The sequence below is a fragment of the Telopea speciosissima genome, chromosome 1 (genome assembly GCF_018873765.1).
Source record: "Telopea speciosissima isolate NSW1024214 ecotype Mountain lineage chromosome 1, Tspe_v1, whole genome shotgun sequence".
NCBI classification, from domain to species: Eukaryota; Viridiplantae; Streptophyta; class Magnoliopsida; order Proteales; family Proteaceae; genus Telopea; species Telopea speciosissima.
Window position 1 is genome coordinate 81,553,568 of NC_057916.1, and position 72,089 is coordinate 81,625,656.

A 72,089-nucleotide genomic window follows, 5' to 3' on the forward strand; every position below is an offset into this window, starting at 1 on the left:
AATGTGGCCATGTACATTTATTCTCTATGATTGCATCTACATAGTGGCCATGCATTCCCCTTTTTCCTAACTCCTTAGACCATTCACAACCAAATTTTCTAGTAAATTTCCTTGTAATTTGGTTAATCGTTGTAGGAATCGAGGTCTAGGTTCTAATTCCTTATCTCCTTTCATTGTATATCCGCTTAGACCTTAATATCCAAGCATGGACTTAATATGTTTCGTATTCTTGGTCTTCCTTGGTTGCGGGTTAGGGAAGTAAATGGCTCCTAGAACAAGGCGTGCACGGGCCGAACAAGCCTGCCGTTGCTTGGATGCACTATGGTTCCAAGACCTAGAGAAACAGGAGATGTACCAAGACCACTTTCGCTTTAAGAGTATCTTGGAGGGGAGAGATGTGGATCTGGAAGACCTCAAGGCCTACAAAGTAGGGCCGAGATTTGAAGCACTGGGTGGTCCAACCTCCTCAACCTTCCAGAGCCATTCTATCCCAAGCTCATTCGTCACTTCTACGCCAACCTCGCACACCGAGAACCTAGGCATGCGAGATTAGGATCATCTCTTATGTCAAGGAGTCACCATATCCTTCACGGGGCACGGTTGGCGGGCATCCTCAATGTAGCTATCCGGGGAGAGAAGACCTCTGCGCTCCATGGAAGAATCCCTACTCCTTTCTCGGGAGAGAGGCATACGGGAATTATACGGGAGCTTACACGTGGGGCATTCGAGAAGAAAGTGCCCGAGACTTCTTTTGCTAATTCTCCCAGGATATTGAGCCGGATTGTGCAAAGCACAACATCGTGCCTATAGCAGGTCACCGCACCATGCCTTCCATCTTCGTAGGCTATGTGGCCTATCACCTCTACAAAGGCATTCCCATCTCGCCCGCCCTACATTATCATGCGGACAATGGATCATGCGGGGCGAAATCCCAGGAAGAACTTAGATTTACCCTATGGGAGGTTGCTCACCACTATTTTCCACATTTTGGAGTTGACTTGCGTGAGGAGGATCAAGACTTAACCAAAGATCCACCTCTAGATCGTAATGCAAAGGGCGAGGATGCGAATTGCGATGGATGCATATAGTGATGGGGAGCCATTGGTCCCGAGAGGGCCACGGCCCGAGCCTCGTGCCAGGAGCCTCCTCCTCCGTCGGCCGTGCATGCGGCCTCTTCATCCGACATCGCTCCTAGTGGGTCGACATCGATAGGATTCTTGCAGCTTTGGGCGGATGAGCACCGATGGCTCAGGGGTTTGAAGGAGTGAACACTAGGCTCGATGCATCGAGGACGCATGGAGAGCTTCAGCAAAGAGATGGAGGACTTGCACTCCTACCTCCATGATGAGGGCACGAGGATGAGCCAAAGTTGATGATGAGATGGAGCAATAGACCTCCCGTCCATTCCCACCATGCTCTCTATGGACTCTTAGTTGTTTGCCTTTCCATGTAGTAATTTTTTTTTTTTCCTTTTTCTTGGTTGTAAGAAATTGAAGTTTACAGTTCACTGAATTTTTTGTAATCACTCCTTTGGCTTATGGAAATGTATTAACATGAAATTAAGGAATATATCTATAATTATATACACATGTCTTTCCTTCCACTTGTTGTGCCTATTATTTGCTATTGTCTTCGCTTTCTCCCTAAACTAGTCTTCTCCCTAGCATTCACACACATTCCAATTATGCATTGTTGGAAGCTTTTAACTTAGCAACCTATTGTGGAGAGTAAATCACAATCCGCTAGATCATCGGCGGTGCGAGCATCTCGCTCCGATACCACTTGTCACGCCCTATTCCGCACAAGGAATATAATATCATATAAAGGGTGACTAGGACGACGCGTGTCATCCTACTAAACCGCCGGATCACGACACGGTGTCCAACGCACGTCATAACCAATATTAACACAATATAATATTAGAATGCGAAAAAGGGAATATTACATTCCAAGGATCGTAGTATCGGAAGCGTATAAATCGAATAGTTACAAGATGTTCAAAGCTAGATGATAAATACAGAATTAGTTACATTTCCAATGACCATCTAATAACTATCAAAATGGTATTACAAATAAGTATTTCACCATAGGCCTTAGCCTCAAAAAGTAATCAAAAAGGGATCGAGTCCCGAATATCATCACGCCCGTAGGCACAATCATCGCAAGGACACCCATCGCCATGTTCCTCAAACACGGCCTCCGGTTCCTCCTCACCAATCTCATCGTATCCCGAGGGCTGAACTCCAAGTCCCACGAGATATCCGTCACCGCATCATAATCTAAAAAAATATGCGCACGAGGGGTTAGCTCCACCGAGTGAGGGGATGGGGATGCACAAACACGCAATTCACATAGTCCAATGATGCATGCACATGTTAAGTCCATTTTTCCACCTAACAAACAACTAAGTCAATGGCATATGCTATCGTGACAACTCGGGAGACTGTGGGTCACTTAACTTATCGCCACAATGAAACCTCAATTGTCACGTGGGACCTACGCCGATCGAAGCCTCCAAGACCACTCCGGTGGCGGACGATAACCAATACTACCATGATCGGCCTCTCCCACCTCCACGTAATCCGGTGTCGATTACCCAACACCTAAACCCCGTTGGTAAGGGTCGTAGCATAAGGGTGTGAAATCCTAGCCACAAATATACTACATGCAAGTCCTATCGCCCCGAGAGGTAATCCGGCGCATCAACTTTTCATCCGGTTTAGTGCCCGGTTATCACACGGCACACGCGCATACTGATTCAACATGACATTCAACATAATTTCTTCATAAATGTATATAGTGTTCTGGTTAACACCTGTACCACCGCACCGAGACCCATCAAGGTACAACATTACCAATCAACATTATAACAAATAGATATAAAATTATGCAATATGCGCAAACATGCTTATTAATTATAATGAGTACATGATATATAATGCAATAATAATAACAAGCCCAAACAACCAAACCCACTCACAACGTATACGCCAAGCACCAAGGTTATCGGTTGTCGCCTCGATCAAGCAATAAGCCACAAAGTGAATATATTAACCTATACAAAGAGTGAAATAAGGTTAAACGAGCGAAGGGAAAGGATCCCCAAAGGTCTCCCATAAACACTTAAGTATAAGGTTTGAAACAAAGTGGTTGCGGAGTGGTTTCATGCCAAAATTCCGCAACCACATGTAAATCCTAGGAAACCAGGGGTTCGGACAGCTTTTAGTCAAGGTCGGATGCGATGTGATTTAAAACAAACCGAGTGTAAATCCGACCTTCACAGTAATCCTTCTCGGGAAGGTAATTTCAGGGTGGTTTCTTGCGTGTCTGAACCCACATGTAAACCCTCACACCTTGGTCCAAAATCCGAAGGATTCCCTCCAAGGACCCCATTTCAAGTGGTTTTAAAGCACAAGGACTTCTAGGAAACTCCATCCTAAGCTCATTAGGGTCCAACCTTAAATCTCTCAAATGGCAATGAGAACCCTCACATTAGAGCTCATAATGGAGTGAAATAACTCCACCATAGCTTGGCTTTAAAGCTCCATCGACTCCCTAGGTTCCAAGAGAGATCTAGGTCAATCTCTCCCATTACCCAACCCCTTTTAAAATCCAAAATAGAAGAAGGAAGAAGGTTCAATAGCTTACCTACCCCAAGATGAGAGAGCTCCACGATTTATGGCCCAAGAGATGGGGTCTCCACCTTCCTCCAAGCCTCTCTCTCCTTCCTCTTTCTCTTCCTCCTCCTCTTTCTCTCCTCTTTCTCTCCTCCACGATTTAGGGTAGAAGAGAATGATGAAGGAGAAGTAATGTTCTCTCTCTCCCTCATGGACTCATTTATAATAAATGGGTATTTGGGTACCTCTAGTCAAATGGGTCATGAGGCTTAATGGGTCAACCCATTAGTTCTATGTGGATAAGTGGATGGAATAACCCATCATTGGGTCAATAGGTTAAATGGGCCTGCCCACAGCCTTAATTAGGGAAAAGCCCATTCTTAGATGGGTTCATATGAGATGGGTATAAGTCCCCAATGTACTTCCTAAAGGTACGGGGACCCGAACTTAAATTATTCCCTTCTCTCATGAAATAGCTCGAGCGGTTCAAGCCCGGACCCGCACTTGAGGTTACCAAGGAAGAATAATTAATAAGTCTTGAGGCTAGAACTTACTTTTCCCCTGTCATGGTTTATTACCCATGACCCGAGCACCGCCACGGCAATGCTAAGCTCATCACCGAACGAATTATCCAATCGAGGTGACGGTCCAGGATGCTCTCCCGAACTCCTCGCTCCGGGCTGGTACTTGGAGGGTAATCCGAAGTCGCCACAACGAACTTTCCCATCGGCGGTTGAGGAATCTTTCCTCCACAGCAAAACCGTCTTGTGGTCAACGATTTTGTAGCTAGGTTTGACCATCATGGAGAACAGGTCACCAGCATACATGGCAGCGGTATCTACACGTCACGAGAAGAAATGATATTTAATTATATCCTGGGGTACGGGTATAACACAGAGTGTTGGGCAATGTGCCCGAACACATAGGGCCGTTGGATGTGTGCTACACACTGTGTCACGCTACAGAAGAGCTCAACGCCTTGGCATTGGTATCATATTGGCCAATCCATATCGGTATTGCCGGAGACCAAAGTCAATAAAGGTGCTGATGATACTGATGTTGATCAAAAATAAATTTTCGAGAACCTTGGCCTACTTCTTTTAGAATAACAAGACCCATTTCTAGTCGTTTTTGTGTGGAAGCACTCGGATATCTAGAATCTAGACAGGAGTACAGGACAGGAGTGTGAACAAGCCCAGAGCTACCCTGAATGGTTTAAAATTTTGAGAATTGGATCAGTGAATCGATCGATTCAGATTGAAAATGGTCATGATTGATCCTAATTCGGATCAGAATCAACTGTGAACAAATCCGATTTTGGACCAGAATCGACTATGATGGAACTTAATTTCGACTTATCTGACACAGTAAATTCATGCCAAGGAACCCTAAAATTGTTGAATTTTCAAATCTAATGGCTGATTCCTAGCTTATTGGGAATAAACCAATCAATTCAATCCCTAATCCCATGTTTTGAGACAGGGCTGCCCAGTGCATATAAATATCTCTCTTCCTTAAAACAAAAGAGAGAGATAGACCAATGAGAGTGCTGACTTATGCTACACTCCCGAACAGAGTTCATTTTTTTCAAATTTATAGTTCTCTAAGATGGATTTTGTTTCATTTCATCTACATTTGGATGGGATCATGGGACTCTAAAGGCAGCGTCAGTACTTCATACGAGAGATTTATGACCCTCGAGAAACTTTCATTCTTCAATAAAGATTTTGTCACATATGGCTACTGTACCATCATCTGGTTGGTACTTGGTAGTGAAATTTACAATCTTTAAATGCATGTATGATTCTAAGGGAAGAGTTCTCTGAGGGAGCATGGACCCTGCATAGAAGCATCAACAGGATAAGCATTTCCATTTTTCATGGGGACATGACGAACATTTTGCCCCCCTGTGTCTAGCATAGGCGCTACACTCCCCCCCAAAAAACATTTCTTCATAATTCTATGTCAGAAGCATCAACATGATAAGCATTTCCATCTTTCATGGGGACATGGTCATCATTTTGCCCCCACTCTCTGTCTAGCATAGGCACTACACTCCCTCGAAGAAACATTTCTCCATAATTCTATGTACCCAATTCGACTCCTCTACTTCCGCCTGCCCCTACTGCCATGTGTGCCCCACACACAAGCAAGGTGGAATGTACCGCCTTACCCTTGCCCAAGCGCCTTGCCCGAGCGGGAGTGAGGTGATACTTTTCGCCGCGCTTGTGTGTGGGGGCGCACGGTAATACCGGGTAAGCGGAAGTAGAGGAATCGGATCCCTATGTATCACCATCCTTGTGCATTATTCTCCGTACACTACTATTTGTGTGTGTCCACTCTTTAGCACGGATGTCCCTCTCAATAACTTGTAAGACGGTATGGTTAAATTCTGCTCCTTAAATCCTTTATCATCTTTGTACGGAGGACACCTTGAGCTTTTCCATGACGAATCCAATTCCTAATAGCATTGTGCTATGGAAACACTTTGATAGGATCGTATTTTCTCATACCTTACGCGAGGGCAATTTCGTTGTAGATCGGCTCGCAGCTCATAGCGCAGCAATTCAGCATACCTTGTTTTGGAATTCTATCCCCCTTCCCTCTTTATTTGTGAAGCATTGTATTTAGACTCTTGTTCTTTTTTTGTCTTTCGTGGCTTTCATTCATAAATTGTAGGAAAAAAAAACGTTAATCGATGTTGTATGTGGACGTATATCTGTGCCTAGACACAACCGAAAGTGAGAAGACTACCACAGCCCCTAGAAAGATAGAAAGGTCCACGGATGTGGCGGTCTTTTTGTGCTGAACTGTGTCTGAATGCAGGTATACACACACACACCACCGGTTAGTGATGCTTTTCCCTAAATGGTATTATAAAAAGAAAAAAAAAAGGCTATATCTATCTATCGTTTTCTCTCTCTCCCAAAATCCTTTTTCTATGTGGCTTTCTTTACCCTCTCTGCACGCTCGTGGCAGGTGAAAAAGGAGGACACACTCACTCCTTTTTATAAGTGTTGCATGGTGAGAAAAAGAGGAGAGAGTCGGTCCCTCGTGGCCTGGGAACTGACCTTATTCTGTTTGAGGAGAAAAACCAAATATAAAGTATGGGCAAGAAATGGGGAACAGAGTTTAAATTTAAACTATGAAATGCTGAAGACAAGAGGAAAAACCAATCATAAGGTAAGAATTGAGTTCAACCAACACATTAGACATGCTCAGTCCAAAAGGCCCAAAATCCATCCAACCATTCAGATTGTCCACATCATTGCTTCACTTAAATTTTGCAGCCTTTTATCCTGTAAAGAGGCACTGAAATATTCTTGAATTTTACTAAAACAGAGTTGAAAGAGTAACTGTCATGGCAGTGGCATAATGATATACAGCAGAACCTTCCCCTATTGGCATTTGATCACTTAAGTGGAACAGAAACTTTTAGTTGCCAACTCAGCTGCCATGTATGGTAAACTTGTAATGATTCAAGAACAAGAATATTTTGTCAGAACCACCAACAAGACCTTGAGATTATACACATTCATTCCAAGAAACACAAGCATGCTATAAGGATTCAATATTCCATTTACTATATACTGAACTTTTAATACACTGTAGTAAGAATATACAATATAGAATGTTTCAGAGATCCCTGTCGATGGTGCAGCCTGGGTGCTTCAACCCAGTTCCCGTCGTTTCTTGAGATGTCGCTGAAGTCATACTCAAACAAGAACATTTTTTCAATATACACTACAAAATCTGTCAAATGTTGCCCAAAATGATTTGGAAGACTAGATCTGGAATGAGAACTGAGAAGCATCTTTGGTATATTACAACAATACCTATACCAAAATTTGTTTAGCATGTCAACAAATTCTCAAGATTCTGCCTCAAATCTCCAAGTGAGAGCAAGGGCAAAAGCTAGATAGTACTTCACCACAAGAAATGGAATGGATTTCATAAGCAGAGAGGATGAGATCTCAAAATAAGTTGGGTTTGGTGTTGAGGGGCATCCAAGGGATTGAATCAGGTCTCCTATTGCCAGTACTTGGAGTTTTGGAGGGGAGTTGAAAGCGATGTTATCCACACGGTGCTCATAGATCTTCCCATTTTTATCAAGCTTATACTCAGAAGTGCCATCAAAACGGCCATGGATCTCCCAGGGGACACGAGGAATGCCCTGGATAGTCCACCGGACCATTATAACACCCTCAAAAGGTTGCCCCATACTCAGGATGTCAACCCACAAAGCCTTAAACAATAGTTTACCATGGAACCGTAATGCCCAGAAAATTAATTTGTAATTCTCTTTGCCAACAAAAGTGTTGAGAGGATCTTTGAAGGCGATATCATCCCTGTGATCATGAGAGAGTACAATGTTAGAATTTTGAAACACAGAACAGAATAGCATATAAACGAGAAAGTATAGCACAGCATGGTGGAACCACTGTCCATGGTAGTTGTTCATCACACCTTGCTGCACAAGTTTGGTAGTGGAAAAATCCCAGACAAGTACTGTGGTGGTTCACAGTATATCACTTAATGTCACGCATTGCATGGAGTGGGTACCCACAATTGGATAGGTCTCACTAGCATGTTGTTTATACAGGAGTTGAAAGATCAATGAACTGCCACCATGCTCCTCTGATTCATCCTTTCAAGGAAAAACTGAACACACATATTCTATAGGCTTTTGTCTCGCTAGAAAGAAAAGTGATTTTGGAATAGGATTAAAAATTTCACTGGACTTGGCCTGTCCTCACCAATGTCCAAAATGGTATGGTGCATATCCACATTTACTTTGCTAATTTCTTAGAAAAAAAGCACCAAGAGAAGCCAATATTCCTGTCTCTCCAAGGCCAAAACTGGTGTCAAGTACACTGATTTGTATTCAGCCTGTTGTTTAAACTTTAACTGATGTAAAAATGCCCCAAGTAAGTTGGTGCTCTTAATTGTTTCTCAAACATAAATAAAAACCACCTGAACAACTACTCAACCAAGCTTTATTCCAACTATCTGTAATTATCCAATCCTATTCCACTTCAATAATTCATTTTAGATGGATTTGGCTATGTTTATGTTGGCTGCCAATCTGATATGAGACTCCTTTAACTGGATTTGGGACCAAAAATGCTAAAAACTAACACACTTACCATCTGACTCTCTGAGCCACACCCACTATATTAATTAAAAATTATAGCTAGATTCTCTCTCTAAACAAGGTTTGGATAAAAATGTACCAGAATCTTAATATGGCCCCATCAGCTTTATGTTAACCTGGGTCCCCTTGTCATCTAGGGGCCTATTATTTTACCAGTTTGCTTCATCCAAAAGCAATGGGAAAGAAACAATTGTTAGAAATCCTCAATGAAGCAAGAGTCAAACTACTTAAGCAAGAAACTATTCACAAGGGCCTTTACCTATACACTAGATTTATCATGTCATTCATATACTGAAACTGCTCGAGAAACAATACAAGTTGGATGAAGTATAACTTTCCATGATTGCTGAGTTAAAATAGCACCAGAGAAAGGATACTTTTCAAAAGATGATGGACTGAGAGCTAAGGGTCAATGATACAGGTGTTAGTATCGACGACAGTTACAAACATCTGACATTGCAGAATATTGAAAAATGAAGTGTCACCATCCCATAGGTTGGAAGATGTCCACCAATATAATTTCTAGAGGTTATAAGTGTGTTTTGTAGACCTTTTTGTTCCTTCCCTATTGATGATCCTATCTCCTCAGGTAGAGATGTTGAAACCGGAATGTCTGTTCAAAGAAAATTATAACTAAATGCAACAACAAAAGTTTGATCAAAGATGGTTATCAGTAGGATTTGTATAGTTGCAGATATTCAATTACTCCTCTCTCAGATTACAGGACTATCTTTGGTCTAATATTGGCAACTTCAAAATAAGCCATTCAATGACCAAATATAGTTTCCGCTACCCTTATTTATATAGCAGTCAAAGTTGAGACAGATTCCCATCACTTTTCTTTAGGACTTCTCCACGATAATGAAACTTACTCCTACTTAATCTTTATATCACTATACTTATTTCCAGTTACCAATCAAACAACTACAAATCCAACGTGATTTCAAACAATCATAAGAAATGCCGTTAAGGGAATGAATCTTTAAAATAATTTTATTTTTCGGAGAATTATTTTAGTTTGGAGTCTGAATTAATTTTAGTTATCTTTGAGTCAGTAGAAGTGCTCTTCTGATCAAATTTATGCATAACTAATGAGATTTCATGCTACTATGCTGCAGGTTTAGTTCTACACTCTCCTTATAGTAAGATGGTTGGGGCATAATGTTGGGAAATTCATTGGTATAATTGCAATAACTATTCTCTTATTCTTAATTTTCTATACATTTCAGTTAGATTTGGAAACATTATACCATCGACCACAGCCTTCCTCTTTCTCTATCAGAATTCTAGTTTCTCATCTCTGCCATAATCCAAACTTTCAAAACCCTAACTAATTGGAAGCTAGCATAGTGTCATGGATCTGGTCAGCACCCAAAAAGATGTACCTATTTGGGGGGGGGGGGGGGTTTCCCTTCCCCGTTTATATGCCCAAGACACCCCCAAGGGGTGGTCGATGTGGGAGTCTGCGAGGCTGTGATAACTCCCCCACGCAATCCCTAGGGCCTTGCCAGGGGGACCCACACATCTGTGTGGGCCTACACTGCAGTCCCTGCTCAATCCTAGCACCCTTGCTAAGGGGACCCATACCCCCGTGTGGGACCAACACTGAGTGCTCCCAAACCCACATCCCCAGCGCCCCTGGGTCAATTCTAATACCAAATGTCACAGGTCCAGTCCACACCCCAAAAGATGCACCTATTAGGGGGGTATTCCCTTCCTCACTTACATGCCCAAGGAACCTCCAAGTGATGGCCAATGTGGGATTGGCAGGGGATTCTGTGAGGCCATTACAACTGGCAACAAATAATCCATCCTATAAACCTGTTCAAATCCATCGATCACCATTAAAGCCTACTAAACTACCCATCTACTCCCATTTTCCAAACACCCTAGATTCCTACTGTTAGATAATCTTAGATATTCCCAAATTTCTGAAAACCTAAATACAATTCACTATTTGAGAAATCCAGAAAACCCTAACCATAGAAATTTACAATAAATGGAGACTCCCCCACTTCTCCGTCACCCATCTTTCTGGTTTTGAATTGCTTGCTCTCCTGAATAACATTGTCAACCCATGAAGCCCACTGAACCATGAAATTTCAATGGCTTGTACCACTCGAACTTTCTCTTTTCAGTAATGCATTATGAGGACCCATTCTTCAATCCTTACTAGTCTCATTTGCTATGCCTAATTTACTTATCGTTTGATTTTCAGCATGCATTTATTGACAAGTCCACTGCACGTAACATTTTCTGCCAATTACAAGCAGAAATTCACATAAGCAGATGTGATGAAAAGAGCCTAAACCTCCGAAAACCAAAAAGCATCCGTCAGCATGCCAACAATCCAGACATTACAACCAATGACTCGCATGGTTCTTAAACGCCATAGACTCGTATTCCTAGTTTCCAACCAATCAGATGATAGGCCAGAGCTTCCAAACAATGAAATTCTTCTAGGATCAACCACCAAAGAGTATCTAATTACTTACTAAAGCATAAGAATCGATTCTAGACAAAGACTTATCCAATCAATCATCAATCAAAGTTATCTGCGAAAGGTTGATAAACCGAAGAAAAAATTCAGACACGAAAATTCGATCAAAATCTTAGATACGTATCCAAACAAAATGCAGAAAAAGTGGAATAAAGTTGAACCTGTAAATATCGAAACAAAGCTCCCGGTAAAAGATCTCTCGCAAATCCTCTCTTAAAGTCCGAATAGCATATCCCAAATTGACGTAGTAATTCTGCTTCTCTTCAGCCTCTCTGTTCTGCTTCGTTACTGGAGCCGAGAATTGCCAAGATATACTTTCTTTGTTTTCGAAACCGGACACCTCCACAACCTCGCCATCCTTAGTGCCCGAACAGACCCCAACTCTAACTCCGGTAAACCTGATTCCGATCTTCCCTTTGTCCCTCAAGCTATTGGAGTTTCTACTACTGTTTCTAGGGTTTGTTTTAGAGTAAAGCTTGACCGAAATTCCATACCGGAAGCCAACGGAAAGAGAAGCAATACTCGACGAAGGAAAGAGAAGAGCCATCACCGTAACAGATCGATACTATATTGTTCTTGCGCTCCCAAAGACCGCGAACTTCAGAAGATCATTACGGAACGGAGACCCATTTTTGCCGCGAAACGCTGACGAGTTGCTAGATTTTTCGGGCTTAACGATGACTCATTATTAAGGACCTACCATCCAGTGCCAGGTCAGCACTTTTCGTCAAGAGAAAATCGATTTGGATAAGATTAGTTGGATTTTTGGCTTTAGAATTGCACAAAAAAGCAATTGAATAGGGACCGGGCCATCATAAAGGACGGGCTTAGCCTTAGATAGACACAGTGTGCGTTAGATTGCGATAGCAGGCGGTGTGTCCAGTCTTTTTCCTAAAAATATATGATTGGTGTCTTTTACAGGGGATTAAAATCCTCTGTAATTCCTATAACTTGTGCTGCGTTATCAGTTTGGGTTTGAGTGTATGACACGTGGAAGATGCTTCATTCAAAACTCGATTGACCTAATTCTGCACGTGTCGAGTTCTCAGGTCCAAATTGCAAGGTATTGTAAGATTAAGGCAATACAGAGGATTTTTTTGCCCTTTACAGCTTCATGGCCCTGGGCCTTAGTCTTATGAACCAGTAAAGCCCTATGGGCTGCAGCGTTTCTCCTTGACATATATCGGCCCATGTTGTAACCTTCAATTCAACACAAGTGTTTTACAGGATCAGTCGACCAGACTATCCACCACGGTCGGACCATTCAGACGTCTATCAACAGTTTTACTCTCTCTCTCTCTCTCTCTCTCTCTCTCTTGTTTTAATTCCCTTTCTTTTGTAGGGTTTTTGGAGGTAGAGGGGTCAGGGATGTTAAGAAAGTTGTAGGGGTGGTGAGGAAGATGCAAGGGTGAGGGAAGGGAGGGAGATGCAAGGAAAGGAATTGTTGAGGGAGAAGGCGGGGATGGGAGATGCTGAAGGCTGAAGGCTGAGGGCTGATGGCTGATATAGGCTGCTAGAGCAGAGGGGGAGGGGAGGGGAGGGTAGGGATCAAGGGTAATATAAGAATGGGAGAAAGAACGCTAACCAGTATTGTGCCTCAGCGTGTACTTGCAACCAAACACAGCCCAACACGAAAAGACTGACACACCCCTTGTCTTTTCCGCCTTTCCAGGGATGTGCCGATCTTTTCACAATGGGTTGTGTCTAGGTGCAGGTACACGCCGCGCCCTTTTATGGGTTAGCAACTTAGCATTCCTTTTTCCTATATAAGAATAGGGAGAATGTTCTCTGTGCCGCAGTGCAGCCTGCGCCCAGGCACATGGGCAGAGGGCTGGGTGGTCATTGCGCCCACCCCCATGTGCCTGGGCGTAGGCTGCGCTACGGCACAGAGAATAGCGCCTCATAAGAATATTGAAGTTCCAAGAGAGAAAAAAGAGGTTGAAGTTTACTCTCTTTTTTGTATTTTTTTTCTTTTTTAGATTTATGAAGGAATAAAAAAGAAGTTTGGGATAAGAATATTTGAGTAAATATAGGAGAAGTAAATTGAAATGATAAAATTTATCCAAAGGGACAAGATCTATATCCTCTACTGCCGGGCTGCCCCAACTTCCCTATTGTCGTAGACACAATAAGGTGTGAAATGACTGCCTTACCCCCACTCAGAAAGGAATAAGGCGGTCATTGCTCACCTTATTGTGTCTGTGGCAATAGGGAAATTGGGACAACTCAGCAGTAGAGGGATCCGACCCATAAACATATCACTATCGCAACAAACATAGGCTATCAAGATCGTAGTAGAGGTGGAATAGACAGTTGATTAGATCTAGTATGCATGGACGGTAGTTTGTATTAATAAAACCGTTGTGCCCCAAAGTTGGGGTACAACCCCTCTCCAATAGAGAAACCTTGGACTCAACCAATTCATTTTAATAGATTTTGAAAAAGAAAGGCTAAGGCAACCAAGGGGACAAAAAAAGTTTAGAGTTTAAGTTCATGCAATCAGACATGTTTTCAAACAAATTGAGGATCACATCCTCTGATTGTTGGCCTCTCGATTTATGATAACCACAATACTCTACAAATCAATGAGCTGATCTTCTCAGCCTTCTAAGATTTTTACAGCTAAAAGTGACTGAAGCAAAAGTAGTCTAACTCACGTTTTTTTTTTTTATATTGGATAAAACGAAAGAGTGCAAGAAACAATAGTAGGGCTGCACATCTATTAATTAGAAACCAGCAAAGACAAAGAACCCCTATTAGTATAGTAATAATTTCCAAAGCTGTTCACAGTTCACAACAAACCCAATCCTCACATAAGACGTCTACAGACCATACGGTAGTAAGCCAAAGTAAGTCCCCAGTAATATGTTATGTCTACCACAGCCTGAGCCTGGCCAACCCTTTAACATTGCCATCCTCAGTCTGCTAGGGTGTCTATTCAGTCCAGTCCAGGATGGATCAAAAATTAGTATACACCCAAATAAGTAAGGACACTCACCTAAAGGGTCCAAAAAGTAATTCTCTTCCTATACCTGTATCCTATCTGTAGATCAACCATAGATTGGTCAAATTGCATCCATAACATATGACATTCAATTCATTGAAAATCGAATCAGCTTTCAATGAACCAACATTACTTTATTTGGGCAAATTTTGACTTGAGACTTAATTCCAACTTCTAAGCTTATCACTATGCAGGTTTTCTTTGCACTCTAGGTGATTTTAGCACATGTCAGTATGTCACCATCCATGGATAATACACATATAGGAGCAACTTGTTTCTCTCTCAAGGCATTTCACCCTGAGGGGTTTCCCTCCAAACCCAGTTAATAGGGAATTTCCCATGGAGACTTGATTGAATCAAGTTAACCACAACTGAGAAACTAAACCGTTGCATCTATTAATCAGGTTAAAAGGACCCAGTAAATACAGTCACCAAAATGTGAATTCACTCAAAGTAAATATGGTACAAAGACCATGGATTTGCAGGAATCTAGGTAGAAACTTTACAAAACCCTCGAGGACTGATTAGATATTCAAATTAGATTCAGATCTGTATTATTAACATACTATTTACACAGTTTTAGGTAAATCGATTTTGAATAATAGAAGCTTCAAACTTCAACATTATACATCTTTATCATAAATCTTCTATAATGGATTTAGAAGTTTCTCAAACAATTAACTGGCACTTGTCCATATGCAATAACGTAGCTGGCAGGCTTCCATGCTTTGAACTGCAGTAGCACGAGTTTTGAGTCCAACCTTTATCATCCCAAACTTACTACACTTCTAATTCCATTCTACGGAGCATATGCAACACAGAAAAGGATGAATGTCACCGATCGAAAGTTACAATAGGTATGAGGGATGAAGCTTTCTAGATTTTATTATGAAATCTTGAAATTCAGGAAATAGCCTCTCCGCGAAAAGGGGGTAAGGCTGCATACATTATGACCCTCCCCAGACCTCACAGTGGCGGGAGCCTTGTGCACTGGGTACATCCCTTATGAAATCTTGAAATTAGAAAACAAAATCAAACAATATTTGTTTAGCTTAAGTAGGTAACTTTGCATTTTAATGCAAACAATTACAGCGAATGAAGTATTAACTGCTCAGGTAAGATTTGATTCAACCAATTGCATTGATCTAGTCAACTTACCAGGTTGGATTCAGTCAAGTGACATGAGACTAAGCCAGAATGGATAAACATCAAGGGTTTTGGCACTGAATTTACAAATCTCATATAACTTGTTATTTGCTCAATGTAATATACTTTGAATATGTTAACAAGGGTGAGCAGACTACAGGGTAAGCTACCAAGCAAAAACCCATCCTGTAATTGCTGGTTGGCAGTGAAAAATCAAAACACTAAAATCACCAATTCCATTATTATTTGGTCGAGTCTACACATTTCAACATGCATAGAAGGAAATATATTTAACATACATATGTACATTACATACATCACTAAAATCAACTAAAATAAAGTATTCTTAGCACAAGTAAACAAATCTCCTACCTTTACGCTTTTTTAGATAGTAGAGCATTACAAAAAGTATCAATGTCACACGATGGCAAAGGAAAAGTTTATGGACTCTTGTTGATAATTGGAACCTGGCAATGAGAAGTTCATCTCATTGAGGAATTCAGAACTTCAAAAGGAAACTGATTACAGTTTCCAACCACATCGACCTACATTTCTAAGGATTTGGGTTTCGCAAGTCAAAAATCAGTTTATTTTCCCTTTTTACTTTGAATTTTGTTCAGTTTTGCAACAGATGATTTGGTTCAGTAAGATTAAAATAAATTTTAAATGAATATTCTTTGTTTTCCTTTGACACTTCGCAACAATAACGACCAGTAAGAATAGGAGAAAACATTGTAAAGATAGATGCAAAAAAAGAGAGGGAAAAGTGCTGCAATATTAAGTTCTCTACAGTCAACATGTTTATTTATTTCTTAAGACAAGCAAAAGAATGGAAGCAAAAACAGACTATCGCATACGCAATAGAATCCAGGGAAACTATACCCAGTTTGATTTGCTTTGTGGCACTACCAGAGCATGCAGTGCAATATATTTCTGATCTAATGGCCCACATAAAACTGTTATCTATTAACTTACTTCCAACTGACGTATGTTTGCAACTAGATACATTACAACTTTATTATCTTCTGAGTTCAATGCCCAAGGAAGTCCAATTAACAAAGATTGATAGAGGAATCTAAATTCCTAGATAAGAAATCTATCACACGGTTTTAACTTTTAAGCGATTGAATTTGAAAAATTTTCAAGTGCAAAGCAGAAGAAGATTTTATTACATTCCAAAAAGATAACATATTAAACAGTAGACTTGAAAATCATAACTTCTCAGATTGAAGAAAAAAAAAAAGACAAGAACATTGGGTTGCAATATAAAAATGAAATCATTTTTAAATAATTCCATAAGAGCAATGCAAAAGCTGGTGATTTTGAACCCATTTTGAATCTAGCAGTAGCATTGCAAGGTGACCCAATTTAAAATGTAACATCAATTAAACTGAACAGAGAGTAATTCCCAACCTAGGCCAAACATACATAGATAATTCCACAATCCAAATAAGCATGCTAAACTAATGGAAGAGCACTTGTGATACTCAAACACAATAATAACATTCTTTATATCCAATCACAGATATAGACTTGAAAGGAAACTAAACAAGTCTGCAAACAAATGTATCGACATTGTAACCTCAATCTAGAAGCCGCAAGATCAAAATCTATGAATACCAGGATCAAAGAACAAATGATTGATGACTGCAAGCAATGACTAAGCTAGGGTCCTCCATCCATAGACACTGTTGGATGACCATCAGAAGACAACTATCAAGACAAAAAAAAAGTAGGCACATAACGTCACTTGTGTCAAATGACAGCAACAGTTGAGCCCAGTTAAGAATTGCAAAACCTCAACCATGAGTGTTAACTGCTTCCCAGACCAAATTCTTCGGAACAGGGCTTGTGAGGTCCCGAGCCTGAAGTGCAGCAGTCCTAAGAGTCCCAATGGTCATCTCATTAGCTTCCCAGAATGAAGCAATATTGTAAGGCAGATTGTGCTTCTTGCAAAGATCTTTCACAAAGGGTGAAATCTTCCTGAGATGACACCGAGGTAAGCGGGGGAACAAATGGTGCTCAACCTGAAACTGCAATCCTCCATGAAACCAATCCATCCATGATGAACATGAGATATTGAGCGTGCCCTTCGTCTGATTCTCAAACCAGTCATTCCCACAAGGAGGGCCCAAGTAGACGTCTGCTGAAAAATGGTTCAAGCAAAACTGAACATGTTGAATTCCAGTAACGGAGAAGCTTGCAATCACGAACATCACCCTCTCCCCCCAATTGGGAAGGCAGGAAACAAGTAGAGGAAACCAAATCCAGAAAACCAGGACCCCGGCAATCTCCTGACCTCTTTTAGGAACCCTCCGCTTAGAGATTAACAACGATATCGACTGGGCAAATAGATTAATCCGAGCAAAGCACATAACAGGGTAGAAAGTCAAATGCTGGTAACTCACCAGAAATCTAGCGACAGAATCAAAAGTCAGCTTCCTCTCATAGAAGCACGAAGTGAGCGAGTAAAAGAAGGTCGAAGATACACAAAAGAGGGGAATGTGCTGAAGATCGGGATCAAAATCCAGACTGTTGCAGGCAATGTGATGGGCATTATGGTTCCACTTCCACCAGGCAATGCTGATACCTGTAAGGCAATTTCCTGCAAGGATCTGCACAAACCGGTTGATACCAGGCCTCGCCATGACCTGGTAATGCCCAGAATCGTGCCCGATCCATCCGCTCTGAATCCAGAGAAACCCCATCAGCCCACCACAAATCAGGTGAACCCAGACATTCTTAGACAATAAGACACCACAAACACTGACGAAGAACAACACAGCCATAACACAAAGCGTAAATAAGGTGATATGCCCTTTTCTGTCGAACAAACCCAGTTTAGAGAACTCCGAAACAAGTCTTCTGTAATCCTTGGAGACCTCAGAAACCTGATAATCTTTCAAGTGACCAACAAAGAACCGATCTAGATATTGCCAAGCAGAGCCAGGATGATAAGCAACGAAGGCATCGGTAACATCCTGACCAGCGAGATTTAAAAGCGGATGTTCACCGCCCGGGTGATCTTTACCCCAATCCGAGACGTCGTAAACCTTCCCTTGTATCGAGATCCACAGATCTCCCCGTTTGTTATGTTTTCCGAGCTCATCTGGTGAGATGTACCTCCTGATGTCAGCCATGAATGCGAACCCAGAAGAAGATAAATAAGAGAACTTTCACACTAGGAAGAACTCCAACACCCCAAAAGAAATAGGAATGGCAGTCTTCGCTCTATCTCTTCCTTTCACCGTCGAGAAAGGAAAATATGCAAGCTATGACTGTCATGGAGCACTGCACTAGCAGAGGTATGAAGAACAAGTTTTTTTTCCTTTCCCTCCTCATTGTTTAGCTAATTTGTCGGAGATTATATAGGGGAGTGGTAGTGATTACAGCGAAGCAGAGGAAGTAGACGACAAAGAAGCGCCACAAAAGCCGTTTTAAAAGCCAGAGAAATCTGGACTGGCCAATTAGGAAGTGGGAAAGATAAGTCACTCACGTGGCGTTATTTTAGAATCTTGAGTTCAATAGATGCCGAATCTCTAACGTCAGATTAGAATCCAATTAATGTAGGACGGCACCAATCTATCCTAGGTGGCCATTTAGCTGTTTTCCAGTTTTCCCCAAAACCGAATCATTTAACACCCTTATTGGGGCGTATCCCCATCCCCACCCTCTATTTGGCTATCCCTCTATTAAAAAAGAATGCTGACTGCACAACCTGCGCTTAGACACATGAGCCTCTCATCCCTTGTGAAATCAATTTGTTGAATTGTGATTGTTTATGAAGATCATGGATCAAGAGATCAAAATTGGCAGTAGAATTAGTTGCCATCGATTCCAAACAAGAATCGACTTAAAATCCTGTTTAAATCGGATTTGAATCGATTAGAATCGAAATCAATAATCTTGGTCGTATCTAGTCCCTTTTTCTAAAACCCTAAAGAATGGGTTTCATTGTTTTATTTTTTATTTTTTTTGGTGGTGAGGTAGAGAAGTAGAGATGGGTTTCAAATTTTGAATCCATATTAGTAGGAGGTTTCATAAGTTAATTTCTAAAACCCTAAAGAAGATGGGTTTCAAATTTATTTTGGGAAGGTGGGGTAGAGATGGGTTTCAAATTTTGAATCCATATTAGTAGGAGGTTACATAAGTTAATTATGTGGACCATGGTGACTTCTTGGAGAGAGAATTTCTTTTTTTTTTTTGCCTTTTGGGTACACTGGATCCATTACTAGCCTGCAACAAAACGAAGGAACACATAAGAGTCGAATATTCATTCATTTATGAATTGCATATAATAAGAGGGCAAAAATATCAAAGTCTGTCTCCAAGATCCCACGTTCTCATAGATCGTGTTGGAATCCTAAAATACTTAACAATTCATGCGAGGAATCTTTTAGTTCTTCTTTCCTAACGTTGGCACTGACTGGCAAGTGATCGAGTTGTTGTGCTTATGACTTCATTACCTAACCCCTTACCTACGAGTCTACAATGTTAGTACCGAGTATGACCCCAGAGTCAACTAGCCTGTATGTGTCTAAGTGTGTGTGTGGGAGAGAGGGAGAGATTCCTTCATTTAAGGTGTCAATTGGTGCGGGTATTGTGACTCGCCATCAACGGGACTCCACACCCCATACACTACTATAAAAGAATACACCACCTTTATCGAACTCTATTGAATAATCATTATTCATCCTGTTTGCTCAGGATATCTAATTATTTGAGAGCCCTAGGCAGGACTACGGTTTTCCTGGTGCCTTTTCCACTATTTTGTCTATACCAATGCTTTGTCGAATATCGACTCAATATAGGTATCTCATACCGAATTTTTTTTGATACATACCAAAATTCAAAATCAGAAGAGAAATAATAAAGAAAATAGAGAGGATTTTGGTTTATGGACAAAGTCGACGTCTTGGATTGGGTGAGGAAACCTATTTCATCTCTTTAGAGATATTTTATGAATTCAAAAGTCTTCTCTTTCTTAATACTGACTCCTATCATATTGGATTACAATTAGTTATAGAATAATTTCATGCATCCTCTCCTCCACGACTCTATCCCACTTTCATTATTCTATAACTTCTATTAACTCTTTCCATTGCGCCACATCTACTTAACCACTTACATAGTTACATAGTTACATAGTTCACACTAGGTTATATTAAATACTTATAACTACTTACATTATTCAAATCAGAATACTCACATACATAATGGGCACATAACAAGTTGGGATTTGCAGCCGGATTTAGATTGGGTTCAGCCAATTCGATTTGATTTCATTGTGGATTGGTTCAAGTTGGTCGGATTCTATCTGAACCCTACATATTCAGATTAGATCACCAGCTAAAAAATGGCAAAAATCGAGATTGATCGATTTCAATTCGTACCGAATATTTTGCTCATTCGATTCTAAGGGGATTCTAAGAGTGCGTTTAGTAGCAGTCGAAGCAGTGTTACGAGCAGTTCTTTTGTTCAAAAAGAAGCGAAAAATATGAAAAAGTGTTTGGATTATCGGTTCGTTTTTATTCTTTAAAGACCGAACCGGGCATTTTGAAGTAAAGAGCGTTCTTCTGAGACCGTCTTGGAGGCGGTCGCAAAGAACAAAGAACAAATCGAGAAGGCTATCGAGCAAAACCCGTGACTTCACAATCGAAAGAAAGCATGGCTGCGAGAAGAGGAGGGAAGGAAGAGAAGGGAAACGCTCGAACCACTGCAGTACAATGGTTTCTCTCTCTCGCTCTCTCCTTCACGCTCTCTCTTCCTTTCTCTGTGTATCTTCCTCTCTCATCCTCTCTTTCTCTCTCTGTCTCGCTCGCTCTCTCCCTGTCTCACTCTCTATCTCGCTATCTCTGTCTCTCTTTGCTCGTTCTTTCCCTCACGCTCTCTCTATCTTCGTCAATAGGACTTTGTTGCAATTGATATGGAATTGGGTTCATTGGATTCAGACGCTTGAGAAAGAAACTTGCAAAGAGGAGGGGAAGAGAAGGGGAAACGAAGGAGACCACCCATAAGAGAACCTGCAGGTACCATGCCCTCTATCTCTCTCTCGCTCTCTCCCTCTCTCCCTCACGTCTCTCTGTCTCTCGTCTCGCTCTCTCTCCCTCTCTCACTCTCTATCTCGCTATCTCTCTGTCTCTCTCTGCCCGTCTCTCTCTGTCTCATTCTTTTTCTCTCTCTCTCTCTCTCTCTCTCTCTCTCTCGATCGTTGTTTTGTGATGATCGACCGGTCTGAATTTTTTCCTCCCATGTGTCTCGGGAATTGGATCTACATCCCTAAAATTTGAAGGATTCAGCCGAAAGGTATGATTATGGATTTGTTGAGAAAATTGATTTTTCGATGCGGATTTTTAAGAATGGATGTTAGGGATTTTGGGGATTTTATTCATACATCTTGTGATTTTACGGTTTGTTTTTAGGTATGGATGTATGGGTATAATGGATTTTGGGGATTTTATTATCTTTGAGTCATTCCGATTCTTTTGCTTTTGCGTCTTTCTTCTTTCTTTCTCTGTGATGATTTTATTATCTCTCTGTCTCGTTCTTTCCCTCACTTCATTTTTTTGTCTCGGGATTTGGAGCAACAACTTGAAGGATTCTGCGTGATCCTCTCTACCACGACCTTGCGCCATCGAAGTGTGAAGGTGACTCTCTCTCTCCCTCTCTCTGTAAGGTAGCGGATCTGTAGCTCTCTGCTCTCTCTTTGTAATGGTGTTTACTCGATTTAGTTGGGTTTTTTTCTCTCTCTATTTACTGAATAGAAATTGCTTTGTATTCTTGATTTTGAATAAATTTTGAATAAATTTTGTATCCGATTTTCTTCCTTATGATTTTATCCTTCTATGGTAATGCATGAGAATCAGTGTTCTTCTCTATTTGCTTTTTTATTTCTTCAAAAAAAAAGAACATTTAAATTTTTTGAGCAGATGATCTCTTGATTATGTTGTAAGTTGAGATTGTGGGTCTCTGTTGTTGATGGAATGCATGGAGTTTCGAGTTGGATATTACATTGTATAATCTATCTTTCCTTGTTTGTTTTGGTGAACTCTGTTGGATATGAAAAGTAAACTTACTATGCATGGGTTTATGTTGGTCTGCTTCATAAAATTCGTATAATAAAATGCTATAAGCTCATCTCATTACTATACTAGAATGAAATCCTTATTGCTTACATCCTGCTATTTATGTGCTTCTTTTTGGTTAAATTTTATGGTAGATGATACCTCACAGGTGTCTTCAAGTTCATAATGTTGGATCTGCGGTCCTACATAAAAAGCTGTGGAAGCCTTTATATCCAGGCTAACACGGCTGTTATTCTTATAAATGCCCTTACTTTATATCATCACTAATGTATGTATATGTGTGTCTGCATGGAGCATGTGTCTCTTATTGTTCTGACTCAGGAATTGCTTTTATTTTTCTATTTTTTATTTTATGAATTCCTCTATTTTTACCACTCAAGATTTACAAAATTTAATCTTCTACATTAAATGTTGAAGGACTTGGGAAAGGTGGGAAGTAAAGTGGGACCCTGTCACATTATAACCCTCCAAATGGTATCCACTATAAAGAAAACTGTCTGTGTGTGTGTGTGTGTGTGTGTGTGTCTAATGTCAGATTGGAGGGCCTTCTTTCTCAATGGTCTCTAAGAGAGAGGGTTTTAAGAAAAGAGAGAGTTTTATTGGCTTGGGAGAAAGTGGTTGCAAGTTTATTGGTTGTACTGAACTTGGGTTTTGGGATGAGACGATGAGTCCTTGAGAGGAGTGAGATGTTGTGATCTTATTGACCAAATCCTGGGGATAGGAGTGTCATGTCACTCTCCTGCTCTCATCCTCAAATTCTTGCCATGAGAGGAGACCACATATAATTCTCGAATTCAAATGTTTGAGAGCATATTCTAAAGAAAACCACTCCATGGGTTAAGATTAAAAGGAAAGAGTAACCTACCAAGCTGTTGTTGGAAAGCTTTGGAGGAATCCTAGTTATGTTAACTTAAAAAAAAATTTTGAAACCAGTAAACTAAAATAGCACAAGTCCAGCCATTATTATGGACTAACAAACCAGGAGGGTAAATTTTAAATTTCAACACATGACCAGAATAATGATTGAAGTCATATGTTCATATTGAAACTCAAACCAGACCCTATGCAGGTCAGATTATATAAGAAATTGTTGGGGTTCTATATAAGAAATTGTTGGGGTTCATGTGTTGGGCCTATGACCAAAACATGGCCTGGCCTCCCCTCCTCCCCCCCAACCATAAAAAACCCCGAGCTCACTAGAGGGAGACACCTTCCGATTGCTAATTTTATTACAAGAGAATGGTGAGTAGCAATTCCATTTTCGGGGCTATGATCAACCCATCTAAGTAGAGTTGTCTTGATTAGATTGATGTCAACGAGATAGTCTTTCATACGGCAAATGAATTCTACATGACTCCTTGCCTAATAGATGATTTCGAATTATAGGGTGTGATGGATCCATCTTGTTAGGCAAGGTGCCACCATCATTAGTGATTTCGAATTATAGGGTTGTGATGGATCCATTACATTTACAAGCTGACCAGATTGTATGTTTTTGCACGTATAGAGTGGTGGTCCTAGTGGAAGTACCACCTTACAACAAAAAAAAATAGCTGGGAAGTACTACTGGGAAGAACAAAGTAAATTAATTAACAATACTTTATCCTGTGTCCCCTAATCAATGAGTACTTGATGGGTCTTTAGCTCAAATTGGTAGAGCACTTGACCATGTTCCAAGGGGATGGTGGTTCGAATCCACGAGGCCCAATTTTTATTCAACTGTTCATAGCATTGTCGGTTATGACACTAATCCACATAAGAACCCAATTTTAATGGTATTTTCTAAATTTAGTATATTTTTATAATTACTTTGGTTATGTTAATGAGATATTTTAATTTTATGCCAAGGTTGGTAAGAGAGAAAAGAGTTTTACAAGTATTTATTGGTGTAATTTAGAAGGAAATGGCAATTTTGTAATTAACATCAAATAGGGAAGAACGGTTTTACCAAACGCCATTTTCGTTCGAGCGGCGTTCTTGAGACCGTTACCAAACAGTCATTTTTGGTCTCGAACGCCGTTCTAAACAAAGAACGCAAAGAACGTTCTTAGTCAAGAACACCCGTTCTTTGTTGAGACATTTACCAAACGTACCCTAAGAATAATGTAATGGGCACTTCCGATATTCATATAAGAAGACGTCAATATGGTATTCTAGTGGTGAGTTTCTTTTCACTTCGTTGAAAAACTTTTGCCCTTTTTTTGTCTTTTTTGGGTATTGAAAACTAAGAGAGCTCATGAACCCTCAAGACAAGACCAATCGATGCTCTCCCCTCAACACTATAGGGATCCCTTCGAATGTGCATTCAAAGCTAATTCAGACCCTACAAGCCAATGTAAGCGAGGAAAAGGAATTAAAAGAATATCTTAATCCATAAATTTTCTTTTGAAGAAGAGCGGTATTGGTGGCCGGGTGGACACCCATGATAGTCCACCTAGGACAAAAAAAGATGGTTGGATGCCTAGATTTGTCACGTGGTAGATATATGGAACCAAGAGAGATGTATAAATATACACAGAGTAGATGACTGATTGAATTTGAAACTGAAATCTGATATGTGCCTAGTTAGTATATTTCTTAGATATCCAACAATTAGAATTGTCATGTCACTCATCCGCGTGACAAAATAAGATCGAAACTTCATTTTTTTTTCCATGGGATAGATCTCCCAAACATCTTAGTGATTCTGTTTCCATCAATTGAATGTGATATATGCATGGAGTACCTAAAAAAAGAATTATTAGGAAGCAAAAACAAAAAAAAGTCACATGCATATTGGATATTATCTTGCTTTTCAATCACCTTATTTATGCTTTCAAAGGAGAAAACTTCGCAACGTCATATGAATTTTCTATTATTTGTCTTTCTTGTTACAAATATGTGGGTCCCATGTGAATGATATCAGACAACCATTGGTGTGGACCGTGTGGAGTTCTCATTCTTTCCACACCGGCATTTTAGAGAACCCTCCTTGCAATTATTCATATGTATGACTTTTTTTGGTAAATATTCATATGCATGACTTTATAGGAGCCTGAATCTGCTCTTCCAGCTGGTTAAACACCCATCTTTTAAGCATCCCCAAGAACGTGCCAAATGAGTGACATTTCAAAATAAAGTAATACCAATTGACCCACCAATCCCCCTTTAGGGCTCGACTGTAATAAGTTTTGTAATTACTACTCGGGATAAAAAAAAAGTCACTACTTGATCATGTAGCACTTACATAGACCAATGAGAGTGTGCATAGAGGCATCAATATGAATTTTTTTTTATTATTTCACAAGGAATGGGATAGTAAATTTGCACGTTCCTATGTCTGGGCTATTCTGACCAAGTTTGGTATGATCATCGAGGTTAATAATATCAGTATCAGGATTTGTATTAGTTGACTGATACATATTGGCTGTATAGGTTATATTGGACGGTTTTGACCTCAATTGTAATAGAGAAATTGTTTTTTAGACATATTTGCCCTTAATAAGAATTGTTCAATCAATACGGGGTTGACTTGTCATGAGTTTAGATGGGCAAAGAAGGCTTGGCATAGGAATCTTGACCCTTATTAAATCTCTAGTTTACATAAATGGAGAATGAAAACTCTATGAAGGATAAGCTCATAAGAAAACGCATGCTTTATGCAATTGTAACATTGGAACCACAATCAACAGAAAAATTCAGAATCATGCAGAATCAATTGTAATATTAATGTTGATTTAATATTTATTGGGAAAAAGAACACTAAGTGGTCGCGTGATTCCTGCACCTAGACACAAAACTGCATGAATATACCGCTCAACTGTCAATGAACTAAAAAATCTCATTCGGTCAAATGCTCATGCATGCACTCTTATTGACCCTGAGTTGGTGCAGGCACTACACCACTAGACAATGATCTCTTGCTCATATTTAATAAATGATGCTTCTTCTTGTCATCAAAATGATAGAAATGAGAAGTTGAAATATTCTTTTGATTACAACTTATTATATTCCCAAAAGTAATTTAAGGTTGGGGTAAATAAGGGTTTGAAACAAGAAGTTGAAATATTTTTTGATTGCCCCTTGTTCTACTCCCAAAATTTATTTAAGTTACGGGTAATAACTGTTTTCAAAATTTGAAATTATATCATCATTAAAAGCACACATTTTTAAAGTACATATGTGAAATGAAATGATTTATCCTCATTAAAAAAAAAAACTGAATGTGTATATAGCAGAAAAGTAATGTTACGACTTTATTTTCCACCAACTTTGATTACAACAGGATTTTCCCTTTAACAAATTAATTTGTAACTTTTCTTGAAGGGAGGGGGATCGTTGCATGTCCACGTGGTCTTGTACACCAGCACGGGGGCTAATGAGAATGCACGCAAGGGCATCCAACAAGGGTGGGATTTTTCATTCACAGGTTGTGATGTCTATTTCACCCTTCATGTGTTTGGGCACAAGCTGCATGTGACTACATGCAGCTTGACAACCTTCTTTTTTCTTTCTGGAATTAGTAAATTGGGAATACATTCTGAAATAAGAAAGTAGAGAATAATCGGGTTTCCAAATGTATTCTAAACCCAAAATCTATTCCTATAATGCATACCAAAAACAACCTAAATTTAAATTTATTGAAAAGATATGGAAAATATACCAAGAATACCTAGACAAACTTAGTTGTAGGGCTACAACAGGGTCGGGTTGGGTTGGGCTTTATAAAACCCTAGCCCAACCCTGAGTCCCCTTAGCTAGGCCCAAGCCCGACCCGACCCTAACTCAGGACCTGAAAAATCCAACCCTGACCTGCCCGCAAGGTCGGGCTGGGCTGACCCTTGTTGGACCTGAACATGGGGAGGGGGGAAGGAAATGCATGGGCTGGTATGGGCCAGGAAGAAAATTAACAATTTTACGTAAAATAACACTATAATAAAATGTATTATATCACTTATTATCATCGTATACAATATATTATATAACAAAATGTGGGTGATGTTTAAAGTTTATAATATAAATATTATATCAATATACATTTTATAGTATAACTTAAAATAAGGTCGGGCCAGGCCGAGCCAGTCTTAGTCCAAGGCCTCAACCCTGGCCCGACCCGACCTTGACTCAGGGTCAGAAATTTCCAACCTTGACTCGTCCTCAGGGCCAAATATCTCAACCCGGCCAAGCCCTGTTCGGGCTGACTGGGCCAAACTTGCACCCCTACTTAGCTGGATACTTTTACTTTTTTTTTTGGGGTGAAAAAACTGGATACTTGAACATCTCAAAAAATTGGAAAGCTGGAATCTCCAAATAGTCAGGTTCCTTATTCTAGGACGCATAAGGTTCAACATGGATATCTGGAGACCCAGTGGCTGTTGATTGATAATCTATTTTCCTGGGACAACCTGAATTTGAAGGGATGTACTATTCTACATAATTATAAGTTGCTAATCCTTTTAAATGTGGACCAATTTCATAGGTGGCATTGGTGTTTTTTTTTTTTTTTGATGAAAACAAAATATCTATAAATTAAAAAGAAAGAAAGGTTTGTACATCATATAAGAAGGGATGTATAGTAGTTCTATTTCTAAGACAAAAAGGGGTTAAGGATTGTAGTGGCTTAGACCATTGGATTTTTTTGTACACAAAAGTTACAGTTGAGAAGTTTGTAGTTACTTCATCTAATTCAAAGAAAAAAGGGGTTAGGTTCCAGGGGATATACATATTCCCTTGAGGATTCAATAGGTCCTTTAGTCTATAGTTATTGAACCATATTTCTTTGAGATGGATTCCATCCTTCCAAGCGTGTTTCCACCCCTGCAAAATTTCGATTAGCTCAGCCTCCATTTTGTCAGTTGAACCTGAAAATCCTGCAGATGTTAAAATACTTTGGCCATCTAGCAAAAAGCAATATGCCCAACCCGTTAAGCCTAGTGAAGGTTCAAAAAGGCCTACAAAACATAAAGCAGGGAATTGCAAATCATAGTTAGATATATCAAGAAGTGTTGAGTCAGTTTGATTACATATATTGTGGTCACATAGAGATGAATCAGACATAGGTGGATGTAAATTTAGATCGAAAAGTCATCTGAAAGTATTTTTGATAACAAAGAGGGGGTCAGCTATTGCTAGACCACGAATTACTTTGTTTCTTAAAAGCCAAATAAAATAACATGTTATTGCAACAACAGAGAAGAACCAGGTAGCAGTTGGTCTATCTAGGGCTTTAGATTCGAGGAGGGAAGCACAAAGCTGTGCCAGAGAAGAGCTGTTAAGATGCTCTGATCTCAGTCCGAGGGGTCCGAAAGCCCTGATACGCTTAGTCCATTCACAAGATAGAAAAAGATGTCAGTGGGATTCATCACAAGCACCACAGAAAACACATGTAGGCTCGATCGGCATCCACTTTGAGAGAGTGGCCTTGATAGCTAAACCTGTATTTAAAACACGCCAAAAGAGCATTTTAAATTTTGGATGTATCTTAATTTTCCAGAAAAATCGTAGGTGGCATTGGTGTTGTTGCCCTCTAAAAAGGAATAAAAAAATAAGAGAGGGGTTGGTCAATCCAGTTGAAATAGAATACCTATTACCAAAAAAAAAAAAGAAGAAATAGAATATCTATGGAGTATATGAACTGAATTTGACACAAACTTTTGGAGAACTTAACCCCGTAAATCATCTTACAAGGTGAGGGTATTCAAGACCATATCAATCCACACCAAATCCCCCTTGTTATTGGTGTGGGATCAGTCCTATATGACTAATATGTGGTCGTAATACTTGAGCATGTTTCTAAACTAATGTCTATGGCAGCCTATTCTATATCAGGTATCCTTTCTAAGTGGCTCCCCCTCTGCTCCAGGGTCTCTATCTAGTGGCAAGTAGCCCTTTCCTAGAGGCTTCATTTTGGCACCAGGTTGCCTCTTCTGCCCGAGGGTTATGTTAGAGGATCGGCTGCTCTCTAAATCGACATCCACGACAACCCACATCGGATCATGTAGCCCTTGCTAAGCGACTCCACTTTCCTCTAAAGTCTTTGTTTGACGGCAAGTAGTCCTTTCCTAACTGCTTCACTCTGGCACTAGGTTAGCTCTTCCACTTGAGGGTTGGGATTGAGGATCGGCTGGTCTGATAACACTGATACGAACCTTGGGGGAACTCAACCCCATAATTAACCAGCTTACATGGTGAAGGAACCCAAGGCCATATCAACCCACATCAATTCTCTTTCATAATGAAATGTGGGATCAAACCCATATGACTAATATAGGATCGTAACATAAACAAAGAGGGACTTAATGTAACAAAGAGGCTGAATAACTTACAACAAGGGGTGCAAAATTTCAGCCTGAACTGGTCAGATCGACTGGTTCACCCCGAAACACACAAAACTCTTATCAGGTCAACTTCATTCTAGCTTTTGCAAAACTGGTGGAAACTGAAATTGATCGGAATGACCAAACATGATAAGAACATAAAAAATAGAGCAATCAAAAATTTTCAGATTGAGTTTCCCTTCACCATAGGCATTTGTCCTTCCAAATGCCTAAAGGGAGGGGTCTTATCGATCCAAACAATAAGGTTGAGAGTTTGTGATGGGAAAAAAGTCATATCGCATGGTGGTGAGGGAATCTTTCCCACTCCACTAGTTAAGGAAAACTATTGCCTTTCCTTTATATCTATATAAAAACAAAAAAAGCAAAATGAATTGAACCAACCCAATACAAACCTGAAATCGAACCGGATTGAAAGCAATCATCGTCTTACCATGCTGGTTTTGATTTGGGTTAATTGAGTCCCAAGACCGATTCAGTCCCTTAGAAACTAGATCAAACTGACCGATTGACATCCCTACTTGTAGCTTTCATGAACTGTGGGGGTTGTGAAATTTTAATTAAAGGTAATACTACATGATAACCAAAGCCCCCCCACTCTTTTTTTTTTTTTTTGGGTTGTGTGTGTTTAATTTGGATACCTACGCTGAAACCCATTTTCATTATCATCTTACATACACACAACAAAAAATAAATAAATGAAATGAGAGTACATTTATTATTTCTTTTATTACATGTCTATATTAATGTATCTAATATGAATATAAGAAAAGATTCTCCAAGCAAGTGGAGTAAGATACTCTTTCTCACATGTTTTTTTTTTTAATTATTAAGAATATAAATAAAAATATCTTTGTCAGAGGGCGAAGGTTACCTCGCTTGCTTAGAGAACCTCTGCCTATGAATATATAATGTGGTAAACAGTGTCAACAAGAATCTGTCAAATATGAATCTAGAGTTTTTTTTTTTTTTAGTAAAATATGAATCTAGAGTTGGAGTGAGGATCTTGGGGACCTATTGGTGGTCGTGGATCACCATGTCTCCCTTGTATGTGAACACATGAAGGAATAAAGTATCATAAGAATCAATCAAATATGGTATGTTTTTTGGTAGAGGTACCAGCCATGTTCATATTCTATATTATCAGCTGTATTTAGCATGTTGCACCTTTAAATTACACTAAACCATTTATGTAAATATACAACACACCTAATAAGTCCACTCCACCTGAGCTACCTACCCCAAGAAAAAAAATTTGTGAAAGAGATTTTTTTTTGGGGGGTCAAAAAGTGAATTTATTTATGAACCGATTAGAAGATGTTAAGAAACCAATTAAATTTTCCTTCACTCATAGAGAAGAAAAAAATTATTTTTTATTGGTGATGTAATCCCATGATTGGATTCTTATCTAATCATACTCCCCCTCTTTATGAAGTCGAAATTATCCCTCGTAATGCATTCTGATGGTACATGGTCATGGTGAAAGAATCTCTATTTCACCATAGGTGAAGGGAAACTTGATTCAGAAATAAAATATCTAAAAGATTCATCGATAAAGGGAATTATAATTAGAGAACCCAAAGTTCAAATTCCATATGATTTACCAAAAAAAAATAAAAAATTCCATATGTATTACAATAGATAAAGACCTCGAGGATTTTATTTTTTTTTAGAGAAATTTTTTATGGATAAGTCATTTTATACATTTTCTATACAAAAATGTTCTAATAATAAATGAAAGGATTTTATTTATGTGAACATTTAAATGACACCTCTTCAGGTTCGCGTGCGGTAACCTAGCAAGTGACACCAATGGGGGGGGGGGGCGTGAAATGAAGTATTATATAGGAGGGGCAGGGGAGTCATTTTAGAAATTAAGAGGGTGCAACAAAAGTCAGGACCCAGGCCCCTCTCCAGAGAGCTCAACACCCAGGGAGTGCCCAGGGGCATCCAAGGGTTGGGATGTGCCGCACACATCTCGATGCATGCCTAGGGATGTGTGCAGCACAACCCAACGGCTTGATGCTCCTTGAGCGTGCTAAGCTCCTCGGAGAGGAACTCAATTCCAAAAAGTGGACTTTTTTGGATAGATTTTTTCCATTATGGGTTTTTATGACATTACATTCTTAAAAAAATTGGAAATGATGCAGCATTCAGTAATTTTAAAACTCTGGAGTAGTTTGCAGGGAAAAACAAGCTTTGTGCAACTAGTCATCTTCCAGAAATTGTCTGAATAAACAGAAAAGACCTGGTTGGTCCGCTAGTCCAGAGACATTTTGACACAAGTGGCTCGCTTTGGACATTGTTCGGATTGGGTTTTATTCCCGCATCCTATGCGTGTTTGGATTTAAAAGGTTATTTTCTTCAAGATAGAGAAACTTTTCGTCAAAAGACGTTGAAGGCTCCAAGCTGAAATAGAGAAATGGAGATTGATTAGGGTTTTGGTCCAATAAATTTTTTTTTAATGTAGAGGACTAGGGTTTTAGTCCTGTGATGCAGAGATTTGAGGGTCCTCCGTGCCGGATTTTAATAAATCCGGAATCAACCCATGTCGATTTCTTGTTGCTACTGCCCTGCTCGACGGCCCCCGGTTCTATTACCGACCATTTCTAGGTCCAGGGTTTCGAAGCGTTCCGGGAGTTCATGGTCACTCAATCGAAATTTACGTGTTGTTGAATCTCATTCTAGATCTTCAAAGGTAAGGAGAGAAATATTGGACTCGATATATATTTTCAATTTTACTCAGAATCAATAAGGATTATCTTATGAGTAATTTGAGTTATAACGGTACAAAGAATTTTTTGTTTATTGTTTCTTGTCTCATTTCAATCCCGTAGATATGGAAAATTTCTTGCTTTAAGCATGAGGAATCTTCGCCGCGCATCCCTGAGTCTGAATTTTTAGAAGAGAATAAGCTGCCCGAGGAACTAGGCAAGGAAGAATTTGATCAATCAACCGCTGTAAGAAAGAACTGGTTTTCAAGTTTTCGAAAGGTTAGATTTTTTCTTTGATCAGTCTCCATTTTGTTTACTTCTTTTCATGTTTGAGCATTACTTTTGCTGGTACAGAATGTCATGTACAGGAATTGTTGCTTTTCAGCTTCTTTATATGGAAGAGTTATTGGGTTACCCTGTCTAGGTGTTCTTAAATGTCTACAAAGAGCTGGAACTTGAATTTATGAAATGGAAATTATGTTGGAAAAGGAGGGGGAGAACCTAATGGCAGAACTAAATGCGGAAATAATATTTATTTTACCTACTTCCTCTTGGACCGTAGTATCCTGCCATTACTAGACGCTTGGAGTAGCTCCCTTTAGCGACGAACTGCGAAATGGGCTTGTTACTTGATAATGCTACTAACTTCTTGCCGGTCTTTCTTGAGTATGTTTGCATGAGCGAATCACTTGTAGCAGAATTCCTTCTTGCTTATCTTCTTTCAGACTTGTAGAGAAAATGTAGGAAAACAAGTCGACCACTCTTTGTCTATCTCTATCTTTTCTTCTCTCAAGACTTATCTTCTCAATGGGTGCAAGACAAATTGTACGTAGAGAGAGGGACTAGGAGTTTTACTCTATATGTAACTCCTCCAACTCCTTCCATTAAGGAAGTTGTGGCAGTTACATTTCACCACCCATTTCAAAATAGAAACGATTATGCCCAGTGGCAACTAAAGGCAACATCAGCCAACATTCTTCTACTTGGCCTAGATTGCCACATGCCAAGTAAATTATTAAGCTTTAAATTTGATGTATGGTTATACTGAACTTAATCCCTGTAGAAAACTTTACATCCAAGATGAAAATTCCAACTCAACAAATTATGGCGGTCCAAGTTCTTGACATTTAACTTTTCCCTTCCACGTGTCATGATTAACCATCCTTCTCAACTCGAACCATTATGGGATGAAGTTTAAACTTTATAGAATTAATCCCATGATTAATTGTGAATTGACCCAATGGCCAATTTAAAGTACAAGCTTTATTGCTTGACTACGTTATAGGTATCTGTTATTCTAAGCATATGTGCACAACTATAATGAATAACAGGAAAATCAAATTGCCAGTAAACTTTATAAAAAACTTTAATTGAAATCAAAGTGTACATTGCAATGTCTGAAATTATATTTTAAGTACACAATGATTTACATAAGCCTATGTTCCTTACATGATCAACAAAAACCTTTGGTGCAAGCCCTTTGGTAAATGGGTCAGCAATCATATAATTGGTACTTACATGCTTGAATGACTGATCTTCATACTTGATCTTAATGTGTGTACATCGACTGACTGAGCAAGTATTGTTGGAAAATCTAACTGCTGCAGTATTATTACAGTAGATACAAATCGGTTTCTCAATGGAGGGTATAACCTTATTGTCTGTGATAAATTGCCTCAACCATGATGCTTGAGAGATAACCTCATAGCATGCCACCACTTTAGCTTCCGTAGGAGATGAAGCAGTCTTCGATTGCTTTATGCTTCTCCAAGATATTGCTCCTCCAGTCAACAGAAAATGAAACCTGATGTAGATCGTCTTGTATCCGCACATCTAGCATAATCTGAATCTGAGTACCCCTTCAGCTACAATTTTTCTACACACTTGTAGGTGAGCATGTGATCTCTGCCTCTCTGGTGCCTTTAAGGTATCTCAACACCTTCTTTGGCGCTGTCCAATGTGACATTCCGTGATTTTTCTGGAATCTACCTAAAACTCCATTACAAAGACAATGTCAGGTCTATACGCATACATCAAACTGCCCAATGTAGATGCGTAAGAGACGTTCTTCATTTCTTTCAGCTCTAAATCATTCATCGGACATTGCTCTTGACTGAGTTTGTCACCTTTAAGAATTAGTGCAACACTCGGTTTGGAATCCTTTATCCTAAAACGATCCAAAATCTTATCGATATAGCCTCTTTAGGACAACCCTAAGGTCTTTTTCGACCTGTCCAAGTGAATCTCTATGTCTAAGACATACAAAGCTTCGCCCATGTCCTTCATATTAATATTGTGCGTCAGGCATTCCTTAGTTTCATGTAGCAATACTAGATCGCTGCTTGCTAAGAGAATATCATCCATATATAGAACTAAAATGATGAAATCGCTTCCTTTAGTATTTATGTAGATACATTGATTTGCACGATTCTCTACAAATCCAAATGAAGTGATTGTGTGATCAAACTTTAAGTATCATTGTTGGGAAGCTTGTTTCAATCCATATATAGATCTCTTTAGCTTACAGACGAGATTTCCTTTTTTCGAAGAAAAACCTTCAGGTTGTTTCATGTACACCTCCTCATCAAGATCTCTGTTAAGAAATGTAGTCTATCCATCTGGTGTAATTCAAGGTCATAATGATGTCTTTCATGTATTTAAAGAATGTCTATTATTTTATGGGGTATGGCATTAACTTTAACTCCTTAATGGCATTTCTTAAAATTACAAGACATCTAAACCCCATAAATGTTTTCATAAGCAATTAAACAACAGTGACAGTGATTTATTGCACATATTCTTATTTTAGTTATGGTTCAATGCAAATTTCTTTATGCACCAATACAAATGCCTAGTACCTAGTGATTTATCCGAATATCACTAACATTAATGCATTTGCAATTTAATAATGGTAACACATAACCAACATGTGGAACTAGGTAGAAAAAGAAATTCAGCATATGAGAACATGTATAAAACATTACCTAGAAAATGTAGAAAATTACAATATGGGGTCCAAAACATGGTTCATAAAAGAAATGACAGAAAAGGAAAAGTTCAGAGAAGAACCGGTCCTAAAATGGAACCAGGTCAGGCCGTGGGATGGATTGAACCGCCAACACGTCCATATGGTTCAGCCCCAGTTCGGGTTTAGGCCCTTCTTTTGGGGTGCCGTACGGGTTATTAGGAAAACCCAGCTCAAACCCACTCTTTAAACCCATAGAACCTTCCATGCACTGTACGATCTCTTTTGACAATAGATATACAGTTTTAAAAGCCGTGCGATCTTAAGTGATTCAAAAGGTAACAATATGATTCACTTTATCTTAAAAGGCTTTAACAAGTCAGTGGTGTGTGGAGCAAAATTTGCTTTTTGATTTTTTTTTTTTAAAGATGAAAAATGGTTTTCAAAGGCAACCGTTTAAAACCCACTTAGCCTCCAAAAGTTAAACACATCAGTGATGTGTTGGACCATTTAAAAAAAAAAAAAACTGTTAAACTATATTAATTATACACGTTCTTAAACCGGGTTTGGGTCCACATATGGTTCAGTTACTTGATTGACCTTGACCCTTTACTCTTTAAGTGGATAAAGTAACCGTATGATTGCAATAACAGTATTTACCACATGTTATGGTTTTTACCCATTTAATGACACGTGCAATGCACAATCCTGTAAGGTGAAAGAGTATTATTATCAGGAGACACTAGGCTTTGGAATTTCTCAATTGTCTTTTTTTCCCGTAATGCTCATCAAGTTCTTGTTTGATATGCCGCTGTTAGAACACCACAGTACTCATCCTTTTAGGTTTAATTCTCTCAATGGTGTATCAATCATTTGCTATCCTTTGAGTTATGAGAGGACGGAATGGAAGAATTGTAATGAAACTTGCAATGGCTCAAGGGAATATTCCCTTTTCTTCCTTCTCTCACAACTGACCCAGGCTAGCAACAGGACTTTCATGGCCGTCCACCTGACTGCCATGGCTGTTGCCCGAAAGGTTGGCAACCACTGCCGGCTGCCGGATCTTCGATCAATGTCAATTCCAGCCAGACCCAAAAAATGCCAAAATTAAAAAACAATTTAAAAAATGAATTAGTACTGTAATGGACTCTTATGCATTGTATTGCGGCAACCGTTCCAACCTATAATCGGTATCCAGAGGCAGGGTGAACCTGCTCTGATACCATCTGTTGGAAAAGGAGGGGGAGAACCTAATGGCCGAATTAAATGCAGAAACTAATTTTTTTGGCCTTCCTCCTCTTGGACCGTAGTATCCTGCCATTACTGGAATCTTGGAGTAGCTCTCTTCAGTGACGAACTGTGAACCGTGCTTGTTACTGGTTAATGCTATTGTCTTCTTGCCGGTCTTTCTTGAGTATGTTTGCATGAGCGTATCATTGGTAGCAGAATTCCTTCTTGCTTATTGATGTAGATCAAAATATGAAGAAAAAGAGGCCAAAACATTGTTCACATGAACAGTGTCACAGCCCCTTATTTTGCCGTGGTGAGAATATCATTAGAAGATTCTTTGGGCCCAAAGATCAGATTGCATGGTGCTTTATGCATAGGGATTTAGAAGTTTAGTTTAGTTTCTAATTTCTGATTTAGAAAGTAAGCTTAAGTTTCTATTTTGAACCTAGCAACTTAGAGTTTCTATTTTAGTTTCATTGCTTGTAACCCAAGTCTCAGCCTTATAAGGGACTTTCTGATTTTTAGTTTCTATTTTGGAGCTCAATCCTTGGGCCTTTATATATTGTAACATGCCCATAGAGGCACCCCATGATTTTATGAATTAATGAAGTTGCTTAGATTGCTTTGTGCAAGTTTTGATTATCCTATTGTGAGGATGAAGGGCAGGGAGCCTGGCTGGTGAGAGCCAAAACCCCTAGGGCTGAGAGAGCCGAATCTCCTTATCCCATTTTCTTTTCTTCTCCCATCTTCTTTTCATTGTCTTCTCACCTCAATCGAGCTATACCCCTGCTGTTACTTTGTGACATCAACTGTGTGCTGCTGCTGCATCTGAGAAAGACCAGAAGACAATCCAACTAAGTGCTAGAGTTGCTGTTGCTGAACAGAGGCTAGAAATCCCATCTCCACACCTGCCGGCTGCAACCCTTTCTTTTCCCTGCTGCTGAATCGAAGGACCTGAACCCAGCAGCCTTTACTCCATCGAGGGTGATACTTGGAGGACTGTTCCAGACCTCTAAGGAGGCCACTCGATCCCTGCCTTGGACCCTGTTGCTGGCTTCTTTGGTTCTTATTTTTAAGTTACTAATTCTGATTCTGCTGCAACCTAACATGGATCCTACCGTAGAGTGGTTCTTAGTTGAACCCCTTCTACATTACTTTTCTTCTTTCAGACTTTTAGAGATAATGTGGGAAAACAAGTCTCCCACTCTTCGTCTGTATCTTTCTTTTATTCTCTCAAGACTTGTCTTCTCAATGGGGCAAGGCAAATTGTACGTAGGAAGAAGGACTAAGAGTTTTACTCTGTATGTAACTCCTCCCACTCCTCCCATTAACTAAGTTGTGGCTGTTACATTTCACCACCCTTTTCAAAATAGAAACGGTTATGGCCCATGTGGCCACTAAAGGCCACATCAGCCAACATAATGGGCTTAAAGTAGTCCATATTTACATAGTAGTTCTTGGATCTCAATGAACGTTTAATCAATGTCTTGCCCAGGTGGTCTATCACTGACTTGTGTGGCTTTATGATTTAGTGGACTGGAGTATGGTCCGTCTATGATTTGCATTATTCTTCACCTCTATGGTTTCTGTGCTTCCATGAATCTTGCTTCTTGCTGCCCATTAGCTTGTACTTATATATATATATATATCTGTTGGCTTTCCCTCATTTGTGAATAAGAATTCAAGGGCGTGAAGCCGCAAATGGAGCTTGCTGGAGCAAGGTAGGGCGTTGCAAGCAAACGTAGGCAACAAGCAAGAAAACTACAGTGTGCTAGCACGCCCCAGCAAGAGAAGCTGATTGTAGACCACTCTATAAAAAAGGGCTATATATATATATACTTTAGAACTTCTAAAATTGTTCTCATTTTCTGTGGATAAGTCGTAAAACAAAGCCTTCAATTCTTGTAGGCTGAATAATTTTTGTTTTTAGGAATTCCAAATATTAAGTACTATTTGTTGTTCTTTTTTTGATTTAATAAAATTTACTCATCAAATTACCAGAAGTCCACTGACCCAAAGATAAGTATATGTTTGTGAGCTTCTGGGAGATTGTTGAAGCGTCCCATGAAGTCCACATGCAAGATTGGACCAAGTTTCAACCTATCTCTGACTCAATCTTGTCTTTCTATGCACAAGTGTAGAGAAAATGTGAGGCTTCTTTCTTTACTGCCAAAATGATCCTGGATCGAAACTTAAGCAGGATGGACCATTTTCAAAATAGAAATTCAACTCTCTTTTCTTAGTCAGAAAGCGTATAAAGTTCTGTTTTTTTTTTTTTCCATCTTTTTTTTTGGGGGGGGGGGGTGTGGGGTGGGGGATGAATAATGAATTTTATTAGGCAAAAGCCATTGAGAACTGTACAAAGATCATTGCCAAGTTCAGGAAATCGTTAGTCCCAAACCTGTGCAATGCTCCATATAATTCTAACAAATACTAAACTAGTACAACCCATTATATTTTATTAATTCTAAGGAATCTGCCATGAACAGTGGATCCTGTTAATGGATTAAGCTTGAATAGTACTAGTTCTGGTTCTTCTAGGACAACCTTATGGACATTGTAAGTGCTTGATATCTCATCACCAATTGTAGACATTGTGATAGGTTCTGATATAAGTGATGCAGTTAAATCACGTAAATGGGGTTATTTTAGTGGAAATAAGCTTTGGATTGGGTTATGTATGTGATGTAGATCGATGGGTGGTTGAGAGGAATTGGCAAGAACCTGTCCATGTTCATCTCCTCATCGTCCAGCATATATTGTGGAAGATTATCTTCAAATTTGAATAGATTTTGCGCCAGCATATTTCCAGATTTGAAGAGGATATCGTTCAACATGTCAGGCCAATATCATCCCTACATAATAGCTTTCTTTTGGGGAAGTGGTTAGCCGTTGTACAGCATGTCTAAGAGAAGATATTCTTCAGATTGTCATGGGCCCCATAGCCAGTATGGAGAAGCCTTTGGAGGACTATGACAGCTTGCAATCATCCTATAATTTTGGAAATTATAGTTTCTTGCATAGGGGTTTATTAGCTGTCCAATAGTTTCTATTATTAGGTCTCTTTATTTGTTAGCTAATTAGTTGGGATTAGGTTTACTTGTAATTGGTTTTATTTAGGAAAAGGTCTAGATTGTTGTAATCGATTAAATATTATAAATAAATGTATGTGGCGGGATAGGATAGCTAACGATTTGGGAAGATAGAGAGTTTGGGTTTTGAAACCGATTGGCTGTGAGATACAGATGAGAGGGTGAGATACCTATACCTGTGAGGGGTGTGAGGCCCAAGGGAGAGAGTGAGAGACTCGATCCAAATCTATCCTTCTACCTTTCTTCCATTTTCCTTTTATTTCCAATCAATTCCAATGAGCGTTCTATTCTAAAATTTATTGATCTGTTGAAGACTGTTTGAAGAGGTGATGTAACAGCCGGACATCAGTGTATCGATCCTGGTTCTTAGTTGCCTCAAGGGCTCTTTGAACAGTTGCTTGCTCTCTGCCCTTTTTTCGCTGGTTTGATAGGATGGATCAAAAAAGGGAGGGAACGCATCAGAGTTGGAAGGGCAACGGGGCGACCGAGGTGCATCGAAGGTGCTGGCCGGGCGGCTAGGGATCAAATCTTTGGAACAGGGGCTGGGTGGGCCGTACAACCGGTGGACCTTTCACTGAACTGGCTCTACATTAGTATGTGCTGGGCCTTTGATCTAATGTGTTTTCATTGTAGTGGGCCACTTTAATGGGCCTATAATATGGGTAGAGGCTAGGCACATGGGATTAATTAAGCAAGTGTCTTTATTTTAATTGTTAGTAAGTGTTTTAATTAAGCTGGATTAGGAGTTTATAAGTTCAGTCCTGTTTTGAGTCAGTTTCCTTCATTATTTTTGTTTCCTAGTTAGTTTTTGTTACCTTATTAGTTAAGGATTGTGTTAGGTCTTTCCTTTTTAATGTTTGAGTCTGTTTTTGAATCTTCTATACAAGTTTGAAAAGGGGTCCAGCATTATACACGAATTTTGATTAATGAAAAGCTTTGTCTTTACTGTCTATCGTGCTATGCTCTTCCTTGTGTGTGATCCAAGGTTTGACTGGTGTTTGATCCAGCCGGCATCTTGCGGTAGGAAGCCCGGGTGCCATTGGTCTTGCTCTATTCTATCTTAAGGTACTGTTTTGCAATTCTGTTTTCTGATATTTCTGTCCAGATTTGGTTCTTGATAATTTTCCATCCTACTCTCACTAGGATTACCAAATTGAAGGTGATCTTGACTGTTGATTTCAGATCCGATTACAGAACTGTTCTGTTGACAATACTCCTTTCTAATCCTGTTTTCAGTTTTCAAATCTGTTGGCTGTTAGTTGAAGTCCTGCTTTGAGTAGGATTACTTTTATGAGTTGGATTGTGAAATCGATACTTGCATACACTAAACTGATTCTTTTGATTTTGATTACATAACATCAAAATTTAATTGGGTTTATGTTTCTGCAGTCTAATTATTAATCTGATTATTGGTTTTACTGCTTTACCCTTTTCCTATTGCCACTAGGATTCCCTTTTATTTCCTGATCTAGCCATTAGATCTTGCTGGATTTTTTAGCAAGGTTACACCTGTGAAGAAGAGAATTCGACCTGACTTTCAGGTTCATCTGACTGTTTGATTTCATTCTATATACTTTCTCCTATTGCTGGAATTTTATGTCTATGTTTTCCATTCTATTTTAGTATTGCTTTAACCTTTAAATCAGTGCTACATTAATAAGATTGTTTCCTTTTGTCTTAGATGTATATTGAGGTGTGTTTTGAAGTTGTTTCTAATCTTTAGATCATTGTCTTGAATGTATATCAAAGTGCGTTTTGAAGCTGTTTCTAATCTTTGGATTAATTTTGCCATAATGAATTGACTGGAGTAGGTGAGATGCACAAATACTGAGATCTGGTGACCTGCTTGCAATGCTAGGAGTGTTTCTAGAGTCAAAATAGTTCGTTTTCCTTCTAATGCGATCACGGGTTCAAAACGCTTAAATTTTGATCGCTATGGGCCCTTAATTAACGATAGTTGTCACGGTGTCTAGGTGAATCAAGGCATTGCCGGTAAGGTGTTAAACGGCTCGGTTCAAACCGTTTAATTAAACAGTCTCAATTGTGAAACCATAACCGAACCATTTATTAAACGGTTTCACGGTTTTCGTTTTAAACGGCTCAGTTCGGTAAACATTTTCTTTTTTTATTTTGACACATCATTTATGTACACTTTAAGAGTGTTAAACGGTTCGGTTCGGTTCAAACTGTTTAACTAAGCGGCCTCAATTCTGAAACCATAACCGAACCATTTATTAAACGGTTTAACGGTTTCGGTTTAAACGGTTCGTTTCGGTTTCGGGGTCTGCATGCTAGGTGACAGCAAATGCCTTGGCGACCAAGGCGACACTAGTTGTCAAGGCAGCTGGATGCCAAGGCGGTCTCCGAAGCAACAGCTTGGCAACGCCTTGACAACTATGTAATTGACAAATAAATCAATTTCAAAGGAACGGTAAATATCTTGAAATTCAGAATCAATCAAGTGAAGGAAATAGAGTTAAGGGCATAAATTGAAAGCAACTACTTGGGCTGTAGTTCTAGAAATTAATGAAGATATGAAGGGAGGGAATAAAATAAGAAATATAGGGTATTTATGTAAATAGAGGTATAGATTTTAATAGGGGTTGTCTTCAACATCTATACTGAGAGCAGCCGGAGGAAGATGAAAACTCCTTTCTGATTGTGAAATCTCTCATATAGCCATTGTTTGGCTTGAAGTTTGAGGTGATGAATCCCAACACACAGCCCTGATGAACCCAGCGAATATCAGTCCCAACAATTAAAATAATGATTTAAAAATAAACTGCTGAAAGCAAGTCTGGCGGAAGAACTCGGAAACAGCCTGGTTGCAGGCTTGCTTCTTACTGTAGGGAGACTTGTATGGGATAAGAAAACCATGGTTTTGGGATGTCATGTGGAGGTGATTCCAATTTCCAAGTCTGAAAGTGAAAGCGCTTGGGATGCGGGAGATCGAACCAAGTATCGTAAACTGCTGTTACCGCCAGAACAGAACAGGAAAGGAGAAAAGAAGACTATGAATGAAAGATGAATAAAGAAGGATGGAGGAATGGAGGAGACCACACCTGAAATGAGGGAAGAATTCAGAGGAAATATTACTGAAATGTCCCTGCTCCCCACTATAATGGAATTGAGAATTTAAGAGTATTAATACCAGTTAAATGACCTACATCAAACAGTGAGACCACCTTGTAGAATGGCTTATGCTGAAAGCAACTATGGTATTCTCATGTTTAGCCCAACTCCTATGCGGATCTCAGGCACCACCATGACGCAGATTAGCACTTGGTTTTGCAATTTTCAGCACTTAGTCTACATGTAACTTTTTTTTGGTAGATTAGCACACTCCTATGTGGATCTCCGACACCACCATGATGCATGTTAGCACTTGGTTTTGCGATTTTCAGCTCTTTGTCTCCATGTAACTTTCCTTTGATAGGTTACAAAAGGCTGTCCTGGACCCCTATCTAGTCATTAGATGGAAAATTAGACAATCTTAGTTTTCTGGCTCAATCTCAGCTTCCCGCAAAGTCTGAAAGGTAGAAGTTGGTCAGATTGATTTCTTGCAAGGTGGGAATTCAATTTTTTTTCCTTCTTTCAATTTTTAGCATCTTGCATTTGCGAGCGTTGATTCTGCAAAAGTCATTGGAACGCTATGGATTGTTAATCTGCTTCTGCATATGCAGGACTCACTGGCAAATGAACCTTAAAAAAGGAAGTAAATCCTATATTTATCACTCTCAGATCCCAGTGGTAGTCAATATTTAGAATAATTCAAGGGGGGGTGGGGAGGGGAAAAGATGAGAGTAGAGTGTCACTGGCTTTCAAGTGAAACAAACGAACTTTCTCCTCTGGACCCCAGCCTAGGAATACATGGAATTGCTAATCAAAACATTGGCATAAAAGAGGAGTTTTTTTTTTTTTTGGTTTGGGGGGGGGGGGGGGTTGTGTGCAAACTTTCCACGTGAGAGATTATGAGGCCAACACATGGACCTCTTTTGGGCTGTGATCCAATATTCTTTAAAACAATATCCTAATGCAAGAATGAAAACTCATATATTTCGGTAGGAAAGTAGTTGGGTTTAAAATCTTCCTAGCTTCATTTTGGCCTTATCTCACCTCAATATCCCGTACTAATAAACTCAGGGTAATTGACTAACGATTTGTTTTCATTGCTTTACTAGATGTTCTTTTACTATGAAAAATATTCAGTTTATGATGAACAATTTCCAGAGCTAGATGAATGGATGGAGTAGTAAGAGAAGAGGGGCAGGTAGGTGGAGTAGAATGCTTGACCACACATTTGTGGGTGATTGCAAACCTATTTCTGTCCAAAGAGTGAATTGTCAGATTCTTATCCTGCACACTGAACTCTGATCTTTAGGTGACAAGAAATCCAATAGGTCAGGCAGACAAATAGTGTATGGTGATGGATTGTGGATATTACATTATTAATTCTACTTGCATTAATTTTTGATTTGTTTATTATTATTTGGATCTATCTGTAGTATGTATGAAAGTGATACTTAAATATATCAGTGGTTCCATGATAGGTCAAGTACTTTTAGTATGTATAAAAGGTTATATGTAGACAAATCAGTAGATTTCCATAAAAAGTTGAAGTGGTGTTCATTGATAGGCTTAATCCTGTTTCAGGCTGCAGATGGAGTTTTTAGAATACCAGATAAACCTTGGACAGTACCATGGACAGCAGAGACCATTCTTAAGGTGAGCATTTGTGTGTCACTTCTGTGATGAAACATTGAGAAATAAATGACTAGACAATATGTTTCGGTCACCCTGGGACTGATAACAAAAATAGAGTGACAATTAATAGTTGGAACTTAATTTAATTACAACTGAGGCAATATGGTTACAGAGTGCTGCATCAAGCCTTCTCGAACCTAGTCATGGCCCAATATCCGATGTATGAAGCACCTTGATGTAAGCAATGTTCCTATAGTGAATTGATCAAAGATCCTCTACCATGAGTGGTCCAAAGAGATGTTCTTTGGTTGGATGGTTGGATCTGTTTGGTGCATATTTGTACCGAGGCTTATTGCCATTGGACATCAATTCGATTAGCCATGGCACATACTCCGGTAGGTGCACAGACAAGTGGATCTCTTTCATCCATGGCAGGCACAAGCACAGTCCAGCTTGCTTTCACCTCAATTGGTATTTGTTGGATTTTGTCTTTGTTTTCTGCTTATAGCAGGATCAGTTTGGTACTTTGGTTGTGCTGTCACCTTATCTGGTTGGATGAATATCTACTTTGGGTGTGTGGTGGATAAGATGGTCTTCCTTTTTTGTTTTGACCGATTTTGAAGCTAATTGCACATATGGAAATTGCAATACTCTTGTAAGGTTCGGTTGGGACTTGGGCCTCACCTTTAAGTTTTTACCAAATGCAGTTCAGAACTCTGCACTGGTTTCCTCTTGTACTCTGGAATAGTGGTGACAACCATTGGATGGGTTTCGATCAAACATGGGTTACAACCCTTCTGTGGGGCCCACATTGGTAAAAACCCAACAAATGGATATAAATGTGTTGTGAAGTACAACAGAAAGCAAGTGTATAGTTCTTTTGTTGTAACTGAATGTCACTCTTATTTGTCAACTTACAGTATGTGTTAATATGGATTAGTTATAGAAGTTCCTTGACATACTCTTAGTGTATGATCTTAGGAACATGATTAGCTTCTCAAGTCTTAAGCTTACTTAAATGAGTTGTTAATATGTAACAATCAATGTAAAGATTTGTTTTTGTGTATTAATGGAGGGCAAATAGCAGTTGAAACTACTCTGTTTCTGCAGGTTATGCTCCTCTGGATTGCTTCATTCTGGTTCGTTGGATCTTGGATAATCCCTTTCCTGGCCCATGCAGCTGGCTTCAGCAAAGAATCTCTGACATATAGAGGCCAAGCCCTGTACAGCCTTTTGACAGACTTGGCTGAAGGCCTTGCTGGGATTGCAATCCTACATCGCTGCCTTGCAAAATTCCATCCCCTTCCATCTGATTGGTTTCGATTCAGCCTGAGCGGGAACTGGCAGTTCGATGTTGGCTTGGGTTGCCTCATGTTCCCCCTGGTCAATCAGTTATCGCAGGTCAACCTCGACCTGTTGCCTCTTCTGCCTTCAACACCTGTCACTGTGTCAAGTGTCGAGCAATCAATTATGGCTCGTGACCCAGTAGCAATGGCCCTCTATGCAATAGTAGTTTCAGTGTGTGCCCCGGTGTGGGAGGAGATTGTCTTCCGGGGATTCCTTCTTCCTTCCTTGACAAGGTACATGCCTGTATGGTGCTCAATCATGGTGAGTTCACTGGCCTTCGCCTTGGCACATTTCAATGCCCAACGTATGCTTCCGCTTATCTTCCTTGGTGTGGTGATGGGTGCTGTCTTTGCACGATCTAGGAACTTGTTGGCATCAATGCTATTGCATAGCCTGTGGAATGGTTTTGTATTCTTAGATCTAATGAAATAACATTCTTGTTTGTAGTTTGTAATTATAAATGAGGAATCAGTTGGTCACTGTTCCATCGCTTGTGTGATGGTGTTAGTAGGGTTTGCCCTACATTGTTAAATTGTAGCCAACTCTGAGTTTTTGATTGGTGACAGAGTCAGATAAGGTTCAGCCCAAAAACTAGATTGTAGGCTTAAACGAGCGCGATAGAAATCTTTTTGATTATTCTGAGGAACTTGTATAGATTAGCTCATCTTATAGCTGAAACTGGCTTAGATTTAGTCCCATTGGGTGGAGTTTTCTTCTGGTTTTTAAAAGAACACCATCAGTCTTGGAAGCATGATTCAGGTTATCCAATGAATCAATCTTGTGCTATCCACCATCAAATGGTTTAACTGATCTATCTAATTGCTGCATCAAGAAGTATAGGTTTTCCTTTTAAGCCAGAAAAGTGAATATGTTTATGTACAAAGGGATTCAAGATATGCAGGCTATTTATTATGTAAAAGGTTTGGATAGATGTCTCATGTCTATATTAGAGGTTGCAGATGGTATTGGTTTTGGATTTTCGTTGAAATTTCAATATCTTTTTTTGTGGTGAAAAGTAAGCATTCTTTGCTGTAATTTGTTAATTCTTTAGGAAAGCTTGGGTGGGATTTTATATCAAGTGAGAATGAGTGATGGTTCAATTTTCTCTCCATTTTCTGGGGCTTTAAAGGGTAACAGAGGAAGAGCTTTTCTTTGAGTTGCTTTCCATTTATGATACTCTGTCCTTTAGACCTTGTTAATGGCCAATCTCCTCCGATTTTTGGTTGGTTCTATACTTCTGTCTGCAATAACCTCTGAAGAATTTTTGTTAATAGCATGTCACCTTATTTACGGAAAATTATCTCCTCCAGTTCCCTGCCCAGCCCAGTTCCCCAGTCCCTCTAATAAAAAGGAGCGGGGGGGGGGACCCCACCTGAGCAGAGTGTTTGAGCAGGGCTAAAGTGGTCATTGCGCCCCCACTTCTTAGGGGGATTCTGTGTATTTTCTACCCAATTGAGCCGGCTTTTTTTGAAAATTAACATGGTTGAGGAATTGAAATCTGATCCGATGTATAACATAATTCGAATTGGAATAGGTCAAATAAGATCTTAATTCCTGCAACACTCTTTGAACTTCCCAATATTCATTTTTGATTTTCAATTTTGCTATTGTTTTTTTTTTGGTTTTGTTTCTTTATAGTTTTAGTAAAAATCAATTAAAACTACCTCTTCTAGCTAGATCAATAAATTTATTGAATAAAAAGCTCCAAAAAATCATAGATTTTGAACAATAAAATTTTTGTTATATATGTTTTACCATTAAAGAAAAAAAAAAGATTTGATAAAAATCTTATATGGATGGTGCATGGGAGACTATGGAATCCACGGTTTTAGGAAAACGTATTGGATCGGCTGATTTGTATCGGTATTGGCAGTGAGCAATACTGATACCTGACAAATATGGATTGCCATATTTGATTTGGAATCAGGCTAATGCAACCGATACTGTTTTATATGTATCGGAAAATTATCGCCCCCAGGATTACTGGGGGTGCTGTGCGCATCGTGCAGCGCAGCACCGCCCATGTATGCACAGTTGGGCGGTGCACAGTGGGCCCCACCGTGCACACATGGGCGGTGTTGCGCCGCACGATGCGCACATCACCCCCAGTAGTACTGGAGGCGATAAAGGTCCATATGTATCAGTATCTGAAATGACCTGATATGATCTGCATGACTCCTATGAATCGGTTTCAATGGTGACTCATATGATAGGACCTTTAAATGTAATGGGAGGAGTTCGGATCAAGTTCTCGTACGAGACTACCTCTCTCTCTCCCTCTCTCTTGCTCTCTCCTAATGGTTAGTATTTCTTTTAAAATTTTATTCAACATTTATTTTTTTATTTTGATTGGGCACAATAGTATTAAGTATCGGTCTCGGTGGTATCGTCATCCCTAGTTGATATGCATTACAACACTATGGTCGTGATTAGTATCGATTTCTATCAGCATATCGAAAAAAATTACCACCATGATGCTATATCATCAAATTGCCGCCATGAGGTCATATCATCAAATTGCCACTATGGTGCCATATTGCCAAATCGCTGAATCATCATATCGTCAAATTGATGATATGACGTTATATCATTAAATCACCATCATGATGTCATATCGTCAAATCACCATCATGGCACCATATCACGAAATCACAGTCATGGTACTAAATCGTCATATCATGCTATGGTAATCGTTATGTATTGGTATCAAGGGATGGTATCGTTTAGATACCGACTTTAGTAATATTTTATTAATTTTTAATCTTTAAAAAATAATAAAAAGGGATACGAATTGAATAATAAAAAAATAAAAAAGAATTCATAAACTTTTTTTTATTTTTATAGAAATTCATTAACCGCAAAAGAAAGAGAAGGAGAGAGAGAACCGATGGAAGGAATGAAAGATACGTAGCATAGATCTCCGGTTTTGGTGGAATCCATCCAAACGTCGATCGAATTCGTGCTTTAATGTGATCTGGACTCTAATGGAAGCTCCTATCCTTTTTAGGGTTGTGCATCTTCAATTCTTCATTCATATATGTGATGAAGGAAGGAAGGAAGGAATAGCAATTCTGTAATTGGCAAAACCTAGTAACCCATTTATGGTATATATAACGATCCCTCCGGATTACACTCTCCAATACATACACAGTCTCTCTACTTCTCTTTTGATTGGAGGCAGCCATGGAAATCTCAGAGCGTCCTCTCTCTATTGAGAGCTTCTCCAAGAGCTGGTTGATCAACATAAGGGAATCCTCTTTCGATGATTCCCTGGTCGACGACGATCCTTACGATGAAACTACTACTGCGGCTTTCATAGAATTAGATCCCAACAACAACTGGACTCCTTCCAAGAGATTCCTATCAGTCCCACATGATTTCAGCTTCGATTCCAATTTTGCAAGCTCTCCTCTGTTCGTCGTTTATGCCGATGAACTCTTCTCCAATGGCCTCGTTATGCCTATCTTCATCAACCCATCAAAGATTGAAGCCTCGACCGACTTTATCGCAGAATCATCACCACCACCACCACCACCTACGGCTATTTCCATTTCCATCTCTGCAAAGGAATCATCCACTGGAGGTTTGATTTTGTCACATGGAAATGGGAAGATGGAATTGTCATTCCTGAGAAGGTACATGAGATCGTCTAAGAGGATTTTCCACAAATACGTGAGTTTCGTCAAGCCTCTGTACCAGAAGTTTCGGGGCTCCTCAAGGGTTTGTAGGAGTGAAACAGAGTCCATTGACAGAATCTGGGGGAGTTCGTATTGTTCAACCACTGATCAATGGTGTGATATTGACGAAGCTGTTCTCCATTGCAAGAAATCGTTTGGTACGTAAGATAATAACCCGGCCCTTTGCTTTCTGGTTTTTGGGTTTTTCTAATCGTTTGTGATTAAATTCTTCTTTTCGATTAGTAATCGTTTTTGGTTATTTGTAGAAAAGGGAGGGAGACTCTTCAGCAGAGAAGAGGAATAACAAGAACGGAGAAAGTAGAGGTAATCAGGAACGAGAAAGAGGAACAGAGAAGAGATGATAGATAATAAAGCCTTGCCCTCTCTCTCTCTCTCTCTCTCTCTCTCTCACACACACACACAGTATATGGTAATTGGAAAAGAAGATCCTACCAGTGTTTTGCCTTCCTAAAATCCTCTACATTGCCGGTGTGAGAACTCGACACGTAGAAGAAGCTTCATTCAATAGTACGAGCTCAGTGCAAGACAGTTTTTTTTTCCCCTTCTTTGTTCTAGAGTTTGGCACTATTAGATATTGCATCTTCCACATGTTGAGCTCTCAAGCACCACAAGATTAGGGCACCGTAGAAGATTTTTTCCCCTCTCTCTTGTTATTTCCTCCCTTTTCCTCTCCCATTTCTTGTCATCTTTGGATGATAATGTATATATATTTATTTATTTCTTTAATTTTGCCTCTTTCCTAGTAAGGAGGAAAACTCCCAAAAGAAAAGAATCTCCTCCTTCCTATGTTTTTAATTTGTTAAATGATTTAAATGTAAAGAATCGGATGATGATCCACATTATCCATTTTGGTATGGATTATGAATGTTCTTAGATCTTCATTTTTCATCATTTTATTATTTTTTATGTTAATAAAATAACAAAAAATCAATGAATCCATTTTCTATTTCACTGGGTGTTGAACGGTATTTTTAGGGTATTTTTACATTCTTTTTCCCATAGTTACTGTTTAAATGACACTTTTTATAAGTGTATTTTGAACTTGTAACCTTTGAGTCACTCCTTGTCTTACTCTTAAAAGTTTATAAAATCCATATAAGAAAAAATCTACAACTTAAAAGTGACTTCTTGTTATATCATTATCAATAGTTGTTGGGTTTTTTTTTGAATGATAGTTGTCATTGTTTCTCTCATATTTGAAAAACTAGGATTTTGGTCTTGATTCCCCCTTTTCAAAACTTGGTGCCATAGGGAGGCAAACTTGGTTAGGGCTAAGTCATGATTTTTTCTTATTTAGATATATATATAGTTCTTCTTCGGACTGACGCTACGGTTGGTTCACAGGTGAAGGAAAAAAAAAGGACTAATATTGAAGGCAATGAACAGAAATTCTAGGAATTTGTTTAATTGTAGACCAAACTTATGGTATATGAATAGTATATGGCCTAATAAAAAAACTAGACTCGGTGAGTTTCACATGAATTGAGAAAAAACACTGAATCAATGAAAACTCGGACTTGGTTTGGTTATTTCTTAAACCTGAGTGAGTCTTCATCACTCCTAATAAGGTTTCATTTATTTTTACTCAGACTCATGAGTCATGACTAACCTAAAACTTGGTTTACCAACTGTGGTCTTTATATTGGTTTTTTTCAAGTACACGTGTGAAATGACAGGATTTACCTCATGAAAAAAAATTGTATAATACTTTATTCTTTTAGGTAAAAAAAGTGTATATTTGACACTACTAATGAGCTTGCAAATTCCATCTAATTTCCAATGTCGATGTAGGCGTCAGAAGCTCTAGATTCATCATCTGAGCTCTCTGCTGCTTTCAAAGAAGCTTCAATGTCTTGGGTATCTGAGCATCTAGATCGCAGATGAAACTGTTTCTTCCCTGTCTCTGACCTTTTCTCTGAAATAGCTATGGCTTTATCATTTGGAAAGAGATCTCGCAACACAAAGGCATGGAAGATAGTGGTGATGAGCATAATAATTACTACGAGAGTCGAAATGCCAGAGAGAGCAACTGTTAGAATCTTGGTAAATAGGGTTGTAACTTCATCAGAGTAGGCAACGCTGGCAATAGATACCCCACTCATTGGGAAAGTGTAAGCCCACCATGTCAAAGAGAACCTATGAAATGGGATGCAAATGAACTTCAGAAAAGGTAGAACCAATAGATTTAAGGGATTGAAGTATATATATAATATGACAGAAAGAACACTAATCTGTGCTGTGTGTGGGCGTGTATCTGCACCCACACAGTCCTACACGAAAAGACCGCCTCATCCCTTGGAAAGGTGGAAAGGTCCAGGGTTGCCATGGTCTTTTTGCACCGAGCTGTGTTTGGACGTAGGTACATGCCCACACACAACATCGGTCAGCGTTCCTTTTCCCATATAACATATAATATAGTTAACTAAGAACTAAAAAAATACTGTACCTGAAACCTCGAAAAAAATTAATTCGAACCGCCTGTAGAAACATCCAAAGCAAACAGAGGAAGAAAATAGTCAACTCATGTTTTATGAATTTATTTAAGGAAAAATGTTATTAACATCAACATTGGTGTCATTTAACTTGGCCCATATCACCATCTATTACCAAGTGATATACATGGATGGTTCAACGTGATAGAGGATCTCACATTCGGGTAATTGGTCGAATTTCAGTTTGAACAGCAAAAATACTGTTTGAAGAGTCAAAATAAAACTTTATAAAAGAAAAAAAAGTTCTCAATGGGGGACAGGGCTACCCCCAGACATAGGAGTTCAAATCTACTATCCACATGGGGACGGGTGGGGATAGATCTGAACCTTCCATGGGGGTGTGGGATTCGCCTCTAAAGTGTGGGACCCACGACCCATGGAGGGGTCAGATCTGTCCCCACCCGTCCCCATGTGGGTAGCTAATCCGAATTCCAGACACAGTTGGCGGGGAGGGGGGGAGGGGAAAGGGGGGGAAATGCGCCCTCCCCCCTCCCCGGCCCCCCCATGAAAAATCAGAAATCCCCCCATGTATTGGCATGTTTATAAAGAACAACATTTTATTGCCTTTTGGTTTGCTCCGTCAGTTTGATTTGGTTTTGATTTCTACCAGTTTCAAGTAAAACTGAACCGATAAGGGTTCGTTTAGGTTTTGCAGACGAACCAACCAGTTTAGGGCTGGAATTTGATACCCCTACCTCACAGGACAGCTTAGTCATTCAGTTTGTAGGTGAAACTAGTCCCGGCCCACAACGTCGGACCCATTGGCAATGAACCCTTCCTCATTCAACCATAAGAACCGCATGGGCCGGTAGGGAGAAGTGGAGAACAGCTTTTCTCCCTTGCTTCTGTCCTAAACAATTGGTCCCTCAAGTACCCACAGAGATATGCTCAAAATTGCATGAGAGAGAGAGTGAGAGAGTAATTACCAGTGTGAAATATAGGAACAAAGAAAGGAAGAATGGAATCCTGGCTCCATAATCAAATACCCCTTGAATTAGTGCCCATGAAATAGAAGCAACACTGGGTGTTGAAAGAAAAAGGAAGAACACTGGATGTAAATCCTTTGGAAGCGTCTGATTTGTTGGAAGTTTCTGGAAGAGTGTTACAAATAGGACGATATAATGTGCCAATCCAATAGCAAAGAAGAAGATAGGCCCTTCTTTAAGACCCATAGAAGCACCCAGATATGAACCCAAGAAGTTACTAACAATTGCTATATGATTTGCAGGATTAGCCACCATTGATAGTCTTCTCTGACTTCCAGACATCCATTGTCCAAAGATTTTAAGATCAAGACATAAAATTGGAATCATAAGAATGTACCAGATAGGTGTATGAATAAATGTGGCAACCAAAGGTGGGAGACTAATAGCTAAGAACAGAGCAGCTATCCATGGGGCAAAGAAGAAGTTGACACGGATAGGATGGAAGAACTCACGACGAACTGCTTCAAAGTAAAAAATGAGTTTCAGAGAGTAGATGAAGGAAACAATGAGCACAAGAGCAAGAGCAATACACCATGTGACAAGGTTGACAGTGAGGCTAATGTGGAGAAAGCTCATGGATTTGGTGGTTGATAAGTCTCTCCACAACACGGCTTGGCTACCAATACCAAGGCAGATACCAAATGAATTTATTGGAAATCGGAGAAGGAATGGCCACTTCTTGTCTTCTGCTTCTAGGAGCACCAACTCCTCATCTGAATCCTGTTAAAGAAAGAAATGTATATTTGTTTATTAAAGTCAGAAAAAAGCTCGATCTACATGTTTCAAATTTCATAATAGTGTATTCTTATTTGAAACCTAACTAGGATCATTAATGTGAGTGTGGAATTTAGTGTTGGGGTTGGGTGTGTCTTGTATTTTGCGGGTCCACATAATTGTAATTAATTGGTCTGAATGTGTAATTGGGACGGGTTTTGGGTCAATATTACATGTAAATTGTAATTGTGTGAGGATTATGATTTTGGGTTTTTCCCTATATATTATCTCTGTGTGGAAAACCTTGGCTGGTAACAAACAAAGGGGAACACTTTGTGAGGTGAAGAGTGGTGTAGAGAGTTTTTTTCTGAAAATAATGGAAAATCTCTAATTCTCTAAGCTTGATGTAGACAATCTTGTCGAACCACGATAAATTCCTTGCATTGTATGTGATTGTTTACTTTAGGTTATTCTTTGTGGTTGGGCGTTCGTCCCCAACATTTAGGACTGCAAAGAACAGATTGTTTAATACATATAAAGCATGCATTTATAAACTCTTGCAGCTCACCCCACCCCCCAAAAATAGAAAAAGAAAAAAATGAATAGAGAGACACATAAGATGTATTAGAATAAATTGTGCTTGAATGAGGAGAAAAAATATATGAATATAACAAAGATAAGGGACATACTCTAAGGGCACCCAATTCAGGCCCTTCTAAGGCATCAAAGTAACGATTTACAGGTAAAATCTCAATCTCAGCATTCTGTGAAACATTATTGACCTCTGGTTCTGGTTCAGGTTCTGGTTCAATCTGCTTTCCACTTAAAATTGATAACTGCCTCTCAAGTTCCCCAGACCAAGTTTTAAAAGAATTAATAAACCGCCTATCCATCCTTGGACTTATCTGTTGGTCGTAGGAGTTTCCAATTGATTGAGAGTTTTCATCAATCTTGCTCTCGGAAGCCATCATTTCCACACCCTGTATAAAAGACTTGAAGATGTGAAAACAGAAGCTCAACAACAGTGAAACAATTCCACATGCTACACCTTGCATAATTGATTGAAATACATAACTCTCTTACTCTCAGAAACACCGGTATAAGAAGGGATCTGCACGTCACACTAATGGTTGTCTTGAAAAAGGTATTATTCACATGCATGGAGCATACTATTTAGAATAAAAAAGAGAAAAAAAGATGTGAAAGAAAGTTGTAGCCTGCCATCGTCCGGACACAAATGTAAGTCAAGAAAAAGTGCAAAAATATCTACCACATGGCAAAAGAGCCCATCCAATTTTGATGATATGGCATGTGTACATCTTGGATTTTACAAGTAAAATTTGGTGGTCAAACTAACAATTCAAATTATTTTTTTTTGGATCTTATTATTGATTACTTAACCATCTTTAATCCAGGAGTTTTTCTTGAATATAATTTAAATTGAATTGAAAATTTTATAAATAGATAAGGGATTATGATGTGTACTAGTACAACAAATTTATTTCTTACCTAATGGACTACAACATGACAAATGTAAACAGACCCTTTTTCCAAACCTAGTAAAATGACAGTCTACTACCGCCTACTCAAATAAAAATTATTGGATTTAGTGAGAGATAATTTAAGAATTAGAGATAACATAGGGAGAAAGGGTACATAGAAACAGGTTTAAGAAATTGGGATCGGATCAGTAGAATTGACCGAGATCTATCTTGATCCGCCTGATGCAGATCAAGGGGCTACTAGGGCTTTTCAGCCTATTCCCCACCCCCCCCCCCACCCACCCACCCAATCCTTGACCCATTTTGACTGATTCTTACCAATTTGAATCGGAATCGGTTTGGATTCCGATTCCTCACACCTGATTAGTAATCTCATTAATAGAAGGCTGTATCTTAAATGAAAAGAGAAACATGTGAACAAATGACCCAATTAGAGACCTTCCTTGTCTCATGAAAATTGAGTTTGATTGTCAATGACCATTCATGTCTTACCTTCTTTGTCAGCTGTTGATGAAGCCCTTGCACTCCCTCTGGATCCCCGCAATGCTCTATATTGGACTGCGCCATATTGAACTCCATTCAAATTGCCTTGTGTTGATTAGATATGCTAATAGAGTATGAGTTATGTCAGCTCCACTGTTGTTGGGGATATAAAGCTTTTTCAGACTTGCTTTGATTCTTGTTTCTTTCCATCATATGTATATATATAGGTCTTGAGAATGTCTTTGCCCACTCTATTTCTAAATGGATAATTGACTATCCACATCAAGGTTTAAGATTCCTCATTATCTATAGATATCTTTAACATTGTATACATATTAATTTTCGCCATGTGAGACTTAATAAACTCTCCCCCTTCAATTATGAGAGGTTTTGCCAAAAAAAAAAATAATAATAATAAATTTGAAATCACATGAGGTAGAAAAAGAAGAGAGCTTGCATGTGCGAGTCACACGTGGTAGAAATAAAAAAAAATTAAAACGAAGATGACTCACATGTTTCTCTAAAAATGTTAATATAAGGTGAGCTCGTACATATATCTCTTATGGTATGACAACTAATTGCTACACACTTTCCTAGAGAGATAGTGAAGAAAACTAGTATGAACAAGGAGAAAATAACTATTTGGGAGTATGGCCTATGTCATCAATGTCTTTCTATATATTCTTTTATACCTTTCTCACACAATAAACGGCGGGGCTGGTTCACATTGATACTCTCTCTCTCTCTCTTTCTTATATGGTTCACATTGATACTCTCTCTCTCTCTCTTTCTTATATTCTGACCATGTGGGTCTCATGTGGATGTCATATGAATAATATCATTTTCTAATCCCTCATTGATGTAGCATGTAGATTCTTTCTTACATTGTTCTCGTAGGAAACCTACCCCAAAGAAAAAATAGTAAAAAATCATCCAAGAATAATAACCTTTGAACTTTTGGCACAAAGACCTCTTTGAATAGATTTGAATGATGAACCCCAGATTCATGTATACCAAGCACCAACCCAATTAGGTGTAGGACTCGACTTCTTGAAAGTTAGTACGTGATAAAATGACAAGTGACATGAGGTTTGCCGGGTTTGTGTAGGAGGATTATAGGGACCAATATAGTTGTTATGGAGAGATCATTGTTTGCTCCATTTTCCTACCCACCCCATTTCCCCAAATCCCTCTAATAGGGGTCGGAAATGATCACCCTACCTCTGCTCGAACACATTGGACCCCCTTATTAGAGAGACTTGGGGAACTAAACCTGACTAGAAATGGAGCAGATAAATTTTTTTTTTTTTTTTTTGGGGGGGGGGGGGGCGCGGGATTAATTTTGGTGTAACGTGCATGATGACAATCATCATTTTATTGTAACCAACCTTGATTTTATCTTTTGCATTTAAGACAAACTAGTCTTTTGCATATAAGACAAACTATCATTATGAGATTGACGTATTATCAAAATCAGAGTCCAATATGATTTTTTAAGATCCTTGCAGCCATTTTGTAGGATCCGCCATTGCATGAATGATGAATCAAATCTCTAAGATTACACGCAAAATAAATAGTAAAATACTAGTATTATAATTAGATCATTTAGACCGACCGATACTATGGTGTGTGGACATCTTATTGATAGACACATGTGGCCCTTAAAAAATACATCAAAAACTAGTTATGGGTCTTGTGCCACATGTCGCATGATTTTGGTAGATATGTATTTCTGGAATATATTTTGAGTCTAAAATGCATTTTAAAATAAGTACAAAAAAATAATAAGGCTTCAGTATGCATTCTAGACCCAAAATCTATTCCAATAATGTATATAATCCTACACATGGAAAATATGGTAGCTCAAACCTAAGGTTTGTTTAATCACAATCAAAAGGTCTCCTGAAATTTAAAGCTACCAAACCTTCATATTTATAGAAGAATTTACTCACAAATCTATGGTTGTTACTACTCTACCCAACTAGTTGAAAGTCTGAAATTTTTTTTTTTCGGTAATAGAAAGTTTGAAATATACCTCCAGCCATTATGAGTTTATGATTTCTACCCCACACCCATTAATGTCATGGGTGAGAGAATTCTTCCTTCATCGTGACTTGAGGAAAACTCGGCCATAATATAGAACCAGTTTTCCTTCACCTATGGTGAAGAGAGAATCTCTTCAGCCATAGGGTCTGTATCAGACTCTTTGATACAAAACTCATTGTTCTAAGAGTGTAATCAAAGCATCAAATCACCATTGATGAAGAGATTCTCTCTTTACCCTTGGTGACTAAAAAGTTTGCCTATTTGAAAATTGTATACTCTATTTTATTAGTACTTACCAGAAAAAAAAATTCATCAGTTTATTTTATTTAATGGCTATTTTATTAGTATGATTAAAGAACGATTGGTTCTAGAAGTTTAAGACAAACAATTCCTTATATTTCATGTGTTACTTAGAGGCACAAGAAGGGTAATAATTCGGTCTTCCTTAGGCCATGCTAGAACTTAAGATTGTATTGTAGTTGAGCTTTCCTCTAGCCATAGTGAAGGAGCAATTTCCTCACCAATGATATTAATGGGGATGCAGAATGTGTCATAAACTTATAATGGCTTGACGGATATTTTGGACCTTCAACTAGTAGGAGAGAATAATAATGACCAAAGGATAAATATGAAGGTTGGGTGGCTTTTCTAGAGACCTTTTGATTGTGATTAAACAAAACTGAGGATCGAGGTACCATATTTTCTGTACGTAGGATTATATATCTTCTAATGCAAAAAAGTGAGGGAAATTTTTTTTTTCTTTTAAGTGAGGGAATTTATTATTCCTTTACCTTAAAATATGGAAAGCTAAAAAATTCTAATATGACCAAATTGTTGATAGTTTGTAGTTTGGTCTAGCAATTTAGGTTTTGTTTGATATACGTTCTTAGAATAGACTTTGGGTCTTGAATGCATTTTGAAATCCAATTCTTCTCTATTTTCTTGTTTTAAAATATGTTTTAGATCCAATATATATTCCGATAATACATGCCAAATCTACCAAAATCTTGGGACATGTGGCACATGACCAATAAACTAGTTTTTGGTGTATTTTTAAAGGGACACATGTTTCTATAAATAAGATGCGGGAAGAGAGTTTCCTAAAAGGTAGCATGAGCGCGTAGAAGCATCAATAGAGATGGGATTTTCCACCTTCATGAACAGGCAGGGGCGGTCATTTCACCCTCTATATCTAGGCATTGGGGCCACACTGCCTTTCAGGCTTCTTTTTACCATAAAATTCCAACCCGCCATAAGAGAAAGAATTGTTGTTATTGTCATGAATTCTTAATTAGCATAAGAAAGGTAAGTTGGGATGGGTGGCTGTTAAGATTGATATGTCTAAGGCCTATGACCGCATGGAGTGGTCTTTCATTACTTCTTTGTTTACCTTCTTGGACTTTGATCAGTGGTGGTGTTTTTTTATTGGTCACCTTCTCTCTTCTCCAACATTCTCCATCAAACTTGAGGGCACACCTTTTGGTTTTTTCAAGGGCTCTAGGGGGATAAGGCAAGGATGCCCGTTAAGTCCTTATTTGTTTATTCTCGGTATGGAGGCCTTGTCCCATCTCATTGCTGCTTATAGGGAGCTTAACCTCTTTAAGGGAATTACGGTTGCTAGAGGAGCCCCTGAAATTACTCATTTACTGTTTTTTGATGACATCTTTCTATTTTGCAGAGCTACCTCTGAAGATTTGCTTACTATTAAGGCTATTCTTGACCTTTTTTCCGATCTGTTAGGTTTAGAAATATATCTAGTCAAGAGTGATATGCATTTCAGTGCTAATGTTTCCATGGCTGATCGAACCAGGTTAAGCAGGATCCTTGGTATTTCTGAAATGAAGTAGGATTCTTTTTACTTGGGGACCAAACTTTTCTCTCAGAGGTCTAAGGTTAAACACCTTGGTCCTCTAGTGCAACGCTTTAAATCTAGGTTGAGCTCTTGGAAGTCTAACCTTTTGTCTTTTGCAGGACGTTCTGTTTTAATTAAATCTGTTTTAGGCTCTCTTCCTGCTTATCTTGTGAGTTGTTTTTATTTTCCTACTTCTATTTGTAAACAAATTGACTCTGTTAGTTATAATTTTTGGTGTGGTGGCAATGACTCTTGCAGGAAGAATAGTTTGATATCTTGGAAATCTATGTGTACCCCTTGCCATCTGGGGGGTTTGGGTTTGGGTTTCAGGTTGGCTAGAATACAAAATCAGTCCTTGCTACCTAAATTGGGTTGGAGACTTCTCTCTGAACCTCAGTTCATCTGGACTAAAGTTTTGAAGGCTAAGTATTATCCTAAGACTTCTCTCTTTGATTCCTCTACTCTGCGTAAGAGGGGATCTTGGTGTTGGAATAGTATTACTAAGATCATCAAGCCCCTTCAATCCTTTAGTTTTAGAAGGATAGGGAATGGTAAGAATACCTACTTTTGGACTGACCCTTGGATTCCTTCAATCCCCTCCTTTACCATTAACCTTGGTTTCTCTCAGAGGATGTACCCTGAGAAATGTGACTTGTTTCTCTTTGACCTCAGATGGAAGGAGACCATCCTTTTTTATATTGTTCCTTCCCTCTTGTGTCACATTTTGTTTATCAATTGTTCGGATTCGGCCGATTCTTGGTGGTGCACTTTAACAAAGGATGGCCGCTTTAAGACTAAGGCTGCTGCTTCTCTTTTGTGTAACTCTGTAACTGATTTTGCTTCTATAACATGGTGGAAATTTTTTTGGAAGCTCAAACTTCATCCTAAGTTTAAAATTTTCTTCTGGCGTGTATTACATGCAGGGATTCCGGTTAAGGATTATATTTCGAATTGGATTCAGATCGATCCCACTTGTGCTTTTTGTGGCACTTGTCATGAGACCCTCTGGCATATCCTCCTCTCTTGTGACTGAGTTAAGCACATCTGGGTAGCTGGCCCTTTGGGTTTGAGGACTGAACTCATTTCGACCCCCTCTCTTAACATTTCTGTATTTCTGTGTTGTTTGGCCGGCAGCTTGATAAGGCCTCCCTCATTTGATTTTTTTCTGTTTTTATTGTTACTTGTTATTTTCTTTGGCAGGCTCAGAACATTTTTGCATTTCATTCAGGTGGTCCCAATCCTGAGTTGATTCTGCGAAAGATCAACCAATGGCTCTGGGACATGAACATTTACCCCCCCCTCTATAATATGAATATTGGTTTTCCTGATTCGGATGATACTAACTGCTTTTCTTCTATTCCTTGTTTTGCTTTACCTACTTTAGATTTCCTTGTTTTGTTATGTGTAGGGTTTGATTCCAAAGATCTAGGTAAACCTGGATGGGCTTTTGGTTTTTTGATACAGGGAAAAATTCGTTTTCTCATTGATGGACGATGTTAAAATAATCATTTTTTGGAACCTGAGTTGACTGCCATTCTTAATGGTCTCGAATCTACTGTTGTGAAACCCGGTCAAATTTTCGAATAAATTTGAACTTTTGGAATCTGTGTGATTTCAAGTTCTGGTTCAACTTTGCCCATACTAGCCTCTAAGTTGTGGGCCGTCTTGATTAAGAAATTCAGACCTATCTCATGACTCGTCTGTAAAGGCATTCGGATCAGCCAACTATCGTGGCCTTAAATGAGTCTGAGGTGTCTAGCAGAAGACAACACATAAGCTTGGCATACTGGATTGATGGCTTGCGAAGCCTCTCTCTGTCTTAGGCCGAATCCCAGGTAAGAATCCCATTTTATATGTATATATGTTGTATTTTTAATTAATTAGTGTATTAGAGGCAGAATAGTAATTTTTACTTAGTGGGACCCCGCACCAGAGCTACCTGTGTCAGGTCTACTGGCTGGACAGGCTGCAGGACCTCCCCCTTAATTAAACTCAATGTAAGTATAATTTAAAATATATTTATATAACGTTTTGTACGACCAAATAGGGTTAGAAGGGTATTTTAATAAAATTATCCCTGTGGGACCCAGTTTTCCAGTGGGGAATACTGTTCCAGACAATTACCCGTGTTCGGATGACCTTTAATGTCGCATGACATCATTCTATGGCTGAATTAAGGTAGTAAATACAAGAGAATTAATTTTAGAAATCATTTATAACCAAATGACCATTCTGCCCCTTAGTGGTTAAGTATATATATATATATATATATATATATATACATATCTTCTCTTAAGTTATTTACAAACCACATGACAAGTTAGAGAAGCGAAAAAATTCGTTCCAGCTTGGAGAAGGAAGAAAGAAAAGGGAAAAGAGAAGAGAAGAAGAGAGAACAAGGGCTGCTCTTGAAGGCTTACCTCCCACAACTGAACCTGAACTTGAATCTTCATTAGAAATGCTTCCAGCACCTGTTCTACCTCTAATTTCTGGTAAGCCCTGAGAACCCTTGCTGTATCCTTCTCCTTCTCCTCTAAATTTAGTTTATTTTTAGTTTAAATACACCTAAGATGGCTGGACTCCATTAAAGCTTCAAAGTTAAGCTTGAATAATTAGATTTTGTTGTGAGATTGGGCTGTTCTAACTAATTCCAGCCCAATCAAATCTGAAATTGAGTGTTAAACTCTAATCAGACCTTCGATGTTGAGGCTATTACTTGTATAGTAAACCCTAACCTAGCTAATTTAGGTTTAATTGAAGAAATTCCTAAATTAACTAACTAATTATGAATTTGGAACCCATAATAGATTGACCCACCTTGAATTAATGTTAAAAGTCCTAATTTGGGTCATACATGCAAAGATCTGGCCAATTGAAGCAATACCCCCAAATTCGGACACTAACCCGGATGCTGTTGCAGGCCCAGGGGCGGTTGACCGGCTCCCTGGAAGTCTGCATCCGGCTCCCCCATTTTTGTGCCCTTATGACCTAGACCCCTTGGGACTTGACCTTGGACCATCCCAGAACCTATTGCATGGTGTTTGATATGTTGTTTAGGGCTGTTTCTACTATTTTCTAGTCGGTTTGTTGGATTGTTGGTGGGTAACTGACCTAGAATTTCTTCTACAACTAATATATAATATTCTTGTCTCATATTTAGGACTGTCTTGGTCTGTTCTTGCCTGCCTATTGGAGTTTATTCACCTAGGCTAACTACAACTACAAGTAAGGGGATTCGACCTTAATTTTCTGCGTGTTTATCACATTAATTTCAACTTTATGCTGAATGCTATGCTCATGCATCATTACCTCTATACCTTGAGCATGTAGTTTTTTAGCTTTTATTTAATGCATTAGACTGCATGTAAAATAGGTTGCACAAAGACATACTGCATTGCATTTGCATTGATTATTTATATGATGTGAATTTATGATGATGGAATTCGGTAATTTATAACTCAGATCATGCTTGCCTCATCATGTTTAGACTGCATTGGGCTAGGTTGATATTCATTACCCAGTACTGCGCCCCTTACCAACAGGGGGAAATGTGTTGGACAACCCGTGGCAGAGACCGATGTGTTAGTTCCGGGATGCCATCTTCTGTCCCATGTAGCGGGTCCCTAATTCTGCTGTGGGAATAAACAGGCAGGGTTGGTCATTTGGGGGTCTATCGGGGTCCGATGTGTTAGTTTCGGAACTGGCGGGTCCTCACCGTGGTAGAATGGTTTCGCTCGGGTGACCAAATGGTTAGTTCCGGGACCGAGGTTAGCATCTACCACTAGTAGTAGTACTTATACCCCATGAGATTTAGTATCAGTGCTAGGAACATGTTAGTTTAGCACAGACATCATGGATTTATTGTGTTTGTATGCTTGTACCCCTCTTACTGGGCTCAGTTGAGAGCTCACCCCTGTGGATATCCTTATTTTTCAGGTGATTTAGTTACTTCTAATGTTGGATTTGCGGGGCTGGAGTTTGAAGTGCACGATACTTCGTGCGCACGTGATGATTGGGCAACCTCCTGATCTTGACCTGATAGTCCAGGCTATCTCCCCACTCTTTTATGCTTTATAAATGCTTTATATAGTTATAGAATAGTTTCTTGTATACTTTTACTCTGTGCTACCTTTGAGAACTGTATAGTTGTATCACAAGCCTTGTCATTTATATAAATGAAATATCATTTAGACTTCTCTTACTAATGATGTTATCTCTATTAATTAAATTGTTTCCGCTGCCTTTGATTACTGTATCTGTGAGCAATGATTGTGAATAGGGTACTGCACTTGTGATCCTTGGGGATTGATTAGATGTCAGAGACATTCCGTCACACTTGGCCCTTAATAATCGGGCCGGGGTGTGACACCTGCCGTGAGAGGTTTGAAGCTAAAAGAAGTTTGGTGCTCTTATAGGGTGCTACCTGGACTTCTTCCAACTTATAGGGTGCTGCCTGGACTTCTTAATGGTCTTAAATCTGCTGCCGTGAGAGGTTTGAAGCTGAAAGAAGTTTGGTGCTCTTATAGGGTGCTACCTGGACTTCTTCCAACTCCATCCCTTTTCCTTTGGCCTTACGAAGTCCTGCCCTATTTTTTGAAGATTTTGGATCGAACCTGTGGTGTAGTTTTTAAAGAACTGGCTAACCCCTGTATTGTCTCTTGGTTTAAATCTTGTGTCACATATGCCTCCCCTATCCCCTTGAGCATGGATTGTACAAATTCTACTCTTTAACTTTAATGAAATTTTCTTCCTCATAAAAAAAAAAACATTGGTGGATCCATCAATCTTGTGGAAGCCATATATTTATTTTCTTGGTCAAATTTCAATTCAAGTTAAGCATATTATATGAGTAAAAAATTTCGTCTACAGTTGTGAATAATTACATTAATTAAAAATAAAAAACCTTGTTCTCTTTTATTGGCTTTTTGAAAAAAAAAAAATATTTGGTGAATTGGCTTAATGCATATTAATAATACTTTCGGTCGTACATGTTGCGTACTTATATTGGACTGAAAATCTTGCATCTATTCATTTATATTTTTATGCATATGGTTTTGTTTTTGTGTTTTTTGAGAAGGTTTAAAACCTTAATTATTTACCCCCCAAAAAAAGGGTTTTTGACAAATGACTACTTAAAAATGGCCATTTGTCCAAATGCCCCCTACAACTTTTCTAATTGCAAATTCCTCCTATTTTTAAAATATTGTAGCACTTTGGTCCTTATCGTTAATTTGGGACGTTAGATGTTAGTTTTAAAGAATCTAATGATCAAAATGGCCTTCTCATAATAACCCACCAAAATTAAAAAAATAAAATAATCAAAATACCCTCACCTTGTTGAAACTGAAAATTTTTTTAAACCCATCTGGAAAGAAAGAGATCAGACTTGCAGATAACCTCCCAAAGAATTACAGAACAAATGAGACGACTGAAGGCCCTCTTTCTATGAGCTAAAGTGAATCCACCTTTGTATTTGAATCAAACCAATGCAATCTTAACCACAAAGTCTCTTAACTCCACAGAGACACAGCCCAATGAGATGAACACGAATGAATTGTTTTTATTTGCTTTTAATTAGGGGTGCAAGTTTGGCCCTGTCGGCCCGAACCCGTCCTGAGCCTGAATAGGGCCTGGGCTGAGATATTTGACCCTAAGGGCGGGTCAGGGCTAGAAATTTCTAGCCCTGAGTAAAGGTCGGGTCGGGTTAGGGTTGAGGTCTCGAGCTAAGTTTGGCCCAGCCTGACCCGACCCTGATTTAAGTTATACTATAAAAAATATATTGATTTAATTTATACATTATAAACTTTAAATTTCACCTACATTTATTATATAATATATTATATATGAAGACAATAAGTGTTATAAGATATTTTATTATATTATTGTTCTATATAAAATTGATAATGTTCTTCCCGGCTCATACCAGCCCATGCATTTCTTTCCCCTTTCCCATGATTAGGGTCGGATCGGGCCTGGGCCCAACTAAGGGGACTTAGGGTTAAGCTAGGGTTTTATAAAGCCCAACCCAACGCAACCCTGTTGCAACCCTACTTTTAATGATTGACCTATAAGCCGAACCACAAAAAACATAAAGGAACACGGATAGAAACCCAACACCACAACCCATGCTTCACACTTAATTACAGCTGAATGAATGAATGACCCATAGACAAAATTAGACAAAAACACAGAGGATCATGAAAGAATCCCACAACCTTAGTCATGCTTTCCCAATTAATTACAGCAACATCACAAAGAATTCAACAGAGAAAACGCCAAGAAGAGCACAAACAATGAAGATCAGATACCATACTATATATACTTTATGCAATGCAACAAAGAGAATAGAACCCATCAACCATGATCCATGAATCGCCACCCGTCCACATACAATACAGAGAAGGAGAGGGAGAGAGAACCTGACTTGATTGTGATGATGAACCAAGAAACATGTTTGTCATACAAGAAAGAGAGAACAAAGGGGAGTGGACAGCGGGTGAGGGGGGAGAGATTGAGAAAGAGTAATATAAAGAAAGGGAAATCCTCTCCCTCCATTTTAAGAATTCGGAAGACGTGGCTTGTGAATAGGAAATCTGAATCTAATCTCTTGCTTTACAGATGGTTCACACCCTTATATTAAAGGGTTAAATATGCGTACCCCTTAAAATGCACCCAATATTCCTTGTACCCCTAAGGTTTTGACAATTCTACATGCCACCTTTATTTTATCTCCCTTAAAGTCATTTAAGTACACACGACATTAAATGCTAAAAATGATCAAACTATTTTTTTTCTATTTTTTCTAAAATTTAGAAAGACGTAATTGCCCTGACCTATTTGCTAAATTTTAAAAAGATCAAAATGCCCTCATCATCCCCAAATCATCATCTTCCGAGTTGGTAAACGATTTCTACAACAATGGTCTTCCCTCGAATCTCTCCGGTGGCCGGAACCCTAGCTTGGACTACGGGTTCAAGGGTGCCGAGATCACCACGGCTTCTTACTGCTCAGAGCTTCAATTCCTGTCCAACCCAGTAACCAACCATGTCCAGAGCGCAGAGTAGCACAACAAAGATGAGTTCTCCCCTGTACCTGTAGCCTGATTCTCATGAAATTTCAGCCGAAGAATCCTACTCCAAATCCCCTTCACACCTTCTCCGAATCCATGATGGAAGAGAACCTGGAACAGGCCAAATCCATCATCACCAAGTGGGATCCTAACTCCTCCACCTTCGCCAAAGTCACTTATCTCTTCCACGGAGCTGATTCGAAGCCATGGAATTCCTCAAGTCCGTTAACCAATTGCAGCAAGCCATGCATTTCTCCAACTCCTCCTCTCACAATCGTGAGGGAAGCACTCCAGACGGTGAGACAGAGACACACAAAGAGAGAGAGAGAGAGAGAGAGAGAGAGAGATTGTGTGTAAGATGGGAGAGGGTAAATTGAAAAAAAGAAAAGAAGAAGAAAGGTTCTGTGAAGCTCATGTCCTCCACATTCTTGGTTGCGTTATGCCAAGCCATAGATTTGAGGCACTTGGAGGAGAACTTGAGGCCTACAGTGAAGAACACGGTGAGTCAAGCGGCGAAGAGGGTTTTAACCATGGGACTGAACGGAGGCCTTCACCCTTCAAGGTTCTGTGAGAAGGATCTACTCAAGGTGGTAGATCGGGAATATGTGTTCACTTACATCGACGATCCTTGCAGTGCCACTTACCCCTTAATGCAGAAGCTGAGATAGGTACTAGTGGAGCACGCACTGAGCAATGGCGAGAATGAGAAGATCAGTGATTTCGAAGAGAAATTGAAGACGATTCTGCCCAAAGCAGTAGAAGCAGATAGAAGCGCGGTGGGGGTGGTGGTGGTGGTAGTATTGGGTATCTACATCCCAAAGAAGATGATGATTTGGAGAAGATGAGGGTATTTTGATCTTTTTAAATTTTAACAAATAGGTCAGGACAATTAAGTCTTTTTAAATTTTAAAAAAGATAAAAGAAAGGATAATTTGATCATTTTATAGCATTTAATGCCTGATGTGAACTTAAATGTTGGGTGCATTTTAGAGGTACTCGTATTTAACCCTACATTAAAATGGAGAATGGTGGTCGAGTTTTTAAAACCTCAGCAAAACCCTAGTAAGGTTTAAAACCTTAATTGTTTACCCAAAAAAAAAAAAAGGTTTTTGACAAATGTTCCCTTAAAAATGCTCATTTGTTCAAATGTCTCCATACAATTTTTCTAATTGCAAACTTCCCTTACTTTCAAAACATTGTTGCACTTTAGTCCCTATTGTTAATTTGGAACATTAGATGTTAGTTTTAAGGAATCTAATGATCAAAATGCCCTTCTGATAATAACCCACCAAAATCAAAGAATAAAATGACCAAAATGCCCTCATCTTCCCTAAATCTATTAGGATCAAAACTGAAATTTTTTTTCCCAAATTAGTTAGGGTTTGAACCCATTTGGAAAGCAAGAGATCAGAATTGCAAGTACCCTCCTAAAGAATTATAGAACAAATGAGATGACTGAAAGTCCTTCTAAAGAATCTGAATCTGAATCTGAATCTGATCTCTTGCTTTCCAGATGGGTTCAAACCCTAATCAATTTGGGGAAATTTTTTCAGTTTCAACCCTAATTGGTTTGGGGAAGATGAGGGTATTTTGATCATTTTATTCTTTAATTTTGGTGGGTTATTATCAAAAAGGCATTTTGATCATTTGATTCCTTAAAACTAACATCTAATGTCCCAAATTAACAGTAGAGACCAAAGTACTATAATGTTTTGAACATAGAGTGGAGTTTGCAATTAAAAAAATTGTAGGGGACATTTGGACAAATGGGCATTTTCAGGGGAGCATTTGTCAAAAATCCAAAAAAAAAAAAACAAGAAACCTTAATTGTGATATAAGTATGAGAGAGTCTTCAAGAGATAGGTTCATCTAAATTTTTATCTCCTCCAATTCTGACACCCTCCAATTCCCTCCAATCCCTCACATGGGAGTGAAATGACCACTTACCCATTGCCTTGGGAAGTGTATCCAGGCAGTGGATAAGTGATCATTTCAGCTCCCTTGGGACGTGTGTCCAGACAGTGGGTAAGTGGTCATTTCAGCCCCCATGTGAGGGATTGGAGGGGAATTGGAGGGTGTCAGAATTGGAGGTGATAATGATCCGGGTTCACCTACATCAATCCAAGTTTTCAAATAATAAGAAGGGGGAGGGTTTCCTACAAGGACAGTGAATATTTGCATGTTACACCAATGACGGATTAGAGAATAACATCATACATATGGGGTTTACATGGTCATAATAGGAAAGAGAGTGTCAGTGTATGTCCATTATTTATTATGTGAGAAAGGTATAAACGAATTTGTACAAAAGCGATGCATGCTTCCTTTTCCCTAATAAGAACTTGTGGCATTGTAAAATTGACAACAAAGGCCATACCCAATGCATAAGGCTCTCGCATTTAGTAGGGTCTGAGGAGGGTCAGATGTACGCAGCCTTACCCTTGGGTCCAGAGAGGCTGCTTCCAAAAATTTCAATTAAATATTAAAATTTTTAATTAAAAATAAAAAATATTACGTCAGTGTGAACCCACAGTGGCATGGAAATTTTCCTTAAATCTTGCATAGAAGGCTAGAGACCCAAAAAAAAATGAGAGTACATCATTTGGTCCTTTGACTACAAGGAGAGCCATTACATTAGGAGTTCATTGAAAATATATTATTTTCCAAGAAAAATGGGTTTGGTCTTGTAGAATTGAGACCAATTCAAACATAAATTTCTCTTTAAAATTTTATAAATGTCTTGCTAATATGAACTCACTGTGGCATGAAAATCTCCATTAACCTTAAATAGAAGGCTAGAGACATGAATATCCAAAAATAAAATGGGAAAATATATTGTGTGGCCCTTTGACTCAAGGGGTCAAAAATAAAATGTGAGAATATTTTGTGTGGCCCTTTGACTCAAGAGGAGTCATTTTCCATGAAAATTAGAATAAATCGTGTAAGTCAGTCTATGCTTATCATTTTTCATGAAAATTAGAATAAATGTTCCCTATTCGACAAAACTTTTTGCACTTTTGAGGAGGAATAAGATTCAGTAAGATCCATTGTTAAGTATTTGATCGATACGCCAAAAGCTCCACAGTTGATGAAACACATTAAATCAAGCCATTTAACATATCACCTACTAGGCTAGTCTAATCTAGTGTTCATTCGTACACTAGATCGAGCCCCCTTAGGCACAAAATAAACCACCATATTTTCGCAATCATATTCCTCGGCGGCTCTCATTCTAGGCAGCTCTCATTCTGACGGTAGGTAGCCATTTTCAAATGGTTCCACTCTACTCTAGGGTTTTTGCCTGGCAATAGGTAACCCTTTCCAAGCGGTTCCAGGTTTTTACCTGACAACAGGTAGCCCTTTCTTGATGGCTTTCATTCTACTCCAGATAGTCCTTTCTGTGACTCAAACTCATGATATGATGACTGGCTCTAATACCAAATGTTAAGTACTTGACTGACATCCCAAAAGCTCCAAAGCTGATAGAATGCGTTAAATCAAGCCCTTTAACCTATCACATACTAAGCGGATACCACTTATTAGGAACTTGTGTAGAATTCATCCTTAAAAACTAGCAATTAAGGAGAGAGTACACAAGTATCTATTAGTCTCTACATCAAGCAATTTACATCCGATATGAAATTATTATTTCTGCCTTCCGAGTGGAACCCCACCACTCTAGTGACCCCAAGTTAGGCCAAATAAAGTAGGCTGAAGTGGACCGATGTCCTGTGTGTGTGTATTAATCAGTATCCGTATTGATGGAATCAGGCTAGTACGTAATTTCAAAAATGATCCACCTTCTGGCTGATACATCCGATATCGTATTAATATCAAGCTCCGAGAATACCAATACTTAGAGCCATGGTTGTGCCGTCCCAGAGAGGACTATCGTTACTAAATGTTGGTTAGTTGTCGCAGCTCGCAACCATCGATCCTTGAAAGCAAATTCCTTGTAGGTTTTTTCTACCACCCAAAAAAAATAAAAATCCTTGTAGGTTTATTTTTAGAATAAATTATTCCCCCTCCCCTCGATTATGCTCGAATGACAAACCCCTCCCCTGGGTATTGAGTAATGACTCTCCCCTCCCCTGCATTAACAAGATTCTATCAACCCTACCTATTCCGTCAAAAATGGTTGTTAAGTGATTACATCACCTTAAATATTTTCATTTAAACCCCAAAATGCCTTTGTGTTTGTGATATTCCAATAATACCCCTAATCATATCAAAACCCTAAAAACTTAGCCACCACCACTTCCGTAGCCACGGTCACCACCACCGTCGCCCTCACGAGGTCCAAAATGAGACCAACGCCATTGATGGTGATGATGAGAAAGCTATGGGGATGCAGAAAGGGAAGACCATAGAAGATCCACATTACACAGTTCAATATAGATGCAAGAAACGGATTAGGTTTGAAACCCTCCACCGCCTTCTTCCATATCTTGTATATGGTTAAAACAGGGAGAGATAGAGAGAGAGAGATGTGAAGAAGAGGGAAAATTCCAATTGGATGTGTTTTGAATCACTTTGAATTAAATTGCTTGTATGTGTTTCATGGTTTAGGTTAAAATTTCAGATGAATCAGTATGGCTATTGAGAACAAGCAACCTCCATCTAGGTTGTTCATGAAACCCTCTCTCTCTCTCTCTCTCTAGCTTTCCCTTGATGAAGCCCTCTCTCTTGGTTTTTTAATGTTTACATTTCTTCCCCACTGAAATTTATTCTGTTCTGTGCAGTTCAGGAGAATCAGGGTTTACACATCTACGGTGGTGCAGAGATTGAGAAGCAATGAAGAATGTCTCCTCTTTAGCTGCCGAGACATGTGAGACACCAAGACCTCTGTTGAGCAACTTTTTGGGTTCTCCTTCACACTGGTGAACCCCAACGATATTGTTGCTCCCATTAGTTTTGTGTGTTTAAGGTTTCTTTAAGATGTGCATTTTTTACTGCTTCTGAAAGAACTCTGTTTCTATTGTGTTGTTTTGTATGCATTTCAAGCAATTAATTGTCTATGCTATACAGTCGTGGCATCCTCTTTCTGTTTTCCTTGCACTATTGAAGTCTTTGTTCTGGGTGCTCAGGCGAATGATAGCTGAAACAGAGAACAAGCAAACAATGGCGAAATTCGCGACCCAGTAAACTCAAAGCATCATTGGATGAGAAGCGGCCTGGAATCTCTTCTGGTGAGCGATTAAAATCGCAATAGCTAGATGCGTTGCAGCTTGTACTAGCGGTATTCAATTCAATTCAATTCGATTTGGAGTTGCAGAAGGAGGAGGAGGAAGAAGAAGAAGAAGAAGGGGCTTAGAGGGCAATATAGTCTTTTTATAATACTTAACAGCCATTTTTTACGGAATGGGTACGGTTGA

The 72,089-nt window shown here is 39.1% G+C and overlaps 5 protein-coding genes and 1 long non-coding RNA gene across 6 annotated transcripts; 2 read left to right on the forward strand and 4 right to left on the reverse strand.

The window, feature by feature from the left end:
* Positions 1-3,425: 3,425 nt before the first annotated feature.
* Positions 3,426-18,713, reverse strand: LOC122648701. The gene is made up of 3 exons (XR_006331121.1): positions 18,597-18,713; positions 14,783-14,796; positions 3,426-3,436 (listed from the first exon to the last, which is right to left on the reverse strand). It is a non-coding gene; the product is annotated as an uncharacterized LOC122648701 (long non-coding RNA).
* On the reverse strand, positions 7,177-11,935 carry LOC122648700. Its single transcript, XM_043841924.1, has 2 exons — positions 11,434-11,935; positions 7,177-7,966 (listed from the first exon to the last, which is right to left on the reverse strand). Exons 1-2 carry the CDS (start codon positions 11,817-11,819, stop codon positions 7,489-7,491), a joined length of 864 nt encoding a protein of 287 aa, XP_043697859.1. The 5' UTR covers positions 11,820-11,935; the 3' UTR covers positions 7,177-7,488.
* LOC122648698 (acyl-lipid (9-3)-desaturase-like) lies at positions 16,788-28,307 on the reverse strand. The gene is made up of 2 exons (XM_043841921.1): positions 28,302-28,307; positions 16,788-18,595 (listed from the first exon to the last, which is right to left on the reverse strand). The coding sequence occupies exon 2, from the start codon at positions 18,560-18,562 to the stop codon at positions 17,222-17,224; it is 1,341 nt and encodes a 446-aa protein (XP_043697856.1). The 5' UTR covers positions 18,563-18,595; positions 28,302-28,307; the 3' UTR covers positions 16,788-17,221.
* Positions 28,308-32,086: 3,779 nt separating this feature from the next.
* On the forward strand, positions 32,087-46,359 carry LOC122671468. The gene is made up of 4 exons (XM_043868694.1): positions 32,087-32,518; positions 32,658-32,813; positions 44,475-44,546; positions 45,636-46,359. Exons 1-4 carry the CDS (start codon positions 32,369-32,371, stop codon positions 46,302-46,304), a joined length of 1,047 nt encoding a protein of 348 aa, XP_043724629.1. The 5' UTR covers positions 32,087-32,368; the 3' UTR covers positions 46,305-46,359.
* A 2,696-nt stretch (positions 46,360-49,055) lies between these two features.
* LOC122655582 (probable membrane-associated kinase regulator 6) lies at positions 49,056-49,715 on the forward strand. Its single transcript, XM_043849808.1, has one exon. It carries the CDS (start codon positions 49,056-49,058, stop codon positions 49,713-49,715), a length of 660 nt encoding a protein of 219 aa, XP_043705743.1.
* A 1,624-nt stretch (positions 49,716-51,339) lies between these two features.
* Positions 51,340-54,670, reverse strand: LOC122655589 (S-type anion channel SLAH3-like). The gene is made up of 4 exons (XM_043849821.1): positions 54,452-54,670; positions 52,989-53,768; positions 52,017-52,048; positions 51,340-51,706 (listed from the first exon to the last, which is right to left on the reverse strand). The coding sequence occupies exons 1-4, from the start codon at positions 54,653-54,655 to the stop codon at positions 51,340-51,342; spliced, it is 1,383 nt and encodes a 460-aa protein (XP_043705756.1). The 5' UTR covers positions 54,656-54,670.
* Positions 54,671-72,089: the final 17,419 nt, after the last annotated feature.

Excerpts from the sequence above, each read along its gene's own strand:
- LOC122648700 (XM_043841924.1), bottom strand. The coding sequence starts at position 11,819 with ATGGCTCTTCTCTTTCCTTCGTCGAGTATTGCTTCTCTTTCCGTTGGC. Across the intron at positions 7,967-11,433 it reads CTTTGTTTCGATATTTACAG|GGATGATATCGCCTTCAAAG; the intron begins GTTCAACTTTAT and ends TCATGATCACAG.
- LOC122648698 (XM_043841921.1), bottom strand. The coding sequence starts at position 18,562 with ATGGCTGACATCAGGAGGTACATCTCACCAGATGAGCTCGGAAAACAT.
- LOC122671468 (XM_043868694.1), top strand. The coding sequence starts at position 32,369 with ATGTCGATTTCTTGTTGCTACTGCCCTGCTCGACGGCCCCCGGTTCTA. Across the intron at positions 32,519-32,657 it reads CTCATTCTAGATCTTCAAAG|ATATGGAAAATTTCTTGCTT; the intron begins GTAAGGAGAGAA and ends TCAATCCCGTAG. Across the intron at positions 32,814-44,474 it reads GGTTTTCAAGTTTTCGAAAG|GCTGCAGATGGAGTTTTTAG; the intron begins GTTAGATTTTTT and ends ATCCTGTTTCAG.
- LOC122655582 (XM_043849808.1), top strand. The coding sequence starts at position 49,056 with ATGGAAATCTCAGAGCGTCCTCTCTCTATTGAGAGCTTCTCCAAGAGC.
- LOC122655589 (XM_043849821.1), bottom strand. The coding sequence starts at position 54,655 with ATGGATAGGCGGTTTATTAATTCTTTTAAAACTTGGTCTGGGGAACTT. Across the intron at positions 53,769-54,451 it reads CTGAATTGGGTGCCCTTAGA|GATTCAGATGAGGAGTTGGT; the intron begins GTATGTCCCTTA and ends TTTCTTTAACAG. Across the intron at positions 51,707-52,016 it reads AATTTTTTTCGAGGTTTCAG|GTTCTCTTTGACATGGTGGG; the intron begins GTACAGTATTTT and ends CCCATTTCATAG.